Source organism: Peromyscus leucopus, chromosome 17 (genome assembly GCF_004664715.2).
Source record: "Peromyscus leucopus breed LL Stock chromosome 17, UCI_PerLeu_2.1, whole genome shotgun sequence".
Taxonomy (NCBI): Eukaryota; Metazoa; Chordata; class Mammalia; order Rodentia; family Cricetidae; genus Peromyscus; species Peromyscus leucopus.
Window position 1 is genome coordinate 36733618 of NC_051077.1, and position 72089 is coordinate 36805706.

The window sequence follows — 72089 nt, forward strand, 5'->3', positions numbered from 1 at the left end:
GGTTATCTCAAATTTCTTGTCTCCACTGAGATTTGCTTTATGACTGAGTATATGGTCAGATTTGGAAAAAGCTCTGTGAGGTGCTGAGAAGAAGGTGTATTCTTTTGTGTTTGGGATAAATGTTCTGTAAATATCTGTTAGGTTCATTTGGTTTATAATGTCAGTTATCTCCATTATTTCTCTGTGTAGTTTGTGTCTGGATAACCCATCCATTGGTGAGAGTGGGGAATTTGTCATTGCCTTAACTCCTAAAGAAAGAGGGAATGCTCGATACCTAAATGGGAGGAAAAAGTTGAACATGCAATCCCCCCGATGAAAAGTTGACAGGCAGGAATAAAATAATTCAGTGAGTTACAAGGAGAAATACTGTGCTTATATCCCAAAGCTACCCAATAGAAAAATGGAATCTCTTCATTGTATTCAATGGGGTTGGAGGTTGGGGGAGGAATATTGAATGTATTCTCGTGTATTCCAACATGGGTTCCAGGACTCAGTTCATAAACACTGAGCAGCCAACCAGAATATGCTAAGTCTAGCACTGGGTTCTAAATCTAAAGGCCATTTTATGCCCCCTTCTTGTTCCAAGCTAAAGAGAATTATTTCTGTGATATTTGAATGGAAGGTGAAGCGTGGTGCAGGATAAAAAGTGTATACTTTGATATTATGCATTGCCATCTTGCCAGATTTGCTCAACTCCTTGGAATGTGATTTCCTGCTTTCAACTTGATGAGACTGAAGTTTGCCATTAGGGGTTGGCAATGCTTGTAGGTGTTAGTCTTTGAATATTTGACTCTATAGCTTCCCTGTTAAGACCCTGAAAAAGCCATAATTCACTTATAAAAAGGCTCTACATATAAAAAATAGCAAAATATAACAGGTAATTTATAAAGGGAACTACATTAAAATCACACGAAAGTGTAGAATTAAAAAACACATATGAATTAGACTCCCGGAGCTCCACCTGGGGCCTAGCCGTGGATCTCTGCATCCAGATCCCTCAGTTGTTGGATGGGGTTTCTGGCACGACTATTAGGGTGTTTAGCCATCTCATCACCAGAATAGGTCAGTTCCAGCTGTCTCTCCACCATTGCCGCCAGCAGTCTATTGTGGGGGTATCTTTGTGGATTTCTGTAGGGCCTCTCTAGCACTTTGTTTCTTCCTTTTCTCATGTGGTCTTCATTTACCATGGTCTCCTATTCCTTGTTCTCCCTCTCTGTTCTTGATCCAGCTGGTATCTCCCGTTCCCACAGGCTCTCTTTCCCTCGACCCTCGCCCTTCATTACTCCCACTCATGTCCAGGTTGTTCATGTAGATCTCAGCCGTTTTTCCGTCATTGGGCGATCCCCGTGTCTTTCTTGGGGTCCTGTTTTCCAGGTATCCTCACTGGTGATGTGAGTAGTAGTCCAGCCATCCTTGTTCCACATCTAGTATCCTCCTATGAGTGAGTACATACCATATTTGTCTTTCTGAGTCTGGGTTACCTTACTCAGGATGATTTTTTCTAGATCCATCTATTTGCCTGCAAACCTCATGATGTCATTGTTTTTCTCTGCTGAGTAGTATTCCATTGTGTATATGTGCCACAATTTATTTATCCATTCTTCAGTTGAAGGACATCTAGGTTGTTTCCAGGTTTTGGCTATTACAAACAATGCTGATATGAACATACCTGAGCAAATTGTTGAAACCAAGGTTGGATAAAGCACAGGGACAAATAGCCAAATGAATAGAAACACATGAACTATGAACCAAAGGCTGAGGGGCCCCCAACTGGATCAGGCCCTCTGAATAGGCAAGACAGTTGATTGGCTTGATTTGTTTGGGAGGCATCTAGGCAGTGGTACTGGGTCCTGTGCTCATTGCATGAGTTGGCTGTTTGAAACCTGGGGCTTATGCAGGGACACTTGGCTCAGTCTGGTAGGAGGGGACTGGACCTGCCTGGACTGAGTCTACCAGGTTGATCTCAGTCCTCAGGGTGGCTTTGCCCTGGAGGAGTTGGAAATGGGAGTGGGCTGGGAGAAAGAGGAGGGGGGGGCAGGAGGGAGGCAGGAGGGGGGAGAACAAGGGAATCCATGGCTGACATGTAGAACTGAATGGTATTGTAAAATAAAATAAAAGGAAAAAAAACACATATGAAAAAATTAAATGATGCTATCATATTGAAGTTGGACATAGCAACACAGCAGGACAAAAAGAGTCCCAAGAGCAGACACAAAATTCAGAAACCCACTAGTTCTCACTACTAACGGTCCCATAAAAATACTAAGCTAATAGCTATAATATATACACAGAGGACCTGGTACAGACCCATGGCATTAGGCATTATGCTTTCTGCTTCAGTCTTTGTCAGCTCATATGTGTCTTGCTTAGTTGATTCAGAAGGCCCTTTTTTCCTAATGGCTCTTACAGTCTTTCCATCTGCTCTTCCATGGGATTTTTAGGCTCTGAGGGGGTGGGATTTGATGGAGACCTCTAATTTTGACTGACTCTTCAAATAATTTCTGGCTGTGGGTCTGTGAATCTTTTCCAATCTGATACTGAATCATTTCTTTTTAAAGACCAGTAGTGTTCTGTTTTACTCTAGGTCCCTGTGCTATCTAGTATCTGGTTCTTAGATACCCAATCAGTGTCAGGTATGACTTCCTTCTCATGGAGTGGGCCTTAAGTCAAATCAACATTGGTTGGCTACTTCCACAAGTTCTGTGCCTCCATTGCCCTAGCATATTTTGCAGGCAGGATAGACAGGTGAAAGGATTTTTGGCTGGTTGGGTGTCCGGTTTTCTCTTTTGGTAGCCTGCAGAGGTTAATGAACCAAAGACACTAGCACTTAGGGGTGAAAGCCCCAGGTAAGCAGGAGACAGACTTCTCCATGTTCAATGAGTTGTGTGCGTGTTGTCCTCAGTAATGGGGCCCTGATGTCAGGTTGCTGAGAACAACCATTTGTCTTAGCAATAGCCTGGGTTGTTTGGGGGTTTACATGCAGTCCTCTTGGCCAATAAGTCAATTGAATATAACCCAGTTCTCCTGCTGGAACCCTTGATTGGTTACAAGAGATGGTCAGCTGTCACTCCTTATCTCCCATTACTAAAAGGCCTTTAGGATGACCTGTGTAGATGCCAGGAAGTTTGCACTAGATTTCCACACCACTCCCCAAGCGTCCCTTCTATTCCAGCCATCTTTCCCAGAACTCTTTCTCTCAAATGCATCTACCCCCTCATGGTTCCCCTGCTCCCATCGCTACCTGCTTCCAGTCTGTCTGGAAAATGTACTACTCTGTAGTACAACGTGCAATCTGGAATGGTGAGACGTCAGCTGTTGTCTTATTGTTCAGGATTGTTTCACCTATCTTGGTCTTTTTCTCCCCACAGGAAGTTGAGAATTTTTCTTTCAAGATCAGTAAAGAATCTTGTCTGAATTTTGATAGGAATTTCACTGATTCTTCTTTCTTCTTCTTCCTCTTCTTCTTCTTCTTCTTCTTCTTCTTCTTCTTCTTCTTCTTCTTCTTCTTCTTCTTCTTCTTCTTCTTCTCCTCCTCCTCTCCTCCTCCTCCTCCTCCTCCTCCTCCTCCTCCTCCTCCTCCTTCTCCTCCTCCTCCCTCTTCTTCCTTCTCCTCTTTTTTCCTCCACCTCCTCCTTCTTCTTCCTTCTCTTTTTCTCCTCCTTCTCCTCTTCTTTTTAAATAAAATTGTTATTTTATATTTCTTTCTAAAATGTGTCAGCAATTAAACATTCTTGCCACTCTTCTTTGTTCTCTTATTCTGTTGCTTGTTTTCTTATTTTTTTTTTTTTTGTTTTTAATACATCCTGATGACAGTTTCCTCTCCCTGATTCTTTCCAGTTCCTCCACCCCCAGATCCACTTCTCTTCTGTTTCCCTTTAGAAAAGAGCAGGACTCCCAGGGATACCAGCTGAACATGGCATAAAAAGAGATGATATGTCTTTTGGTAGGATGGCCATTTACTATGTTAATCCTACCAATCCATGGACATGGGAGATTTTTCCATCTTGTAATATCTTCTTTGGTTTCTTTCTTCAAAGGCTTCAAGTTTTTGTCATATTTGTTTTTCATTTGCTTCATTAGATTTACCTTAAACTATTTTATGTTAGTTAAGGCTATTAAGAAAGATGTTGCTGCCCTGGTTTCATTCTCAGTCCTTTTGCCATTTGTACTGATTTTTTTTAGTTAATTTCTTATCCAGACACTTTGCAGAAAACGTTTGTCAGCTGTAGGAGTTCCCTGGTGGAATTTATATGGTCACTTGTGTAAAATATCATGTCATCTGCAAATAATGATACTCTGACTTGTTCCTTTCCAATTTTTAATCACCTAGATCTACTTCCATTGTCTAACTTTAATAGTTAATACTTTATATACAATATTGAATAGATTTAGAAAGAGTAGACAACCTTATCTTGTTTCTGATTTTAGTGGAATTACTTTGAGTTTCTCCACATTTCAGTTGATGTTGGGTTTATCCTTTGTACCACTAGTCTTTTCAAGACGGTTATCATGAAGAAGGTGTGTTGGATTTTGATAAAGGTTTTCTCTGCATCTAATGAGATGATCATGTGTTGTTTTTTTTTCATTATTTATATGGTGAATTACATGTATGTATTGAACCATTCCTGAATCTCTGGTATGAAGCCTGTTTAACAGTGGTGAATTATCTTTTTGATGTATTTTTGGATTCAGTTTGAAAGTATTTTGTTCAGTACTTTTACATCTCTGTTCATAAGGGAAATTAATTGGTCTGTAATTATCTTTGTTTGTTAAGTCATTTTCTGGTTTGGGTATGGGGAAACAGTGGTCTCATAGAATGAGTTGGGCCATGTTTCTTTTGCTTATATTTTTTAGAGTAATTTGAGGAATATTAGAATTATCTCTTTTTTGGGAGTGTGTTAGAATTCTGTGCTAAGACATCTGGCTCAATTTTTCACTTTATTTTTATTTTTTACTTTTAGTGATTACTTTTATGTTACTAAGGCTTATTTTAATTTTTTATCTGATCTTGATTTAACTTTGGTAATTGATACCTATTGAGAAAATTAACCATTTCTATTAGATTTTCCAAGTGTATGTAGTACAGGCTTTTGAAGTATGACCTAATGATTTTCTGGATTTCCTCAGTGTCTGTTGTTATGTTCCCCTTTTTGTTTCTGATTTTGTTAAATGGGATATTCTCTCCCCATTTTTTTTTTAGTTTGGATAAGTGTTTGTCTATCTATAAGTGTAAGGTATATATGTTTATAATTTCTCTTAGCTCCAGCATTTCTCTGTTTGATTTTTGTCTAGATGACTTGTCAATTGGGGAGACTGCGACATGAAAGTCTCTCACTGTCAGTTTGTGTGGATTAATATGTGATTTAAGCTGTAGTAGTGTTTCCTTTTACAAACGTGGGTGCCCTTGGGCTTGGGGCATAGATGTTAAGAATTGAAATGTCATCTTGATTATTTTCTTTCTTTGATGAGTATGTAGTTTTCTTCTCTACCTATTTGCTTAGTTTTGGTTTGAAGCCTATTTGGTTAGGTATTGAAATGGATATAACAGCTTGTTTTTAAAGTTCATGTGCTTGTGATATCTATTCTCAACCCTTTACCCTTATGTAATATTATCCTTGCTGTTGAGATATTTCTTTTTGAATGCAAAAGAAGGATGAATCCTGTTTTTGCATCCATTCTGTTAGTCTGTGTGTATGTGCTTTTATTTTTTTATTTTGAAATTGAGACCAGTGATATTGAGAGACATCAAAAACCAATGACTGTTGATTACTGTAATTTTGTTGTTGTTGTTGTGGGTGTGTGATGTTTGTGGTGGTAGTGGTGATGTGATGGCGTTGGCAATAGTGGCAGTGGTGGTGGTGGCGGTGGTGGTGGTGGTGGTGGTGGTGGTGGTGTGTGTGTGTTTCCCTTGCTTTGATTTTGCTGGTGTGAGGTTATTTTTTCTTTGTGTTTTCCTCATAGCATCTTCTGTAGGGCTGGGGAGGTAGGTGTGTGTGTGGCATGTTGTTGCTAGAGTTTTCCTGCCTGGTCCACAGTCAGGACAAATCTCTGTCACCCACCAGTCCCACAGCTACTCAGATCCAACCAAGTAAACACAGAGACTTATATTGCTTATAAACTGTATGGCCGTGGCAGGCTTCTTGCTAACTGTTCTTATATCTTAAATTAATCTATTTCTATACCTTGCCACGTGGCTCAAGGCTTACTGGCATCTTCACATGCTGTTTGTCATGGCAGCTGCTGGCAGTGTCTCCCTCCTCTGCCTTCTACTTCTCAGAATTCTTTCAATTCTCCTCTCTGTTAGTCCCACCTATACTTCCTGTCTGGCCACTGGCCAATCAGTGTTTTATTTATTGACCAATCAGAGCAATTTGACATACAGACCATCCCACAGTAGGAAACTATATAGGCCTTCATGGTAGGTACTACCTCCAGAGGTCCCATGGATACCAGTTGTTCATGATGCCACCAGATGCCACATTGGTGTTTATGGTCCATCTTGCTTCTTGAGGCTGTACTGATGTAGACAAAATTCTAAACAGATCCAAATACACAGTTAAAAGCCCAAGAGATCAGAGCACTAATGAATAGTCTTTAGCTTACCACTTGCTACTGTCCTTCTCCTGAGAGAGAGAGACCTTCTCCTGTGTGACCTGTCTTTTTATTGCCTTTCTGTTTTGCCCTCTCATTGGCTCTAAACCCAACCACATGATTTCCTTGTCACTGCTTCTCTGTACAGACCTCCAGGTCTTTATGGTTGGGACTGGAATTAAAAATTTGTGTTCTTGCTTGGCTGTGTCCTTGTCTACACAGAGACTCTGTCTGCCATGTAATCAGATTAAGAGCGTGTGCCATCACCACAGGACTTCTGCCAAATGGTTTGCTGCTAGCTCTGATCCCCAGGCAACTTTATTTATTAACATATAAATAAAATCACATTTCAGCACAAATAAAATATCACCATATACTGATTCCTTGGACTGTGCTGCGGTTGGAGACCGTGTTAATGTCTGTGATCAGAACTGCCATAGGAAACCATGTTGATACTTGTGGTCTCTGATGCCACTGGAGGCCATGAGGATGTCAGTGATTAGTGTTGCTGGCAGAGGTGGGTCTACTGACTTGATGTTCATGATCCATGATGGGACCTTGATGATGTCTGTATGTCTGTGGTCTGTGGGTGACACTGGAGACCATGATGAGGTCCATGGCCTATGAGTCTACCAAAAATTATGTGATTGAGCTAGCTGTTATGGACAAGAAAACATCGGTTGAAGTGGTTTGGATGACTCCACACTCACAATTGAGAATGAGAGACATTGAGGGCTTCTGCAATAACCACCACCTTACACACACATACAAAGAAAAAAGAAACAGTCTAGGCAGGAAGACATTGAGGAAAGTTTTTAAAAATTGTGTTAAGAATGTAGGAGTATAACTCTTCACAATTATTGCCTTCTGGAAGGAACAATGAGAAAGCCCTCAGTTATCTTTAAGGGGCTGGCTACTGGATGTTTGATGATGCTTCAGCAAAAATGGTACTGGGTGGTTTGGTTTTTTTTTGTTTTTTTGTTTGTTTGTTTGTTTGTTTTGGTTGGGCACAAGAATAGGAGGCTGGACCTGGAATATATGGGAAGCTAGTGTGATCAGGATGCATTGTATGAAATTACCAACTAATCAACAAAAATGTTATGTTGGAAGAAGCAGGAAAATAATGGCTAAATATAAAGTACTCAGTCACATTTCTGCTTTGTGAGAGATGTATAGGTGTATTTTATGAAGTACTCTTAAGTAACTCAAAAAGCAAATAATCAAAAAAGTGAGAAAAGATGAAAATCAATAATAAGTTTCTTGAAATGAGGAATATTATTAATTTGTTAAAAATAACTGTAATACAACATAGTCTAATTAAGGTTTCCCCTCCCACATTTCCTTTCAGATCCCCTCCACCTCCTAACCCATCCAATCTATGACATTTTCTCTCTCTGTAGAAAACAAACATATAAATAAACAAACAAACCAGAACAAAACAAAACAAACAAATGGGAAAATGAAAGAAAAAACACATACTACAGTGATATTGGAAATCAACTTGATTTAACTTGGTAATTTATCTGCTCATTTATTTTCTAATACAATAACAAAGTATTGTATGTGCCATCAAACAACTAGGTAATTTTTAATAAGAAGGTTGAAAGATAATATTTATCTTACTCATAATAATTAGTGTGTAATATAACTATCTTTAAATGGCATATTAATAAACTTCTAGACATTAAAAATAATAATACTAATCAGCAATTTTTATTAATGTAATAAACTAATAATTTTTTGACACTAAAATTTTTCTTTTTTACTTTAGTGCCTATTTGGGGGAGGGCACCTTTTTTTTCTTTTTTTAAAGATTTTTTTTTCATTCATTTTACACACCAATCAAAGATCTCCCTCTTTCCTCCTCCTGCCCCCCAGACAAATGGATGGAACTAGAAAATATCATCCTGAGTGAGGTAACCCAGACTCAGAAGGACAAATATGGCATGTACCCACTCATAAGTGGACATTAGATATAAAGCAAAGGGTAATCAGGCAACAACCCACAACTCCAGAGAAGCTAACTAACAGGGAAGACCCAAAAAGGGATGCATGGACCACCTTGGGAAGGGGAAATAGATGAGATCTCCATGAGTAAACTGGGGATGAGGGGTGGACCATGGAGAGTAGGGGACAGGGGATGAGAACATAAGGGAATGGGATGGTTAAGCTGGAACAGGGAGGGAAGAGAAATGCAATGAAAGAGATACCATGATGGAGAGAGACATCATGGGGATAGAGAAAAACCTGGTGCTAGAGTCATTGCCAGAAATCCCCAAGGATGACCCCAGCCTGGGTTACTAGCAATAGTGGAGAGGGTGCCTGAACTGAACTGGCTTGCCCCAGAGATCAGATCGGTGAATACCCTAACTGTCATCACAGAACTTTTTTCCAATGACTGATGCAAGCAGATGCAGAGATCCACAGTCAGTCACTAGACAGAGCTCAAGGAGTCCAGTCAAAGAGAAAGAAGAGGGATTCTAGGAGCAAGTGCATCAGGATCATGATGGGGAAACATGCAGGGACGACCAACCCAAACCAGAGGGAACTCATGAAAACTGGATCAATGGCTGTCAAGCCTACATGGGACTTGACTAGGCCCTTTGTATGGCGAGATAGTGGTGTAACTTGATCTGCTTGCCAGGCCCCCTGGCGATAGGATCAGAATCTATCTCTGGTGCATGAGGGGCCTTTGTGGAGCCCACTACCTATGATGGGACATCTAGTGTAGCCTTAAGGCAGGGGGAAAGTCTTGGACTTGCCTCTACTGAATTTGCCTAAACTAATAATTTTTACAAAAATATTATAATGAATTGTGTTTTTTTTTAATTTGAAGATTACATATTGCTGGATGCTATTTGTGTTATTGTCTAGGAATGGAATTAAGTTCTATGTGCTAAAGAATTATTCTTGGAGCAGTAGAATTCTGTTATAATGGAATCATTTGCTGTAAAATTGGGAAGGTGAAATGTTGGTGTACATAATTTTCAACACGTATATCAAGTGTCTTCTCACATGCCTTTATTTGAAACACTAAGGAAACAGAGGCAGGAGGATCTCTGTGAATTCAAGTTCAAATTGGAATATATAACAATTTTGAGGTGAGCCAGAATCTCAGGTTGAGACACTTTAAAAAAAAAAGCCATAAATCTGTATACTACAAAAATGAATGTTAGTATATTTAAGAGGTTTAGTTATCTTCAGAGGCAGATAAAAGTCAATAAAAATTAATTTGAGTGTGGAGACAGATAGCATATCTCAAAAGGGCATGAAATGTCACATCATTTATCTACTTTAGTTCTCTGAGAAAGGCAGAGAGCAGGCTCCTCTCCAGGAAACCAATAAATATAGAAATGGGAAATAAACAGGTGCAATGAATGTTGATAGCGAAGTATGAGAAATGTGAAGGAAGCAAAATCTTGAAATATGGATACTTTTTTGAATCTCTCCAATAATCAAATATCATACTTGATGAAAGACTGACCTAGGATAGATATAAAAGGATAAATGCTGACCATGTACCCCAATGAGTATCTAAAATTGTTACCTTAGGTATTTATTCAAATTACAAGAAAGCACACTTTTTATAACTATCAAAATTACCCTGTGTCTTTGAGACAATAGGTGGATGCAGACTTAGGAATTATTTAATGGCTTCCAAGTAATCTGAAACAATAATTGTTTCGAGAAACATTAGCATTATTAAAAGATAATTTTTATTTTATTTATTTTATTTGAAAATTATCAGTGGATTTTCTACACTGTTCTTTGGCACATTGGCAGAAAGTTGAGAAAGGTGATTGACAAGTAGATTCAGTGAATATTTTAAAAGTGTAACTTCTACAAGTTGTTACTGTACTATATAACATGTCTTCACTGAGCTCTTTTTAATAATGTAGCAACTGTATTTTTCTCACATGCATCTTCATAGTTCAAATGAATTGTGTGTTTTCATAGTAGTGATGAACATAGGAACTATCAATGTTGAATACAGGGACATATTTGAAAATGTAAGGAAGAAATCAAGCTAACCACCCTTTATCCTGATTAAGGTTCCAGAAAGTCATAATTTTCAACATGCATTCTAATTGAGAAATAAGTACTTTGGGCAGGGTGGGTGTCACTAGCCCCACTTAGTCCGGATTCAGAAGTCTGTCACTTTCTTCTTACTCAATTCCAAAAGGAACTAGAAGAGAAAACTGGCTGTCTTAGCATCATCCAAATAGAAGAGAAAGAACTAATACATAACTCCATTCTGTGAAAAGGGCTACATACTAATACAGAGTGTTCTCTGAAGTACAGGTAAGATATATACACATAAACTCATGCCTATACAATGGAGCACATTTAAATTTTAGATTATTTTCCAGGATAAAGCTAACATTAGAGAAAGAAGGGGAACTGAAATGTATAAATTACTTCTTAATGAGAATAAAATATGTTATTGAATTAATAATTTATATTACTTTTAGATACATTTTAATAAATCACCTTATGACTTGTTCATGCCACCTAGTAATATATGTTAACCTAAAATGTGCTCATTATATACATTCTAAACTTTATTTGGAGGTAGAAATTATATTAGTTTGTTTCCAAAGGGCAAAGATATTTGCAATAAAAGAATCTAATGAAGACTCAAAACATATTTCAGTTATTAATCCAAGGCCTAAGGAAACTAATCAGGAAAATAATTTGGACATTTTTCCTTATTAATGAATATTTGATATGCATTCCATAGCATCTAAAAGTACTTATAAAAATTCTCAAATATCTTTATAAAATTTAATAGTTTCCTTTCTCCAACAAATTTCCGAAGCCTACACTTGGGGAAAGAAAAATAAAATAACCCTATTGTAGCTCATAATGGAGGAGTTTCATTTTCAGAAAGTTATATTATCCCAAATTGCTAAAGAAATGCGAGTGGACTGGAAATTTGCATTGTTCATCCACATAATACAATTGACTGTGTAATGTTAGTGAAAAATAATTTATAAATGCTCATATCTAGAATATCAATGTACAAGCAACCGAACTATCTCCCCCAAATGCTAATTTTCTCTGAAAGTATTTCTACCCATGATGACTGTTGACCTTAACAATTATTGAAAAATGCGTTACATTCTCTTATCAAATGTTCTACTGTTTTATTTTTCAAATAACAAAAGTAAATCCCGATAGCCTGAATTACTATACCAGTTTTTAATTGCTATCAGTTTCATTTTCTCTAAAGGAAAATGACACCAGAGTTGATGGTCAGCCGTACTGGGTCTATATTGTAGGACTGTATTGACCAGGTTATCCACAACCATCCTTTTCATCATGGGCTTAGTTTCTTGAGGTCAAGAAAGAGACCCCATGACTGGGAGAAGCTTATGATATTTTATGGATCACAAATCATTCAGAATTCTCCATGCCACACTCGATTTATATCCTGGCACCAAGAAGAAGAATTTCATAAAAAATTTATAGGTTCCAATATTACACTATTTCCCACTTTCTTTCCAATAACAACGGGGGCACTCAGAGGGATCCTGCCTGATTCTCTTCTTCATGGGAATTGTTCTTATCCTTTCACATCCTCAGATTTCAACACTGTCAATGTGGTCAGCATTAATTATCCACATATCCTCACTGACATTTTATGCACCAGTGCCAACCCAAAGCTCCCTCAAGATGAATTCAAAAATAAGTTTTTGTAAGTGAATAAACTGAGTTAAAAGCAAGCACAAATACAAAAAAAAAAATACAGTAAGGAAAAATAGGCAAAGATAAGTACCTTTAAGACTGCAGTTTTTGAGTTCAGATAACATATTAGAGTGTTTTAAACAACAAATTCCTAATTGATATTAATGCAATAATGTCTGCTAATAAAATACATAATATTACATGAGATTTATTAGGAAGCTCAGTTAAGAAACTTCGTATTTCTTTTTTCTCTACTCTTCTATTCCATTCAGTCGTATCTTTTAATAAATTGTAATGCATCTGTCCTAATGTTTTTCTTTTGAAAATAATGTCCTCAAGACTTCTGTTCCTGCATCCATATCCTGTTACTGATAAGTCTTTGCTAAGCCAAAACATGATAAAGTATTACCTGTCACATTTTCTATAAATTCCATGGAAACATGTAAAACATCAACTCTTAGTGGAAAACCCTATTTGTTCAGATATGGCAAATGAGACAATTTTTAGGGTTATTTATGGAATGTTATATATATATATATATATATTATCCTTTGACTACATTACAGGGGAATGCTTTATTTAATCAGAACTTTGCATACAGTCAATAAGAAACCACTTTAATCTACACACAATTTTATTTGCAGATACTGACATGTTAGTTTAACATACCAAACATAAAGTTGCTTCCACTACCTTGAATGAAGGAAAATAAAAGACAATGGTTACAGAGACTTCCACAACAAATCAAATAACAAATAATATATATGACCAATAATACTTGATCAATTTGCTGTGTCATTTCATTAATGATAGTCGTTTGTGAATTTCAATTTCAAATTAATGTAACTTCACAGTCTCTCCCTTGAAATTAGAGTCACACTGTATCCATAATTTCAAATACTTCATACTAATTTCAGTAAGTGAGGACTATTCAACATTCATTCATTTTTATTTAAGTTAATCATTAACTAATAGAATGTCAACCTTTAAAACACAAACATTTCTTCACCTTGTGCATGCACAAAGTGCAAAGGAAACCTGAAAGAGTCCCAGAAATGATGTAATAGTTTCTTGATTAGAGGATTGATACCCTATTTTTTTTCAAACTCTGCTTTATTGGAAAAAGGAAAGTGTTAGCCACACTTCAATACACATAAATATGATCTAGCCAGCTGACTAGGGCAAGTGGGTGAAAATTATGATAAGGGCAGTTTACGTTGCACTAGAAATTGTTCAGTACAAATAGAAACTTCATGTCTTCTGGTATGAAAATTTAAGACAAATATACTTTAGCAATGAATGCTAAAGATTGTCTTGGACTGTCTGAAATATCATCGTAGCAGCAGAACTACCAACATTGATCAACTGTAATCATGTCCTATCAATAGAAACGGCAATTTGATCTTTATTTGTGATTTTTATTTGTAGCATATATGAAAAGGTCCTTGGGAGTCTTCACCTTGTCTAGATAAATTTTTGTCTTTATTTTTGTTTCTTCATTAAGAATGTTTTTATTCATTTTACATATCAACCGAAGATTTCCCTTTCACCCCTCCTGCTCCCCACAAGCTTTCCCTCCCAACCCATTCCCTCTCCCCTCCTCCAAAAAGGTAAGGTCTTACATGGGGAGTCAGCAAAGCCTGGCACATTCAGTGGAGGCAGGTCCAAGCCCCTACCCCCTGCATCAAGGCTGTGCAAGGTGTCCCATATAGGTAATGGGCTCCAAAAGCCAGCTCATGAACCAGGGATAGATCCTGATCTCACTGCCAGGGGGCCCTCTGACAGACCAAGCTACACTACTGTCTCACTTATGCATAAGGGGATGGGATGGTTGAGCTGGAACATGGACCCAGTGGGAGAGTGAAGAAAGTGATATCTTGATAGTGGGAAACATCATGAGGATTGGGAGAAACCTGGTACTTGGAAAGTTCCCAGGAAGGATGACCCCAGTTTAGACTACTAGCAATAGTGGAGAGGGTGCCTGAGAGCTGGCTTACCTCAGTAATCAGATTGGTGAATACCCTAGATTAAATTTATTGGCTCCCAGTATAGTCCTCTTTTGCTGTGATCTTGAGAATTAAACTCTACGATTAGACTTAAAGAAGTCTTGAGAGTTTTCAATCATTAAAGGATATTTTAGTCTATCTTGTGAGTATTGGGGTAAGCTCTATATTCTATTCATAATGACATTTCCATATTTGATTGTCATTACTCTGTGTCTATACTTTGTAGTCTCTGCTGTTTTTTTTTTTAATTTATCATCTCTACACAAATACAATGTCTCTTCTTTAAAAATAAAACAAGATGTGTGTGTGTGTGTGTGTCTGTGTGTCTGTGTGTCCTTGTGTGTGTGTATGTCTGTGTGTGTGTTATGCTTATGTGTATGGATACTTGCACCCATAATCAAGTGGAAGCTAAAAGTGTCTGTCACTGTGTGCCATATCTCCTTGACACAGTACGTCATCGAATCCTGGATCCAGCCTGATGTCCAGCAAGCACCAGCAGACTTCTTCTTCTATACCTCCACTGTTCTGAGCTTATAAGTGCCGCTATGCCTTGCTTTTTCCCACCTGCTTTTTCAGGTCCTCCTGTCTTTACAGCAAGTGTTCTTACTCACTGATTCATCTCCCTAGTTCAGGGTTCAGTAAGGCCTGCTCCTATCTATCATTTTTCTACCACTCCATACAATTTGTATATATAACAAGATTTCAATGTTGCTTTTCATATATAGAGTATTTTCTTATGTCTTCAAGACTAAAATCTTTAAAAATTTATTTTATTTCTAACATTTACATTCATATAATAAATCCATGGTTAAGTCACACTTTACCAAGGTTGTAGAAATGTATGCCTGAGTATAATTACTATCAAAATCAAGGCACTGCTATTTTTATCTCCCTTTCAACTTCTCTGTTGTCCCTTTCTATTTTCTCTTTACACTAACCCAGCCCTTGGCAACTGCTGATTAGATTCCTGTTCTGACAGTTCCTTATCTTGAAAGTATTATATTCAATCTACACTGTACTACACACTATACAGCTTTCCTTCTTGCTTTATATTTTAATGTATCATGCTAATTTTGAGTTTTAGCCAGGGCTTATGTATCAGTGTATCATTTTTCTATTATTTCATCATGCTTTGTAGTATGCATATAACAACATTGACATTCTCCAATCACTGGGTAAAATTTTATCCATTTTCCCTGGTGAACAATTTTAATTTTAGCTGTCTTAAACAATTGTGGAAAAAATTATCTTTGCAAGAACATCACACATAATTTGAGGGGATAAAAGGCATATTTAGATCATGACTTAAGGGCTTCTAGTCTACATCCATGTTGCCCCGAAAATTTTTTCTTCTAATAAGGATTACAGATGTTGAAAATAGAAGTATGTGATATATGACACTTTCCTCTGAATTGAAACTTCCCTTCCAGAAGAGAAGTGGAGTCTCAGAAGATAAACAAAAGTCACATGCTTGAAAATACAGTTTCTTGGACAACTCCACAGGACTTGTCTCTAGCCATATTAAAAGTACTAAACAACCACTAGGAAAAGAAACTGACAGTAGAACATCAGAGAGAATTCTAGAACCTGATGAGGGTCTGCAAGCTGCGCAGCAATCTCCGGAGCTGTGTCTGGATGAGTGGGCTTTTCAATAATGCAGCAACTTTTGAGTCATCTCTGCCCTTTGCATGTAATTCCCTACCCATACTGCAGTTAAGAAACACAATAAAAACTCATTGGTACTGTGAAGAGATTAGCATGTTTCAGGCTACTATATGTGGGCTAGTTCTAGACTTTGGAACAGCAATTTCTTACTCCACTCTGTGTTATAATTAACATACTGTGATGAGAAGATAAAATCCTGCTGACATCTATTAATTTAGGATACCACTAGCTCCCATCACCCAAAAGCCCAGATAGCGTATCGGCTTATAGAAAGGCTTTGTATATCTTGCTGTACCTTCCTCTCTGATATACCCACCAATGTATTTTAAACTTGCCTCGAATTATAATGTTCTCTGTTTGATAAAACTATAACATCTTCATAAAAATGACTCCATGTTCCAACCTAAATGTGGCAAAACCTAAATTGTCATTCAAAATGAATCCAGAATAAATTGTCTTATTCCTAAACAAAAACACCAATTCATCAAGCTGGACATTGTTGTATTTGTTTTTTGTCCTGCCATGGGTTCCTTTTTGGGTTGAATAGATATATGTCTTCCATCTCTCCAGGAAAAGAAACCTGTAACACAATATGGCAGAACAAAAGACTTCTATTCTAGATGAGAAAACAAAAGGAAAGGCAGATGAGATCCCAAGATCCCCGTGATGAGCATATAGTCAAATACTTTAAACCCCCTATAAGGCAAATTTTCTAAAAGTGCACAGTCTTTCCCAAAATAATGACCTTAGAAAGCTACCATTAAACATATAGGCTTTCATGAGAAACTATCTACAGTCACACTATGATACTCTACTATGCAGTAACTCCATAATTTTGTATCTTATTCAGCAATACACAGGCGTGGCCATTAGGACTATCATCAGTATTCTCTGAAACACTTCATCCTCTTCTTTCTCTTGCTCATTCTTTTCTTCCTTTCCATCTATATACTCTATTATACTTCAAACAATTAAAGTTTCAGCTTCCATCTCACTGATATTGAATATTTTCATTCTTATGCTAATTTGACATTCAATTCTTTTGATAAAATAACATTAAAAATTGCCACCATTAAAAGCAAGTTCCCATTTCCCAACTTCATGCCAAGAATTATCAATATTTTCATACTAAGGCCTTTTATTGGACATTTATTTTACTAAATTTTCTCTAAGTTTGTGCATTTTACACCTATGAACATATAATTTTTGACAAAGAAGCCATAACTGTACAACGGAAAAAAGAAAGCATCTTCAACAAATGGTGTTGGCATAACTGGATGTCAAAGTGTAGAAGGATACAAATAGATCCATATCAGTCACCATGCACAAAAATTAAGTTCAAGTGGATCAAAGACCTCAACATAAATCCAGTTCCTCTGAACCTGATAGAAGAAAAAACAGCAAGTAGTCTTGAATGCAATGGCATAGGAAATCACTTCCTAAATATAACACCAGTAGCACAGACACTGAGAGAAATAATCAATCAATGGGACCTCTTGAAACTGAGAAGCTTTCGTAGAGCAAAGGACATAGTCAACATGACAAAGCAACAGCCTACAGAATGGGAAAAGTTCTTCACCAACCCCACATCTGACAGAGGGCTGATATCCAGAATATATAAAGAACTCAAGAAATTAAACATCAAAATGCCTAACAGTCCAATTAAGAAATGGGCTATAGAAGTAAACAGAGAATTCTCAACAGAGGAAACTCAAATGGCTGAAAGACATTTAAGGAATTGCTCAACATCCCTAATCATCAGGGAAATGCAAATCAAAACAACTCTGAGATACCACCTTACACCAGTCAGAATGGCTAAGATCAAAAACACTGAAATCAGCTTATGTTGGAGAGGATGTAGAGTAAGGGGAACTCTCCTCCACTGTTGGTGGGAATGCAAACTTGGACAGCCATTTTGGAAATCAATATGGCACTTTCTTAGAAAATTGGGAATCAATCTCCCTCAAGACCCAGCTATACCACACTTGGGCATATACCCAAGGAATGCTCAATCATACCATAAGGACACATGCTCAACTAGGTCCATAGCATTATTATTTGTAATAGCCAGAACCTGGAAACAACCTAGATGCCCTTCAACTGAAGAATGGATAAATAAAATGTGGTACATATACACAATGGAATACTACTCAGCAGAGAAAAACAATGACATCATGAGGTTTGCAGGCAAATGGATGGATCTAGAAAAAATCATCCAGAGTGAGGTAACACAGACTCAGAAAGACAAACATGGTATGTACTCAGTCACTCATAGGAGGATACTAGATATAAAACAAAGAATGACTACTAGACTGCTACTCACAACTCCAGGGAGACTACCTAGAAAACAGGACCCTAAGAAAGACACAGGGATCACCCAACAACAGAGAAATTGATGAGATCTACATGAGCAAACTGGACGTAAGGAGGGGGGGTAACGAAGGTCAAGGGGCAAGGGAAAGAGAGCTCACGGGAGCAGGAGATCCCAGCTGGATCAAGAACAGAGAGGGAGAACAAGGAAAAAGAGACCATGATAAATGAAGACCAAATGGGAATAGGAAGAAGCAAAGTATTAGAGAGGTCTCCAGAAATCCAAAAAGATATCTCCACAATAGACAACTGGCAATGGTCAAGAGAAAGACTGAACTGACCTACTCTGGTGGCAGGATGGCCAAACACCCTAACTCTTCAAGAAATCTCATCCAATGACTGATGGAAGTGGTTGCAGAGATCCATGGCCAGGCCCAAGGTGGAGTGCCAGGAAACAACCAGCAAGAAAGAGGAGGGATTGTATGAATGAGAATTGTTGAGACCAAGATTGGAAAAAGCACAGGGACAAATAGCCAAACTAGTGAAAACACATGGACTATGAACTAATACCTGAGGAACCCCCAACTGGATCAGGCCCTCTGGATAAGTGAGACAGTTGATTAGCTTGAACTGTTTGGGAGGCACCCAGGCAGTGGGACTGGGACCTGTCCTTAGTGAATGAGCTGGCTGTTTGGAACCTGGGGCCTATGCAGGGACACTTGGCTCAGCCTGGGAGGAGGGGACTGTACCTGCCTGGACTGAATCTACCAGATTGCACTGAATCCCCCACCAGGTTGCACTGAATCCCCAGGGGAGTTCTCACCCTGGAAGAGATGGGAATAGGGGAGTTGGGCTAGGGGGAGGAGACTGGGAGGAGGGAGTTCAGGGGAATCCGTGGCTGATATGTAAAATTAAATCAAATTGTAAAATAAAAAAAATGAAATTATGTTTTAATATTTGTTTGGTGTTAGAGAATTTCACAAAATATGTTTTGATTATCCTATTTCTGCCTTCCCAGGTCCTCTTGACACTCCTCCACATCCCTATCCACACAACCTTACATTCTTTCTCTAGTTAAATAAAGGGAAGTTGTCTGTCCTGCAGTGTGGTTGATATACCTCCATTAAAGAAAACTGATTTTCCTCTCCCAGCAGTTATCAGTTGCAAATAGCTCCGTGACTGCAGATGGGGCTTTGTACCCACTTTCCCTCCTCTGTGCTGATGTTTCCTTGTCTGCTTTGGGTACCGCATAGGTCTTATGCATGCTGCCACAGCCTCTGTGAACTCTTATGTCCATCGACCTTATTTCATCTGCAAAATAGTTTCCTTGGCATCAGTCTCTACCCGTGACTCTTACAAAGTTTCTTTTCCAGTCTATGCACTGATCCCAGCACATAGTCTCTTTGGGGGAAGATATCGGCATATCCTAATTAGGATTGGGCACTCCAGCGCCTTTCCCATTGTCCAGTTGAGGGTCTCTGTGTTAATGATCTACAGCAAGAAGAAGCTTCTGTGATGACTGATACACGGTTATAGCAATCGATCATTAGAAGTTGCTTCATTGCTGCGTTCATTCAGCAAAGTAATAGTATGTTTTATCTTAGACCTCGAGTCTCAGTTCTTGGTCTCCAGAATGCCCCTTAAATCCAAACAGAAAATGTTTGGCTACCCCCATTTCATCCATGCTACTATTGCCCAATTGCTCTTGTCTTGTAGGAAGGTTGTTATTGTAGATCAGAAGGTTCATAGCTAGAAGAGAAGGATGATTATTCTCCTCTGGTAGAGCATATAGCATTTTCCATCACTATGAATGCCATCCAGCAGGGATGAAGCTTCCAATTGAATACTAACTCGATTTCTCCATGTTCTATGACATAAGCCTGCTGAATCTTCTGTAAGAGAGTGTTACTATTATTGTGTAGTTCATAACCAAAAGTATTGCCAATAGCCTGTACTGTTTGATGCTGGAAGTTCTATGGGAATACACTAAAAATTATATGACCCCTTCCTAGACTTCCAGGATTTACTTTTATATGAGAACACAAATCTCTTTATTTAAATATATATGTTACACAGCTTCTGTAGTTATAGGATTCTGTATGTCTTTCCAAAGTCATTTGTTTTTAGTTATCCCTCCCTGTATTCCCTTCTATTTCCCACCCTATTTAATCTTTTTGTTCTAATTTCTTTTTGTCCTTTTATAACATTATATTTTATCTCTTCTTTGTAACATCCTATCCCACACCTCTGGTCCCTTATTAGGTATCTAGCTTCTGTAGGTATTCTAAATGAAACATATATATGTGACGCTTAAAAGCTAGAATGCCATCTTTTAAAATTTTTTGAAATTTTAAATTAGTTACAATGTTTCTCCTTCCCATTTCCTCCCTTCAAAACCTCCCGTATAAACTTCCCTGCCCTCCTTCAAATTCCTCATCTCTTTTGGTAATTGTGTTCATAATCGTTAATTTATATTCATAGAAGCATATATGTATTTGTGTACACATATATATTCCTTAATATGGCCTTCTGAGCCCACGTAACTTGTATGTATGTTTTAAGGACTGACTGTTTTGCATCAAACAACAAATTAGTGTGTTCCTGAACTAAAACTGACGTGAATTTTCCCTCCCTGGGGACTAGCTTTCATGGTAACAAGACACAATACAAGCTTCCAAAAGAGGGAGGCAACAGACAGCCCTACCTAGCTACAAACTTTATCAACCACCAACATGCATAATAATCCTATGGGTACAGTGGTAACAGCCACAGTTGAGAGTCATCAAGCAATGTTTTTCTGTTGTTTTTTGTAGCACGAATCTTAAAAGGTCTTATTAATAAAAACAAACCTGGAGCCAGGTATTGGGGTGAATGCTAAATGATCAGAGAAGCAGAACAAGCCACAGCTAACCTCACCTTGCCAACTTCTCAGCTGATCCTGTTTCCTCAAACTGGAAGCCCAGTCCTCATCTGAACAGATCTCAGCTGAACTACTACTAAAATCACACAAGCTTAAAAACCTAAAAAGCCTCTAATCCCTGGCCTTCATGCTGTATATACCTTTCTGCTTCCTGCCATCACTTCCTGGGATTACAGGTGTGTGTCTTTCCCAAACAATACTTGAGCTCTCAAGTGCTGGGATTAAAGGTGTCTGTCACCATGCCCCACTGTTTCCAGTGTGACCTTTAACTCACAGAGATCCGAAAGGATCTCTGCCTCTGGAACGCTGGGATTAAAGGTGTGTGCTACCACTGCCTAAACTCTATGTTTAATATAGTGGCTGTTCTGTTCTCTGACCCCAAGGTAAGTTTATTGGGGTGCACAATATACCAACCACAATTGTTCTGTTTTGTTTTCTGAATCTAAATTACATTACACAGAATGATTGTTTCTAGCTTCATTCATTTTCCTGCAAATTTTATTTTTCTTAACAGCTGAATATTTCGCTTTGTAAATATACCACATATTCACTATCCACTCGTCAGTTGATAGGCATCTAGGCATTTAAATGATTTTAAATTGTCTGTTGTGGTGCTGGTGAGGTAGCTCAGTGATTAAAACCATGTTATAGTCTTGCAGAACGCCAAGTCCTGGCTCACAGCAACCACACAAGTCATCATCACTACAGCCTGTACCTCTAGCTCCCGAAGATCTGACACCTAATTTTGGCCTCTCCAGGTACTTCAGGCATGTGTCCAAACTGACATTGACACACATGCACATAAGAAAAACTGAATGACTGAAGAAAATGAATGAATGAATCTAAAAATGTTATTTGTTAAATAAATTTACAAATTTGATTAAAAAGCAAACAATTTGTAATTTGTGTTCAGTTTAATCCATCTGAACTATTTCCCCAAAGTAATACGTCAGTATGCATTTCAATGTTGTCTATAGCTTTATGATTTGTATTTAGTTCTCCGGTGTTTGATATGGATGATCAAAGACTCAGGACTGCTTTTAGAAGCAATTACATCTCCCTTTCACTACCTTCTTCTCTTTGTTGACATAAACTAAATACAAAGGTGTAGATAGGCTCTTAAATTCAATGTTATGCTCAATTGACCTATTCGGTTATCATATTGTGAAAAGACTATTTTGTTTTGAATATCATATATATATATATATGTATATATATATATATGATATGATATTATAAGAGAAAGAAAGAAAGAAAGAAAGAAAGAAAGAAAGAAAGAAAGAAAGAAAGAAAGAAAGAAAGAAAGAGTAGAGGAGCATAGGAGAGGAGAAGAGCACAGAGGAGAGGAGGGGGAGGAAGTTGGGATAAAGTGAAAACAGAATTGTGGTATAGAATTACATGCCTGGGAAATGCTGCATCCACAAGGTCACATTGCACTGAGAGGTGCTTTCGGCACTGCTTCCTGCTCTGCTGCCAAACTCCTGACTAGTATCTGTCCTCTTGTCTGAAGTCACCCCAGCCATCTATCATCTCTTTTTCATTTCCTTCAAAGTTCCCACAATTCTCTTTGTTACCATACTGCTTTTAACTCCAAGACTGTTAGCAGTAAGTAGTCTGTGTCATCCATTGCTCCATGCCTCCTTTTTTCAGGTCTCATGAAAACACATGGTACTAGGTGATAGTCCTCTGTGCTTTAGGTGCTAGCTGGGCAGAAGCACAGATGAGATATGAATTTAAATATAACAAAGCATCATACAGTCATGATTCTAGTCTATAACTTTGTCTTCCCTGATAAATTGATAAATATAAAAGATTGGATATTGCAGCAATTCCTTTTCTTTATGGTGGAAAACACCCCAAGTTCCCTAGCCAGCACTCAACTTTGCCATTTTTGTGGACATGTGTCAGTTTCAAGTCAGATAGCTACTATTTCTAGTTGTTCTTTCCCCAATCTATAACTAGAAAGTAGAACACATTAATTGGAGTTTTGCCTCTGTTGGCTCAGCTACATGTCTGGAAGTTATAGATTAGAGATCCCATGTCATGGAAATGACTTCCCATAATTAACTCATTACCTCCAGTGAGTCTTACAAATGGGAGCTGCTATAGTGATAGCCACCAATAAGTCACAAAAGGTCAAAGGCATCAAATGAAAGAACTGGGAGTGCTCTGGGAAGAAGAACAGATTTCTGACCACCATATATACCTAGTTGATATTTTGGATGTAAGTCTTTATCGAAGTATTAGAGGACAGACATAATTCTTACATGAAATTGTTTTCTAACAGAATGTACATTTTGCACAAAAGGAAATCAATTTAAACACAATCAGCCTGTTCTTATCTAAACCACTCTTAAAACAATTCTGAAAATCATTTATTTTGCTAAAAGCCTTGGCCACCAACTGTAACATCATTGATAAATTTTCAAATTGAGTAAAATAAAGGCAAAGGAAGTTACACATATGGTTGTCATGATAGCTTTGCAAAGTGCTGAACAAAATATGGTGTATAAAAAAAGACAATGTGTAGGAATTGGTAACTATTTATTAGAAAAGATAAGAGTAATAGATTATAAACCCATAGGAAAAAACTTTTATTGTCCCTCTCCATATGTGCGGATATTTTACAGACACAATTGCATCTTACATAACATCTAATATCTAGCATATTCTGTATGTGTAATATACAGGTCTATGTGTTAATTTTTAAAATAGTTTTCTTAATGTCCTCAATGATAAGTTTCAGCTTTTGTTTGATGTCATTTATATAAAAAACTAGGAGTGTATTGCCAAACAAGAATTATAAGTATTATAGGCTTTATTTTCTTTTAGTTCTACAGATTTTTTTTCATAGAAATAAGGGTTTTAGTTTGCAATGTGCTTAACTACTGCCTTCATTGTTCCTATTAACTCTTCTCATAATATAGAATGGTAATCCAAAATTAGAAATCCATTTCCCCCTGAAAGCTAAGTATTATTTGAAAATATTTACCATATTCCCACCAATCCATAAAATACTTTGATAGGACGTGTTTCATGTCTAAACACCGAGTGCTATAAGGTAAATTTGTGATGTCAAACAAAGCTTTGTAGGACCACACTTCTTTTTAGCAACCAAACAGAACTTGAAATGCATCCCACTGGTTGAGTTTCTGAGTTTATGACAACACCAGTGGCCATGTTCATGGGGAAGGTAAGTCTCTGGTGGTTCCACTCCTAGACAAAGAACCGCAGGCAACTAAGGAATGTGGTGAGCAGGAGAAATACTTTCTCCCTGGGATGAGAATCAATACTAAGTGATCAACCCTGAAACCAACACATACAAGCAACATATATTTCTTATGGATATCAAATAAGTTCATATTATGAAATATAAACACTACAAAATTATATGATTTTCAAACTTTAATTGGTAATTCTATGTAATATGTGTATGTGCAGTTCTGAATTGAGGTACTCTTTTTTTTTGAAAATGTTGCTCATGAAAAAAAATGCATCATGTCTCATTTCATTGCAATTTTTAGAAAAGAAAAAGAGCTCTCTGTGTTTAACACTCATGCTGTTTTTAGTGTTTAATTCTATATAATATGTGGATCAGTCTCATCGATGTTTGTATTCATTCATGATTTACTCAATTACCAGTAAAGGAAATACTAGTCTAGATCCGCCGGGAAATCACATTTTCATATCCTTGGGTTTTTTGTTGTTTTTAAATATTGAAATGTGGACTGTGATATTTATGGTGTTCACTGTACTATTTTCATACATATTTACCATGTTCACTGGCCATGTACATCTATCTTCTGCACAGGGACCTTCTCTCCCCAGGCACCTGACAATGCAAACAGTTTCATGTAAGTTCTTCTGTACCATTCCTTACCCATGACTATCTCTAGTTCCCATTTTGTTTCTATCCTATATTTCTAGGAATTTCTGTATGAACTGCTTTTTGTTAATAGGTGAAACTATCCCATACTATTTTGTATTCAATAATGCTTCCCTTATTAGAACATAAACTCTCTGCCTCCAGGAAATTTCTCTCTCAGTTCCCAATCTATTCTAAGTCTAGACCCAGGTAAATAAGTTACTTTTAAAATAATAAATAAGCTAATTGGTTGTGATTTCTACTCCAGTGTCTTTATTAAAATATCATCAGTATCATGCCAATATATTCTATTTACAGAGTATTACTCTTTAAAGTATGAAATAGATAATCACACATACAGATATACTTGGAACACTAAGAATAATTATATAATGTTCATGTTCAAGTTAATGTTTTATATTTATTCTTTGTGTGTGTATCTGTGTGGGGGTGCATGTGTGCTCATGACACATAGTATGTTTGGGGGCCAGAGAACAGTTTATTGGAGTCTGTTCTTTTAGGTTTTTTTGTTTTTTGTTTTTTGTTTTTTTAACTAGAAAACTACTCTGAAGGCCAGGGAAGCGAGGCGCTCAGTATAAGGACCAGATTTGGCTTAAGCTATGACCATCCCCTTTTACTGCCTCCTAAATGATAGTATTAAAGGTGTGAACCATCACTTGTTCTTAAGTTAGACATTCTATAATAATAATTTTCTTTATTCATGGAAAACACTAGTGTAAATTTAACAATGTTAAAAGCAGAGAAATAGCCTGAGATGAGGCACACATTTCTGATCCCAGTACTTTGCAAAGTTCAAAACCAGCATGTGCTTGCTCTGTAGGGAGTCCAGTGGCCATCCTGAACTGCATGTAGAGACCAGATATATTTGGGGGTAAGTGAAATTAATTTGCTATGAAGTTGCATCATTTGCTCTTTAACAGATGGTGCAAGTCATGCACTTAAAAAAATCAAATACAGTTGAATTTTGGTAGCAGGGTAAACGACAAATAAATAGAATATTTATCATTTATTTTCATGATTTTGTCACATCATGAAGGATGTTTCACATAAATATGCACAAGGAGCAATTAATGAGTGATGAAAATATGTGTCAGTTTTGTTTGTATTATTGCTATTAATTTCACTTACAATGCTAGCTTTCTGGAAGCTGATCCAAGCTGGTGGGAGCTCATAGACTCTGTCCTGTCATCTGGGGAACATGCATGAGACCAAAGTAGCATCTCTGAATGTGGATGACAGTTATGTGGCTAGATCTGTTTGGGGCGCCCCTGGCAGTGGGACCAGGGTTTATCCTGGGTGCATGAAATGGCTTTCTGGAACACATCCCCTAGGATGGGATTCCTTGCTCAGCCTTGACATAGAGGTGAGGGGTTTGGTCCTGCCTCAACTTAGCTTGCCAGACTGTTCACTCCCTAAGAGAGGTCTTACCCTCTCTGAGGAGTGTGGGATTAGGGGAGGTGGGGAGGGTGAGAGAAAGGGAGAGAGGAGGAACTGAGATTGGTATGTAAAATAAAAACTTTTTTTCTAAAAATAAATAAACTTTAAAAAATTTTTAAAAATACATAGAACATTTCACTGCATTGATTAACATGTCCATACTCCTGAAGCTGAAAAAGTTGTATGTCTTATGCTTTTTTTAGTTCCTTTCATTTGTTTGATTTATTCTTTGTTTTATGCTATTCTGGTATGCATATTATTATTATGCAAAAAAGGGTATGAATTTTGGTGGGTTGGGAGCTAAGGAGGATCTGGGAGGATCTGGGGAAGGGGAAACAGAAGAAAAATATATTAAAAATCTATTTTTAATAAACTAAAAAAATTTCTGTCAATAATGGAATCATTTTCTGAGTGTTCCTCATTGCTTTCCCACTGCAAATATACATATATACATGTGCGACATACACACACACACACACACACGGGGGGGGGAGAGAGAGAGAGAAGAGAGAAGAGAGAGAGAGAGAGAGACATACCTGGAGAAACAAATGCACATGCAGACACACATATAAGTACCATTATCCCACACAAATGACAACAGAATCTAATTTATTAAGAGATTCCCTTCTCACGATTTATCCTGAAATGACTCTACCCATATTTAAAGTTTTAATTATCTCAGTTTCCTGGACGTGTTATGTCATTTTATTATACAGAATAAGTGCATGGAAACAACTCAATTGGAGGATCATGGAAGTAAATTCTATGACTCTGTCCTCAGAAATACATTAAGATCTTTTCATATTGTATTTTTGTAGCAATTATTATATTTAAATAATCTATTTTTGAATTATTTGAACGGAAAGAATAAATAATCACTAATAGTTAAATGTGTATTATCTATTTGACAACAACAAAATACACACTTTAATTTCTTCTCAAGTGCAATAGTGCATGCGATTTTGACTTTATCTAATTCTTAGTACTAACATAAATATTCTGAGATACAGCCCACACACCATACTCCAGAGTTGCTCCAAAATCCAAATTTAATATACCTTTTTTTTCACTTTTTTAAATTTATTTTTCTATTATCAGCTTGATGCATTGTAAATTCTTATCCTAATTGTGAAATGTTTCATTGAGGCTTGTCCAGTAATTGAGTAAAACCAAAATTTATTATAAGCACAGTCATCCTTTTATTTATTTATACACCTTTTATTCATAGTTCACATAGATGATATATCTATTTTTAATATTCCTGATCTTTAATCTCTCAACAGGTAATAACATTCCTGCTGAACTTTTTACCAATGTTCACAGAGACAATTTGAGTTGCTGACATGTATTTTTCATAATTTCTACAATTATAAACCCACAAATTCCTACATTTTTCTCTCATTTATTTCAAATCAATTTGTAGTTCTATACTTAGGAACCATATCATCACTATTTAAATAATAATAATGTTGGGTTTTTTTTGCAGAGAACACAAATCAAGATTTAAGAAATTAGCTATGATAGCTTTTTCTGTCCTTTCTCCTAACCTTCATGTAAAATATAACATTTCAACAATATATAAACTTATTTTATTTTTGAGATTACAATGTAATCACATTTCTCACTTCCCTTTCTTCTCCCTTAAAGCTTCCCATATATCCTCCTAACTCTCCTTCTAATTCATGGTCTCTTTTCCACTAATTGTTATTGCATGCTTAGGTAGATAGATAGATAGATAGATAGATAGATAGATAGATAGATAGATAGATAGATGATAGATAGTTCAAAATATAACTTATTCAGTTCTGATAATGTTACTTGTACCTTCGGTACTGGACAACCGATCTGTGTGCTTTCCTGGGGAAGACCATCTTTCCCCCACCCCATTGTTCCTCACTTACTTATGGTTCTTTGTATAGGGTTGAAGCCTCATGGCCTTTTCCCCATCCATTGGTGGAATCCTTGTTTATCTCATGCTGATTCAGTCAGATTGGTGAGTGAATAAATATACTCTTTCTGATATTACAAGAAGAGACAATTTTACTACAAAATCCCTGATACTATTGATCTTAACAAACTTCTACCTCTTTTATAGCAGTGTTATCTTAGCCTTAGGGGCTGGAGTATTCAAAGACTTACACACTGGGGTGGGACTCTAATACTTTGCATTTTGATGCCGGGTGGTGGTGGCGCACACCTTTAATCCCAGCACTTGGGAGGCAGAGGCAGGCAGATCTCTGTGAGTTCGAGGCCAGCCTGGGCTACCAAGTGAGTTCTAGGAAAGGCGCAAAGCAAACAGAGAAACCCTGTCTCGAAAAGCCAAAAAAAAAAAAAAAAAAAATTTTTTTGATTGGCTGTGGTTTTCAGGATAACTGTTTCCATGGGCCTCTAACCAGCTTATTAACAATTTAAAGTATCTAAAATAATTTTAAAGATATCATGGTTTTCAGAGTTTAGAAAAGTGTTTACATAACAGTACCTAACAGATACTTTTAATCTTCAAATTCTCCCATTTGCCTTCATTACCCCAAAGAAATAAATGTGATAATGTACTTATCTTTAAAGATCATGTTAGATTGGTATTTTCAATAAAATCAGAGGACATTTTAAGCCCTACTCTCCAGATTTCTGCTATATTTTTAAATGCTAATAAAATGGAAGTGGTATCTATACTTTTAATGTGTTTGCTTTTCTCCTGTCCTATGTATGAGTGGCAGGGTAGGTGTGACGTACATATGCATGAATGCCTTGGTGCATGTGTGGAGGTCAGATGACCATTCTTGTCTGTTACTTCTTGCAGTCCACCATGTATGTGGGTTACAGGGATCAAGTTCAAGTCTTCAGTTTTAGCTGTAAGCAACATTCTCTGCTGAGCCTTCTCACCAATCCTCTCTGAAATATTTTACCAAGAGCCACAGTACCATACTTTATTTAAAATAATGGTTTTCAGGGTGAGAAACATTAGTGTTAATATGTTAATATAAAAAGTTTCATTAATTTTTCAGACTGTCACAAATGATATTCTTAGTTCCTTCGGAAATTAAAAGGCAAATGGAGAAGTAGTGGTGCAAGTTTTCTAAATATTAATTCTTACAATAATATATCACAATGAAAAGAAAATAAGGTATCTATTCTGAATATGGACAACTGTCATTCTTTAAAGAGCACAGTGATCCTTTGTAATACTACTGATTCCAAAATTTTATAATTCAGCAATATTTCTTTTGGGCTTTCATATTTCCAAAACTCAGAGTATTTTGAAAAATATTTCTGCTCTTTTATAACCTCAAGAAATGACCATCAATAGCAATTCAGTGCTGATGTAACAACAAAGTAACAAATGTAAGCATATATGTCAGAACAAAAAGTTACAGTTCTCTTGGTAACATTAAGTTAGCATCATTATATAGCCTGCTCAATAAAATATGCATTTAGGATGCTAACTGGTAATTTCAAATACCACATGTTATATATATTGAATGAGGATCTTAGCATCCCAGGGAGAGCCTTAATTTATCTGGCTTTGCATTACTAAGTTTTAAATTAATAACATCATGATTAGAATGTCCCAGTCCACAGTGGCAGTCTTTCTATTCCTGTTTATTTTTTTTCTTTATTAACATCTTTCATAGATTGACTACAAAACTGAGTACAAAAGAGTGGGAAATACATTGAGATGATGTTTTATACATTATGTCATTGGTCCCATCATTCTTCTGAGATAATGTTCTGCTATTAGCATATTTTATGATAATATGATAACTGCATTTGATAGAAAAACAAATGAGAAAGAAATCCTTGCCAGTTGAGGATCCAGATGCAAAGCTTCTATTCTTGAATTTTAAGTAAAATATTGATGTACTTATTTAAATAATGATGAGTTGATTCTATGTAGTGCCACAGTATAAGAATCATGGCACATATGCAATATGAGAGGGACTCCTAATTGTAAGGGATCCATGCTTCCAGCTGAGAACAAGATTCCATGCCACAAACTCAACTTACCTTACTGAACTCAAAGGAAACATTTTAATAAATGTATTTCAAAGTGTTCACTACATAAGTCTTTTTCATATGACATTAATTACAAATATACTCAAATACATACTAATAAAAATTATTATTACAGAACTTGAGTGATCTTTCACAAATGTAAAGGTGATAAATTTAATTTATGGTATAATTTTAAACACTTAGGTAGTTTATTCCTGAGTTACATCACATAAATCTACATTCATAAAACAAATTAAATTTATGGGAACTGGTTATTTTTTCAGATAGCTTCACATCCAAAATATATTGGTTTTCATTCTGCAAATGTATTGAATTCTCTGTGAAGAATGGGCAATCAACAATAGTAAGAGTGAGATTTTATTTTTTAGTTGTACTAATACTCAAAGCCTTATCTGTTGTATTTCCTATCAATTTGACTTTAAATAGGCATAAGTACAGCTACTATTTTGTGTTACTTGTTTTCTTCTCTATGATGAGTGATGATGTCACAAAAGATGAAAAGCATTCACTATTTTGGTATACTCATAGCCTATGATTGAAAGAAGCCCTAAGATGGGAATGGTATGACCTGCCTTTAATCTCAGCACTCAGGAGGCAGAGCCAGGCATATATCTGACTTTGAGGACAACCTAGTCTACAAAGTGAGTTTCAGGACAGCCAGGGCTACATAGCGAAACCTTGTCCCCAAAACAAAAACAAAGAAGAAGAAGAAGAAGAAGAAGAAGAAGAAGAAGAAGAAGAAGAAGAAGAAGAAGAAGAAGAAGAAGAAGAAGAAGAAAACAGTCCAAGGGTTAAGACATTCTGTGTATAACTAAGTTCTAGATATCAGAAACACTTTAGTATGTAAGGCTATTTATTATATAGTGGCATTCTTTCCACATTATTCATGAGTTTATGTCAGGAGAGAAATGTAAACCTATGATCATGTATTTTATTTGGAAATTGAATTTTATAATTAAATAAGCAAAACTCAAGCTTGGTCCCATGTTTTTTAGTAAATTTTAAAATTCTCCTCAATATCTCTGAGATCTTGCTATGTTGCCAGTAACATTTAAATTACAAAAAAAAATATCATTTTCTTTTTGTCTACTTTTAGGAAATGCTTAAAAAGTATCACATCCTTAGGCCATCATGCTGTATAATATGTTTGATCTAAAGATAATTATTTGGTGGTACTTGTCATTCTGTTAACTATAATGTATTCCTATGTTCCATAAAATGCTCCTAAAATACTTTTTTTAAACTTAATACAGATAATTAACTGTAATCCTCCTTCATCATTGAACTTCTTAGACATTCTTAACGCTGTAGCAATATAAGTATAACAAGGTTTCTATGGTAACTATTCAAGATCATTTTAGTTAGTTTCCCGATTCTGTTTTATTAAGTTTCTATGAAGGCACATGCCCTTAATCTGAGAACTCAGGAAGCAGGTTCAAGAGAATCTCTATGCGTTCCTGCCTATTCTGGTCTACATGATGAATTCCAGGCCATTCAGGGATACATATTGAAAGCCCTTCTAAAAACATATAACAAAACATAAATACACACAATTGTTATGGCATAACTCAAGATATCTAAAGTTTATTTATTTATTTTTTTTTTCGACACAGGGGCCTCGAACTCACAGAGATTCACATGCCTCTGCCTCCTGAGTGCTGGGATTAAAGGTGTGTGCCACCACCGGGGCTTTTATTTATTTATTTATTTTTTTGGTTTGTCGAGACAGTGTTTTTCTGTGTAGCTTTGCACCTTTCCTGGTGCTTGCTCTGTAGACCAGGCTGGCCTCGAACTCACAAAGATCTGCCTGCCTCTGCCTCCCGAGTGCTGGGATTAAAGGCATGTGCCACCACTGCCTGGCCTAAAGTCTAAAATGATTCATGAGGGTTGAGTCCACTTCTGAGTATGTGTGGAACAATGTGTTCCCTTCATTTCTCAGTTTTCTGAGGTTTCTCCAATTCGTCGATGTTGGTGCCAACCTTGGTCCCTTCCCTCCAGCTCAAAGCTAGTGCATCAGCTCTCTCTTTCCTCGTGATCTGTTTGTATTTTCTAGTCTCTTGTTCTCTATATATGTCTTCCTATAGGCACTCTTCTCCCTCTCAACTTTTATTTCCTTCTAATAAAAATATTGGCAACTACATTGCAATTTCCTAGATAGCCTAAGGCAATGGTTCTCAACCTGTGGTTCAAATCTCTTTGTGTGTGTGTGGGGGGGGAGGGGTCAAACAACCCTTTCAAAAAGGTTTCATATCACATAGCCTGCATATCATATATATATATATATATATATATATATATATATATATATCACTGCATATCACATATGATGACTCATAACAATAGCAAAATTGCAGTTTTGAATTTTGTTATGAATTAGCAATGAAAATCATTTTATGGTTGGGGGTCATGATAACATGAGGAACTGTATTAAAGGATCACAGCATTAGTAAGGTTCAGAACCACTGCTCTAAGGAAATGTACAGACATCAAGAGTTTTTACTTAATCACACTGGCAATGCATGGCAAGCAAATCACAAATCCGAGGACTGTGTTTTGCATGCTATATACATATCTTGCTAATTAGAACAATATGCCTTTGAGAAGACATTATCCATCTTAAACTAGAAAGAAAAGACCGGGGGCAGACAAAATAGCTAATGTAGGTGTGTTGAACTAAGATCTTGCTACATAAGACTAGGGACATGAGTTTGATCCCCAGAACCCATGTAAAAAGTTGACCAGGGTAGCAAACAATACTAGGGATTTGAGACAGGGGGAATCTGTAAGTTTATTGGTGAGTTTCAGTTATTACTGAGAGATTTTGTCTCAAAAAAATCAAGGCAAATGACTTTTAAGGAATGAAACTCAACATATACCTCTGACTTCCTTATGCACACACACACATATGTACATCTATACCTGAACACATATTTACACCCTTACATACATCCATACATGTGCATACACACACACACACACACACACACACACACACACAGACACACACACAAACACACCCAACACAAAAGCCATAGAATGCAGATTAAAGTGGAATCTGGAATTCTTTTAGAATGCTTATGTTTTAATTAGGAAAATATTAAAAACAATTTAAAATATTTTATGTTTAAACTGCTAAAATTTCAGCTGCTGATTTAGGATTCACTATTTGGGACTCCATTTGCCTTACTAAAACTTATGAAATTGAGTAAATAAAAGAGGATTATCTGAGAATGCTATGGTATTATGTGTATAATATACTGAGCATACAGAATTAATTTATAGGCTTATTGTGGCATTTAGAATTAAACTCCAGACTTAGCACATGCTAGAAAGATGCTTCCTCACTAACTTACATGCTAAATCTTTAACTTTTTGGTATGCGATCTTGCTGTGTCCTATTCTGCCCTCGAACTATGAGTCCATCATGACCAGTCTTCTAATGTATAGATTTGTGACTTGTGCTTAACAGTAATTTATAGAACTCTAAAAGACAAAAGAATGACTAATTGTTTGAATAAAATAAACATGCTTTCAATATTTGAATTTTTTATTATTAAAAAAGAATCACACAGCTATTATATTCAACTCAATTGAGAAATTAAAAAAAAAATCAATGCACCTTTATTCAGAGTCAACAGAGATTCAGTCATTTACAGGTAAGCATGGGATAGCTTCCTTGACAGGAGAAAAGGAAGTCACTCAAATTTCTACTAGGGAGAATTCATCTGCATATGTATATAAAGAAATTACTCTGCATTGCTATCTGTTATCTACAATTTTCAGAACTGAAGTAGCTTAAAGGCACTTAATATGTTGTAGGAGTGGCTGTCCCTTCTTCATATTTACAGCTCATGCCTACAGCCAAGGAGAGATGATTAAGCACAGCACATACACAAAGGCCTGTGAATCTTGGAGACTATCTGTAAAATCAGCCTACCACTGATACTTTAATCAATTTCACATGCTTTAAGCAGTTATTTAAATTTTTGGAAACTGCTAGCATGTATTTTAAAGTTTTTTTTTTTTTTTTCAGGATGAACTTTTTCAAATACAGTAAGAAATTTAGTGCTGTACTTCAAAGAAAAAGAAACTGCCTTGAAAATAATGATCGGAAAATATGTCTGCAATCTACTTCCAAGCTGAACTTTTAAATCTCAACTCCGATGTATTGAAACTTCGCTTGGCTGATTTTTCTGTGTTCATAATTCCCTATCAGTTAGAAGATGTTGTGGATTATGTTTCTTTTAAATTTTAAAATGTGAGTCAAGCTTTTTCTTCCATATTTGTTGGCCAACTTTCACATGTGTAGATAAGAATACTAAAGTATATGATACTATAACTGTGTGTACACCCTGATGAGCAAGGTAGTTTTAGTAAGAAAACCTTCATTGCTCTCCAAACCTTTGTCACTATCCTCTTGTGGAACTGCAAAAGAGTGCTGCTACTGAGTATATGAGCTGCTACATTTCGTCACCCTCTGTAATCATCTGAAGCATACATTTTGCTCCAATTAAAATGCAAATTTCATTGGCAACAGAGTGAAGAAAATTCACTCTAAAGTAATGTATCACCAATTGGCAAAGTTTGTCACGCAGTATAATTTTGAAGCCATAATTGCAAAATTATGTTACTGAAGTTGAAAAAACGATTACAATGTACTTTATTTAAGATGTGTGAGAATTATCATTGTAAATGCTAATTTGTCACCAAACTAATTTGGGAGTTGGTAAAGAAAACATGAGTATGTTTAGGGGAATTGGCAGTATAATTTGGTCATTTGCATAATTTTTGCAAGTGACTGTACTCCTCACCAAGCAACTGCCATCTTGGGAGTGTCTGCTTGTGAAAGATCATCCTAGGGGAACTGGTTGACTGTTCGGAACTCTCCTAGAGGGCAGAGGACATTCATGAGGGAACTGCCTTATCTGTATTTGACTTCCAAGTACATACAAGACACTCTAGAGCACATAGCCTGGGGAAGACTAGAAGAGGGGGTCTCATCTCTGCTGGGTAAATGCATTTTAAGCCCTGCCTGTTGGTGGAGGAGCACCAACAGCCTTTTAAGTAACTTTCACTTATGCTCTCTTAGGAAGTCAAATAAAGCCATTGCTTTCCCAGAGTGCTCTCTGGCAGATTCATGACTTTGTCCTTGGAAACTTTAGAGAGAAAGTAAACATTACTATGTCTTCCCTTGGGACAAAATTTCAGTAAAACACATACCTGTTTTTACCATTGGGTTTGTGGAAATATCTTGACAAGTCTACTAAACTATAGTGCAAAAAAGAGACAAAGTAGAAGACAGGAATGAATTGTCTGTCTTCTGAACTTTCAGTGGAATACTGTTTGAAGTCATTTCTCGTTTTTCTAGCTGCCAGTTCTGTGTCTCTAAAGTTTGGACAAGTCACTTTGAATCACTCTTAAGTATCAGCTCTCATATGCAACTGTAGTGTTTAAATACCTCCCTTTTTAGGGTCAGGTAAGCACTTTGGGTTAGTGATTTATACTTTGATTTATCTTTTCTTTAGCATTTAACATGGTTCAAAATTGAGCAGGTGTCAAAACAATGAATTTCTGCAGGCTATAGAGTGTTTTTCCTTTTCTCTTTGTAGAAGCCTGAGCATTATTAACATCAACAGGAAAAAGAATTACAGAGAAAAAGAAAGAAGTGTATTTTTTGTTCTTTATAGAGCTGGCAGTAGTTCTTTTAATTTACTATTGCAATAAAAGAGAAATGATAATGCTTTTCCTAAAAGGGGAAAACATATTTTCTAATAGTGGTAATATTTTTAATCACAAATCCCACTTACACAGCATGATCCGAGATAAATGTATCAGAGTATTTTACTATGTGAGTTATTGCCTAAGCTCTCCGTAGCCTACTGTAGTGAGAGCAGATGGTGGGAGTTTATATCTTTTGTGCTTCTCAGTTATTGATGTGGATTATATGAGAAGATAATTGGCAGGGTTTTGCACATAATTGATATAAAATGCTGTTTGGTCTCTTCTCCTATTGGTCAAGTTTCTAGGACATCTGGGAAACAATCTCCTGGATTACATCAGAAAAGACATAACTTTCTATCATCTGTATGTTCCCAGAAAACTGTTAAAATGCTTTGTAATTTTTCATGAATTTTAGGAAAAAAAAATTATACCTTGATCTTCAAAAAGAAAGACACTACTAGTTAAAAAGAAAAGGAAATGACTTTTCCTTTATTTTTTTTCCTATGTAAGAGAGAGGGTGTTATATATATATATATATATATATATATATATATATATATATATATAAATCCAATTTTGAGGTAAAGCAAATGACAAAACAATATGTTACAGTTCAGCTTATGGCACATGAGATTTCTCCATAAATATCTCACTTTAGCAGAGTATATCGTGATGAATTCACATGCATCAATATCTGTCTTTTGAGGTTATAAATACTCATAAATATGTGAATGATCGCTATCTTCATAACAGCAAACAGAGCACTGTAGCACCTATTTAAGCCAGTGAGACATGCTATTTAGCTATCTCATTTTTTCTATTGTATTTTCTATTTTTTACAATTACTAAACTCAAGTGTTTTCTACTGATAACACGTTGTTATTATTATATTTTACAAATTCCCAAATTCTGTATAACACTTGACCTATATGTTTCCCTCTTAGTTTTCTGACTGGACTTAAATGTCATGTCAGACTTAGCAGTGGCAACTAAAGAGGATATTGACCTTAGACAGCTGTTTGATATTTTTAATATACATATTTCAAAAGGTACAGTGGTAGAATATAGAGAAACATACTCCTTCATGATGACACTAATTCTAAAAATAAAAATGCATGAAAAGTAATATACTTGATTTACTGAAAGACTATGAAAATGAAATTCAAGCAGATTAATAATAAATGTACATTCAGTGACATGGTTATTACAGAGATACTTAACATCATTCATTTGACATTGCTATAATGATGTGTCAATTTTAGCAAATGTTATAAGTAAATAAGTAATATAGAGTGCCATTATAGGCATGCAAATGTAGCTTATATATGTACTATGTGGACATATTTATATTTTTTTAACCTATACTAAAATCCGACGATTAGGGACAAATCCCAGAGTTTTGCCTTTGAAGCCATAGTATTAAATCATATATACACTTCTAGTCTCCAGTTGCATACATCTTATCTGCTTCCCCCTTGATTCTTCTTAGTTTTTCTTTCTTCTCTTTAATTCCTTTCTGAAACCAGGACAATTTTAAACTAAGGAAGATATTTACATTTCAGAAATCATATTATCTGTAGTTAATTTCCTTTATCTCTCCTTTGTTTAATTTCCATGTTTACACAGTTTTGTTTCATCCTTGGTTATTCAAGACAAGGCAAATTTCCTCCAGAAAACGTTATCTATAGCACAGTACTCTTAATATAGAATATTTAACTTAAAAATCATTAGGTATGGAAAAAATGTGAACTAAAATCTAAAAAGCATTGTTGCCAGTAGATATACAGTCCAGTGCATTAAGATACCTAACTAAACACAGGTATATGCATACTTTAAAATAAATGGTATGAAATATGATTCTCATTTTGAAATATGATCTCCTATTTGATAGCCCCACTGAAGAATGTTCCTTGGGGGCATATCCAAGAGTCTATTATTTGCTTTGGAATTTCTCCAGAAAGTAGCAAGATAAAACAGTGATTTGTGGTTGATATATTGTGCACCGCAATAAACTTATCTGGGGTCAGAGAACAGAACAGCCACTAGATACAGAGGCCAGAAAATGTTGGACACATGCCTTTAATCCTATCACTTGGGAGGAAAAGATCCATCTGGATCTCTGTGAGTTCAAGGCCACACTGGAAACAGCCAGGAATGGTGACTCATGCCTTTATTCCCAGGAAGTGATGGCAGAAAACAGAAAGGTATATAAGGCATAAAAACCAGGAACTAGGCAGGTTAAGCTTTCAGGCTTTCAAGAAGCACAGTTCAGCTGGAATCCATTTGGATAAGGACTCAGAGGCTTCCAGTCTGAGGAAACAGGATCAGCTGAGGAACTGGCGAAGGAGGAATTGTTCTGCTTCTCTGATGTTCCAGCATTCACCTCAATACCTGGCTCCCAGTTTGATTTTATTAATACGACCTGTTAAGATTCATGCTTCAGTGATTAAAGTTGGTGTATGATAATTACATGCTGATTCTTCATTTCTATAAAATTATCCATTGATCAGGTTCCAATAAAATCAACAAATACAATGACAGTGAACACAGAAATGTATTCTAGTACAGGTTTAGTAAGATTTGTAAGTTTCTCATGAACACCTGGAACACTCTTCAAGGTTTCTGTTCTGTTAGCCTCGCGTTAAATTAAAAATAAATGGATTCATTAATTCACATTTTAAATCATCTCTGCATGTTTTTATGCCTTCTTAGATATACCATCTCTGTCTTTAAATGTTATCTTTATAAATATTTGTAAATGTAGATTCAGTGCTTTTGAGACACACTGGAAGTAGAAAGTGGTATAATTTATTTTATTTTATTTTTTTTTTATTTTACAACACCATTCAGTTCCACATAATAGCCACAGATTCACATGCTCTTCCCCCTCACCCCACCTCCGCTCCCCTCCCCTCCCCCCAGTCCACCCCTCATTCCCACCTCCTCCAGATCAAGGTCTCCCCCGAGGACCGGGATCGACTTGATAGACTCAGTCCAGGCAGGTCCAGTCCCCTCCTCCCAGACCGAGCCAAGCGTCCCTGCATAAGTCCCAGGATTCAAACAGCCAGCTCATGCAACGAGCCCAGGACCTGGTACCACTGCCTAGATGCCTCCCAAACAGATAAAGCCAATCGACTGTCTCACCTATTCAGAGGGCCTGACCCAGTTGGGGGCCCCTCAGCCTTTGGTTCATAGTTCATGTGCTTCCATTCATTTGGTTATTTGTCCCTGTGCTTTATCCAACCTTGGCTTCAACAATTCTCGCTCATATAAACTCTCCTCTTTGTCACTAATTAGACTTCCAGCGCTCCACCAGGGGCCCAGCTGTGGATGTCTGCATCCAGATTCCTCAGTCCTTGGATGGGGTTTCTGGCACAACTATCAGGGTGTCTGGCCATCCCATCACCAGAGTAGGTCAGTTCCTGCAGTCTCTCGACCGTTGCCAGCAGTCTTTTGCGGGGGGTATCTTTGTGGATCTCCGTGGGCCTCCCTAGCTCTCTACTTCCTCCCCTTCTCATGTGGTCTTCATTTACCATGGTCTCCTATTCCTTGTTCTCCCTCTCTTTTCTTTATTTTAACAAAGAAATCTATGAAATGGTCTTCAAACTTCAGGCATATTACTTCAACTTACTGTGAACACTGAGAAACATGTATCTCAAAACTCAAATTTTCCCTTAACTTTTTTTTTTGTAGATATGATCCATTTCTCCGTCATTGGGTGATTCCTGTGTCTTTCTTGGGGTCCTGTTTTCCAGGTAGCCTCCCTGGTGATGTGAGTAGCAGTCCAGTCCTCCTTTTTCACATCTAGTATCCTCCTATGAGTGAGTACATACCATGTTTGTCTTTCTGAGTCTGGGTTGCCCTTTAAATTTTGAGATCTGTCTGATGTTTCCCATTTTTGTGTGTGTGGTCTTTGGTTCACCTCTATGTGGTTGATTGTTTTTGCTCTTTTGGGGGCCCACCATCCAGCTCCCAAATAAATAACATACAGATGCTTATTCTTAATTACATATGTCTTGACTTAGTTTGTTTTGTTTCTAGCCAGGTTTTCTTAACTTTAAATTATCCCATCAACCATTTGCCTCTGGGTGTTTTCCTTTTCTTCTGTATATCTTGCTTTCTCTCTTACTCGTTGGCTGGCTGTTTGGCTGGGTGGCTAGCACCTAGCATCCTCTTCTCCTTGTTCTCTTGCTGATTCTTTTTGTTCTCCCAGATTTTCTCCAATTTATTCTCTGCCTGCCAGTCCTGCCTATTCTTTCTCCTGCCTTGCTATTGGCCATTCAGATCATTAGACTATCGGGTGTTTTAAAGAGGCATGATAACCCAACTTCACAGAGTTAAACAAATTCACCACATCCTCGCATCATCAAATAAATGTTCCACAGCATAAATAAATGTAACTCACTTTAAAATAATATTCTCCAATACTTTGTCTTAGCTATTAACTTGAAAAATCTCTCTAGCAACTTAAGCTCTTTGCGCTCCCACTTCACTTCACTTGCCATTTTACCAAACATGTTCCCAGCATCATACTGCAGAAACTCTCCTAAGACTATTCGTTGTAGCATATTTCTGTACTGTGTGAGGATATATTGCTGTAATTGGTGTAATAAAAAGCTGAACAGCCAATGGATAGGCAGAAGGTATAGGCAGGATTTCTAGGGAGAGAAAAAGGGATGAAAATGATAATCAAGGTATCTAGAGGATGCCATGGAGACCTGGAATGAGTTGGACACACAGAATGGGAGAGAGGTAAAAGCCATGTTAGAACACAGATTAATAAAAATATGGGATAATCTTAAGTTATAAGAGCTAGTAGGACGAGCCTAAGCTAAGAACAAGCTTTCATAATAGTAAGTCTCCATTCGCAAAAGTGGTAACAGTTAAAACAATAGTAAAATATGGAACAGTATAGGTTACATCTTGTGAAAAGTAAGTTGAAAACCACAGGGTCTTTTCTAAAACACACATGCTGCTTGACATACATCTAAGTGAAGATTTAAAACTAAATGGATAATCATTTAGTTATTTCTCACTTTGTACATTTATAGAATACATTTATGATAATTTTTACCTGTTCACAAATTTTTTTAAAAAATGTCTTTTGATATTTTTTAAAATATTGATATCAATAAATCTGATTTCAGTTATTAGTTCCAGATGGTACACAGTAGTTTCATTGCTCAATATTATCATACGTATTATTCTATGTTGGCCAACCATTAAATTGAAACCATCACTCATTTTTGGAGAAATATAAGTTAATACTATAAAGAATTGAAGTTTGTATTTATTTACTTATGAAAATGATATTAGATAAAAATATATTTAAAGTCAACCTTTACTCCTCCTCTATCTCCACCCCCAACTCCCTACCCACCTAAATTCACATTTTTTCCCACGATGGCCAATTTGTGTCATCCAAATGATGTTGGAAGTGCAGACAGCTCTGTAGTATGATCAAGCTATTAGAGGTCATTCTCCTAAAGAAAATTGATTCTACCTCTCCCAGCAGCTTTCAAATGCTAATAGTTCTTCATTAAGTGTCTGTTAACATGTATTCTCTTTAAATATTATGAAGTCATTAATTATGTACAAGCTTACAAATATTTTAACTGTAAACCTGTATGCAAATAGCATCAATTCTGAAGACAGTTAAGATATGCATTAATTCTCAATATTATCAAAGCACATTGCATGAAATTTTCTAAGAACCAATCAAAAGAAAGGAAGGAAAATGGGCAATCTGCAGATGCACTACCATATATGACAGTTAACACAGGTCATAATTTCCTCCACAATTACTTCCTGACCATGTAATAAACTTTTGGATCATTTCAGTTTATGCTATGGTTTCAATAAGTGAACTGTAAATTTGTTTCCAGGAGACTGCTAGAATACCCCTTGAAAGAGAAAATCTGACCCTTAGATTGCATTAGTTTAATAACTTTCAATCCCAAATTTCAATGTTATATCATTTCATATTTATTAAACTCTTATTATAAAATACCTTATTATATTTATCAAAATATTTATAAATTGTGTAATATATTACCTTATCATGCATCCTTTTTTGTCATCTTTCTGGATTCCTGGGAACTTCCCTCATACCAGGTTTCTCCCTATCCCCATGATGTCTCCCTCTATCAAGGTGTCTATCTCATTGCTTTCCCACTCTGTCCCTGTTCCACCTCGACCATCCCATTCCCCCATGCTCCCACCACTCACCCCCTACCCTCCATTTCCTCCCCTTACCCCGAAGTTTATTCAGGAGAGCTCACCTATTTCCCCTTCCCAGGGCATTCCACATGTCCCTCTTAGGGACATGTGAGTGCATATAATAGTTGTTTTTCTGAGTCTGCTTTTCCTCACTCAGGATAATATTTTCTAGCTCCATCCATTTGCCTTCAAATTTCATGATGTCATTTTTTTTAAACTGCTGAGTAGTGCTCCATTGTGTATATGTACCACATTTTCTTTATCCATTCATCAGTTGAGGGGCACCAAGGTTGTTTCCAGGATCTGATTATTATGAATAAGACTGCTGTGAGCATAGCTGAGCACAAGTCTTTGTGGTATATGCCCAAGAGTGGTATCATTGGTCCTGAGGTACACTGATACCCAATTTTTTGAGAAACCGTCATATTGATTTCCTAAGTGGCTGTACAAGTTGACACTCCGACCAATACAGAGGAGTGTTCCTCTTGCTTCACATCCTCACCAGTGGAAGCTGTCATCAGTGTTTTTGATCTTAACCATTATGACAGATATAAGAATAGTATTTCAGAATTGTTTTGATTTGAATTTCCCTGATGACTAAAGATGTTGAACAATTCCTTAAATGTGTTTCGGCCATTTGAGATTCTTCTGTTGAGAATTCTCTTTTTAGCTCTATAGCCTATTTTTTAATTAGATTGTTTGGCATTTTGATGTGGAGTTTCTTGAGTTCTTTATATATTTTGAAGATCAGCCCTCTGTCAGATGTGCAGTAGGTGAAGACCTTTTCCTATTCTGTAGGCTGTGGTTTTGTCTTATTTACTGTGTCCTTATTCTTATAGAACCTTCTCAGTTTCAGGAGGCCCCATTTATTAATTGTTGCTCTCAGTGTCTGTGCTACTGGTGTTATATTTAGGAAGTGGTCTCCTGTGTCAATGTGTTCAAGACTACTTCCCACTTTCTCTTTTATCAGGTTCAGTGTAACTGGTTTTACATTGAGGTTTTTGATCCACTTGGACTTGAGCTTTGTGCATGGCAATAGACATGGATCTATTTGTAATCTTTTACATATTGACATCCAGTTATGCCAACACTATTTGTTGAAGATGTGTTGTTTTGGTTTGTTTGTTTATTTGTTTCCATTGAACATTCTTGGCTCCTTTGTCAAAAATCAAGTGATCATTAGTGTGCGGATTAATGTCAGTGTCTTCAGTTTGATTCCATTGGTCCACATGTCAACATGTCAGTTTTTATGACAATACCAAGCTGTTTTTTTTTTTTTTTTTTTTTTTTTTTTTTTTTTTAACTATAGCTCTATAGTAGAGCTTGAGGTCAGGGATAGTGATGCTTCCCAAGGTGGCTTTATTGTACAGGATTGTTTTGGCTATTCTGGGTGTTTTGTTTTTCCATAAGAAATTGAGTATTGTTCCTTCAAAATCTGTGAAAAATTGTGTTTGGATTTTCATGAGGATTGCATTGAATCTGTAGATTGATTTTGGTAAGATTGCCATTTTACTATGTTAATCCTACCTATCCATGAGCATGAGAGAGCTATCCATTTTTCTGATATCTTCTTCAGTTTCTTTCTTCAAAGACTTAAAGTTTTTATTACATAGGTCTTTCACTTGTTTAGTTAGAGTTACCCCAAGGTATTTTATATTATTTGTGGATATTGTAAAGGGTGATATTTCTCTGATTTCTTTCTCAGCCCATTTATCATTTGTATATAGGAAAGCTACTGACTTTTTTAATTAATCTTGTATCCTGCCACATTGCTGAAGGTGTTTATTAGCTTCAGGAGCTCCTTGATAGAATTTTTGGGGTCACCTATGTATACTATCTTATCATCTTTAAATAGGGCAAGTTTGACTTCTTCCTTTCCAGTTTGTATCCCCTTGATCTCCTTTTGTTGTCTTATTGCTAGCTAGAACTTTAAATACTATATTGAATAGATATGGGAGAGTGGGTAGCCTTGTCTTGCTCCTGATTTTACTGGGATCACTTTGACTTTCTCTCCATTTAATTTGATGTTGGCTGTCAGCTTGCTGTAAATTGCCTTTATTATGCTTAGGATGTTCCTTGTATTTCTGATCTCTTCCAGATCTTTATCATGAAGAGGTGTTGGGTTTTGTCAAAGGCTTTTTCAGCATCTAATGAGATGATCATGTGTTTTATTTTTCCTTTCAGTTTGTTTATAGGGTGTATTACACGGACAGATTTTCATATGTTGTGCCATCCCTGCATCTCTCCGGTTAAGCCTGCTTGATCATGATGGGTGATTTTTTGAATTCACTTTGTCAGTATTTTATTGAGTATTTTTGCATCAATGTTCATAAGGGAGGTTTGTCTGTAATTCTCATTCTTTGTTGCATTTTTGTGTGGTTTGGGTATCAGGGTAACTGTAGCCTCATTAAATTTAGAGTTTGGCAGTGTTCCTTCTGTTTCAATTGTTCATAACAGTTTGAAGAGTATTGATAATAGCTCTTCTTAAAATTCTCGCTAAAACCATTTGGTCCAGGGATTTTTTGTTTGTTTGTTTGTTTGGTAGACTTTTAATAATAGTTTCTATTTCCTAGAGGTTACAGGTCTATTTAAATTATTTATCTGATCTTTAATTTTAGTATGTGGTACCTACTCAGAAAGTAATCCATTTCTTGTAGATTTTCCAATTTTGTAGAGTACAAATTATTAAATTATGACCTGATGGTTCTCTGTATTTACTCAGTGCCTGTTGTTATGTCTCCCTTTTCATTTCTGATTTTGTTAATTTTGATGTTCTCACTTTGCCTTTTGGTTAGTTTGGATACAGATTTGTCTATCTTGTTGATTTTCTCAAAGAACCAACTCTTTGTTTTATTGATTGTTTGTATTGTTATCTTTGTTTCTATTTTATTGATTTCAGCCCCCAATTTAATTATTTTCTGGCATCTAGTCCTCCTGAGTGAGTTTGCTTCTTTTTGCTCTAGAGCTCTCAGGTATGCTGTTAAGTTGCTAGTGTGAGATTTCTGCAACTTCTTTATGTGAGCATTTAGAGCTATGAATTTTCCTCTTAGCACTGCTTTCATAGTGTTCCATAAATTTGGTATGCTGTACATTCCTTTTCATTGAATTCTAGGAAGTCTTTAATTTCTTTCTTTCTTTCTTTCTTCCTTGACCCCATTGGTGATTCAGTTGATCATTATTCAGTTTCCATGAGATTGTAGGCTTTTTGTAATTTTTGTTGTTGTTGAAATCTAACTTTAAGCAATGGTGTTCTAATAAAATACAGGAGATTATTCTAATTTTTTTTTATCTGATGAGGTTTGCTTTGTGAACAAGTATGTGGGCAATTTTAGAGAAGGTTCCATATGTTGCTGAGAAGAAAGTATATTATTTTGTTTTAGGGTAGAATGTTCTGTAGATATTTATTAAGTCCATTTGAGTCATAACATCTGTTAGGTCTCTTTCTCTGTTAAGTTTCTGTCTGGCAGACCTATCCGTTGGTGAGAGTGGGGTGTTGAAGTCTCCCATTACTATTGTGTGTAGTTTGATGTATGATCTAAGCTTTAGTAATATTCGTGTAATATGTGGGTGGCCTTGTGTTTGGAGCATAAATGTTCACAATTGAGACTTCACGTTGGTGGATAAATGTCCTTCCTGATCTCTTTTGATTGATTTTAGTTTGAAGTCTATTTTGTTAGATATTAGGATAGCTACACTACCTTGCTTCTTAATGTCCATTTGATTGGAAAGTCATTTCCCAGCCTTTGAATCTGAGGGGATGTCTACCTTTGAATTTGAGAAGTATTTCTTGTATGTAACAGAAAGATAAATCCTGTTTTTGTATCCATTCTGTGTCTTTTTATAGATGAATTGGGTCCATTGATATTAAGTCATATTAGCAACCAGTGATTGTTAATTCCTGTTATCTTTTGGTGGTAGTTTGTGTGTATTTTCCTTCTTTGGGATTTGCTGCTGTGGGATTATCTATTGCCTGTGTCTTTGGGGGTGCATCTGACTTCCCTAGGTTAGAGTTTTTCTTCTAGTGTTTTCTGTAGGGCTGGATTTGTGAATAGTATTGTTTAAATCTGGTTTTGTCTTGGGATGTCATGTGCACTCTGTCTATGGTGATTGAAAGTTTTGCTGGGTATAGTAGTTTGGGTTGACATCCATGGTCTCTTAGTGTCTGCATTATATATGTCCAGGACCTTCTGGCTTTCAGAGTCTCCACTGAGAAATTGGGTGTTATTCTGATGAGTCTGCCTTTATTAGTCACTTGGCCTTTTTTCTGTTGCTCTTAATAATTTTTTTTATTCTGTATGTTTAGTAGTTTGATTATCATGTAGCAAGTGGATATTTTTGGGGGTGTCGAGTCTATTTGATGTTCTATAAACTTATTGTATCTTCATGGGTATTTCTTTCTTTAGGTTGGGAACGTTTTCTTTTATGACTTTGCTGAATATATTTTCTTGGCTTTTAATTTTGTACTTTTCTCCTTCTTCTATCCCTATTATGCTTATGTTTGGCTTTTTCACGGTGTCCCAGATTTCCTGAATGTTTTGTGTTATGATATTTTTGGCTTTAGTGTATTCTTTGACTGAGGAATCTATTTCCTCTATTGTAACCTCCATACCAGAAAGTCTCTTTTCCATCTCTTGTATTCTGTTGGTTATGCTTGTATCTGTAGTTCCTGTTCATTTACTCAGATTGTCTATTTTCAACGTTCCCTCAGTTTGTGTTTTCTTCATTGTTTCTATTTCAGTTTTCAGGTCTTGAACTCTTTCCTTTACCTGTTTAATTGCTTTTTCTTGGCAATCTTTAAGGGATTTATTGACTTCTTCCAATTTTTTTGTTTGTCTTTTCTTCAATTGGGAATTTTTCATTTCATCTTTAAAGGCCTCTAGCATCTTCATAAAGTTATACTTAGGTTGATTTCTTCTATGCTGTGATGTTCGGGTCTTGCTGTTGTACAATCACTGTGTTCTGGTGGTACTGTACTGTGCTTTACATTTTTGTATGTATTTTTTCACTGGTGTCTATCCACCTCTTCCTCCAATAGGTGCAAGAGGTGCCTGAGCAAGCTGCTCTTGGTAGACTCTGTGCTGGCTATATGTGTGTCTCATGGGGCCACTCTTGGTGTAATCGGAGCTCTTAGTCCAATCAGAGCTCTTAGTCGAATCAGAGTTGGCAGATTCTGTGTCTTCAGGGTTCTGTTCTTGATCCTATCAGAGCTCTTGGTCCTCTTGCTCTAATCAAAGCTGGTGGATTCTGTGTCTCATGGGGCTGCTGAGGTCGCAGGAGGATGGGTGGGTATGTGGCAGGAAGTAGGTCTTGTAGATTGCATGGTCAGGTCAATGGGGGGTGCTGGTGGGGATGCTTGCCTGCAATAGTCTTCTCTGATGGCCTGTACCCAGGGCAGTGATGAATGGAGGAAGGAGGGCATTGGTAGTATCCCCAGGGTCTGGGTACTAGAGACAGGATTCTTGGGTTGGGAGAGGAGACACTCCCTCTTGTTCCAATCAGAACTGGTGGAGTCTTTGTCTCAGGGAGGTGCTGAGGCCCCAGAGGGATGGGTGGGTTGGAGGAAAGGAGTGGGTCATGTGGATTGCAGTGTCCAGTCCGATGGGGGTTGTTGGTGGGGATAGCTGCCCACAGGTGTCTTTCCTGATGGCCTGCACTGGGGGCATGAATGGGTGAGTGAAGTGGGGCATGGGTATTGCCCCCTGAGACAGGACTCTCAGGCTAGGAGAGGAGACACTCACCTCTTGGTCCAATCACAGCTGGTAGATTCTGTCCAGACCTCCTTTTTATCTTATGTATTTTAATTATTTGTTACACTACTGTCATTGCACACCACAAATTATTTATGTATATGTGTATGTAGTTTCTTTGCATACATATATCTATATAAACATAAACACACACACACATATATGTATGTATATATATATATATATATAACAATTTTTTTGATAATTACAAAAATATAAGGTAAATTTAGACCACTGAACTTTTTCATGATAAGACACTGGATATTGTTTTTTGCAGGGCAAAGCCATTTTAAATTAAATTTTAAAACAAATTCAAAAGTGTATGTTCATTTATATTACAATTAGTCATAAAACTTCATTCCCTGTACTGGCAGATTTAGGACCAAAAAATTAAAGAAAATATACACTTCATCTCTTCTTTTTCATTAGACAAATTTTTCAGAATTTTTATCTGGTCTCATAATAGTTAATTCTGTTTGATATATATCCTAGTCACACACTTTGCATTATTAGCCACTGTATTATATTGAGTCCTGAAATTTATATGGTGTTATATAGGGAAGGAACTTACCCTTCCCCCTTACTGTCCTACTTTGAATAGAGATAAGCTCGTCATAGGATTCTGTATTACGTTAACCTTACTAGCTTCTGTTTAAACCCAGGTTCTTTTCTTCAAAAGTCCTCAGATTTTGAAATCCATGTCTCACGCTTTCCTTTTCTGAAATTTACTTCCAGCAGCTGTGTTTAGGACATGGCTGCCTGCTGGCTGTGTTACAGGATTTAGGAGGTATAGTTAAGGGAATCATGTGGAGATAAACCAGGAAAGTAGTCTTAAAATCAAAGGATTGTACAGAGCCAAGAATTCAAAAAATAGGCTGAGTTTATAAACTACAAAATGTGGTGAAGTTGTTATCTCCCAGGGTAATTTTAAAGAAGTCAATATTTCTTATAAGACTCAGATTAAACGTGTATCTTTCTACCAAGAGGAATATATGAGTGCTGATCTCACAATTGTTTTGTCCTGTGTGCTGTAATAAAGTGCTGACATTTTTTTTGTATGAAGACTGCTATTAAATAGCATAATATAATGACTTATAGTTAATCATCAATCATGAATTTCTTATTTACAAATAGGTCTCTGGACTTTAACATAGCCACTAGCAAATAACAAACACTCTGTATGCATTTGTTAAAGTGAACACATTAATATATTAAGGGCAATATTTTAGTAAACATCAAGAGCTCAAGTACTGTACTAGGAACTAAAAACCACAGGATTTTTAAACAGACATTATAGGTTATAGTGGAAGACCACCTTTAGTTAGCACTGTTTTTCAGACTGGCTAGAATACACTACTTATAGCTTATCTCTCAGAAAGCTATATTTATATGGCTAGAACATGGTATATCATTAAAAGAGTCATCATGGAGTAGCTATTATGTGGTCTAGCATTAGACTATGTGAAAGGACTTCACAGAACAAAACCAGAAGTCTTGGCAAGGATACTATGGACAGTCAAGTCAAGACATAAACACTATAATTAGAAGTCCTGATAAAAAATGAAGCAAAATTATAGTATGCATGTAACTAAAATGCCTACAACTGCTTGGCACAAAGTAGGACTTCAATGATTATGTATTCAAGACAAGAAAATAATAGGGAAATGAAGACATTGAAGAGAATGTCCAATGGAATTAAAGTTAAGATATATTTCACCATGAAAAGGCAGAGAGAGAGAGAGAGAGAGAGAGAGAGAGAGAGAGAGAGAGAGAGAGAGAGAGAGAGAGAGAGAGAGAGAGAGAAACCAAGCTCAAAGATTGAGGCATAAGCTTAGTAAATTTAAAACCCAGAAGGAAGACCAATATGGCCACATGAGTCCAGTGGGGAAGAGAGTAAAGTCATGAACATATTCCATGAACACTTTCCTAAGGAAGAAATTTGCTGAATATTAAACAAATAAGAAAAGTTCATTTACATTTCAAAACCAAACCTCTGGTTTACTTTCAGTTTATGTGTGATGTATGTGCACCACACATGTTTGTGGTTTCTGCAGAGTCTATAAAGAGGGCATCACATCCCTAGTAACTAGAGTTGCAGGTGGTTGTGAGCTTCCTGAAGTTACATCTGAGAAGTGAAGCTAGGTCCTCTGAAAGAGCAGCAAGTTGTCATAAACACTAAGCCATCTTTTCAGTCTTCTATGACTATTTTGAAAGAATTTTAGAGTGGGAGTGGGAAGGATTAAAAAGTCTGAAAGCTTGTTATGTTGTTAAAATTAAATCATTGTTGCTTGCTTTTGCAGTATATATGAAGAAGAGAAAAATATATGTAAAAACAATGAGTTGAAGGTCAGTCACTTCTTGAGCAAATTTGAAGCTTAGGTTAAAGGAGGTGTATATACATTGGTGTGTGTGTGTGTGTGTGTGTGTGTGTGTGTGTGTGTGTGTGTGTGTGTTTTGACATGTAGAGCATTTGGAAGCTTCCATATTTCTGAAACATCAGAATAATATTAGAGTTAATAGAGTGATTTTAATTAATATTTCATAGTACTTAATCACAGTCATTGTCTTCTTATACTATGAGCCTTCTATTTTTAAGATATGATTTTTTCTTCAGTGAAAAGTATTTTATTAATAAAAATTGTAAAATGTTAGGATTAAAGTGTGGTATTAGAAGGTAATATGCAAGCTTTCAAAGGAGAGAAGCAATCAACAGTCTTATTCAGAGTGATCTTCATGATCTAATAACTCTAAGGGTGAAGGAGTAGCTTGTGTACCTTGGCAGTAAACATCACCTTTCTAATTGGACTTATGACTTGTTCAACAAGACAACCAACAAGCCTAGTACTGGAACCACTAGCCAAGTAACCAGGGCTAGTGAAGTCATGGAGCTTGGGGTAGAGCCTATACCCATCATTTGTCTAAAACAGCATAATCTGTAACTACATTCTAAACAATTGTCTTTATACTCATAAATCAGTATAGTCCTTACCTCGCATCAAGGAAACTTCTCTTTGCAACAGAGACCATTACAGAAAACCATAAGCAATCAAAATGCAGAACTGTGGATCTCAGTCCACATGGACACATCTAAAAACACTCTACACCTAAGATTCAGGGAATATTGCAGAAGAGGTGATGGGAACATTGCAAAAGCCAGAAAATTAGGCAATATTTTGTGAGACACTGTCTCCTAGTAACATCTAAAGCTACATCCACGGTCTAAATATGTGTATAACAAGGACAACAACTGAAATTCCAATGTCGACCTGAAAAGACCATGAGGACTCACAGTACACAAAGAACTACAGGCAAGAGAAATACTGAGAGAGGGAGAAATAGTCTTCCCTAGGGAACAGCACAAAAGATGGTTATCCAATACCAAACAGCCAGCCCTGAAAAACATACATACAAGTTACAATAAACAGACTGAAATGGTTATGTTTAGGGATATATATGTGTATTGGATATGCATATATGCATGTAAGAATAATTAATAAAAGGATGTACATGATATGAAAGAGCAAAAAGCGATATATGGAAGGATTTAGAGGAAGGAAAGAGAAACAGAAATATTACTGGTCTAGCTGGAGTGGGGATTTGGGAGAAAGGAGAGGAGTCTATGAATGAGGTGTGTGTGTGTGTGTGTGTGTGTGTGTGTGTGTGTGTGTGTGTGTGTGTGTTTTGGCAGCTACAATGAATGTGTGAAGGTCACAGGCACTCATTCTCTCTTTCCACATTGTTGGTTCCAGAATTCTAAATCAAGTCAATAGGCTTGGCAGCAGATGCTTTTACCAACTGAGCCATCTGACCAGCCCACACAATACTTTTATTTAGATATAGTTCATGTACTGTATTATTCAAACATTTAAAATGTATGATTCAATGTTGGCTTTTTATTTGTTGTTTGTTTTGAGAAACAATAACCCCATGAATTCCAAGCTGGCTTTATATATAATATTATTCTGCACACTAAAATAATTTTTGTCCCTCACTATACTCAGCCGCATGTATTTATCATAGTAAGAGGTAAATACTGACATCATCATAGGATACTTTCATCACTCCAAGAAGATGCCTTATATCTTCGGGATATCACCCCCTTCTGTCATCACATATAGCCCTAAGTACAACTACTGTACTTCTTAATTTCTCTGCAGTTCTGTAGCTTGAATATTTAATATAGGTATAATGATACAACACAGCCTTTTGTCAGAGGCTTTTAAACTGATCAGCTGAGTGCTGTTTGTGATGCCAGTGGTTCATTCCAAATAATACCTCTCTGAATAGAAATATACTACATATGGCCACATATTCATCAGCTTATAAATATTTGGAATACTTCTAGCTTTTCATATCTATGTTTTACATTTAGACTATGCCTAGACATTCATGTACACATTTTTGTGATCATTTGGTTATTTTTTTTGTTTATCTCTTGTACAAAATAAGCAGTACATTCCAGAATAATGTTGTTTGTATATCTTTTACCACTGAGAAATTGTAATTTTTTTTTCAAAGTTGATACACAATTGTTCATGATTATTAGGCAGCTGTATACCATCCTTGAATAATATTTACTCAGTGAACTTGTCCAATAATCAGTAACAAATATTTCCTTAATTTTAAGTTGTATTACTTTTATTTATTCTTGCAATAATCCCCTTTCAGTAATACCAGTTCCAAACATTTTCTTAAAAATTGATAGATTACTTTTCTTCTTTGAATAATTTAATTTAAAATAAGTATAATTTTATGTTAGCTATGTTTGGTCAAATTTATACTTATTTTTCTTCTGTTTCCCATGTTTTTATGTCATTTATAAGCATCCATTGCCACTTTCAAGGACATGAACATTGCACTGATGTTGTTGTTCTCTGAGTTTTTTTTTTTTTTTTGTTTTTTTTTTTGTTTTGGTTTTTCAAGACAGGGTTTCTCTGTGTAGCTTTGCACCTTTCCTGGATCTTGCTCTGTAGACCAGACTGGCCTCAAACTCATAAAGATCCGCCTGCCTCTGCCTCCCAAGTGCTGGGATTAAAGGTATGTGCCACCACCGCCCAGCTGTTCTCTGAGATTTTAATCATGAAATATGACCTTTAAAAGTTATCAAAAACTCCACACTCTAAACTGGCCCAATTCTAAAGCCAGTTCTAAATAAGCAGATGCTCCAAGATGCCCCGAATGTATGAGAATATTCTTGATGATCTTATTGACACGTCTGTAATCATCACTGTGAGACATTCTGCTCAGTTATAAACACTAACGTCATCCAAGGGGATACAGACTTAGGTCAGACTCCCAGAACAAGCAAGCCATTCCATTGCAAAGGCTTCCAACTCTAACAATCACACAGGGGAACAGTTCCCACTTAGCATCACATCAGTCTATGATAACTTATGCAACACAGACACCCAAGGAAACTCACTCCAGCTAAATACCTGGAGTATTTAGAGCAGAATTGACAGCTCACATGAGTGATTGTTATGGAATATTAGTTTAAGACATGTTACATTGATCTATGCTGTGGACTATTTGTTTAATGGCGCAAAGACATATTGCATTCTTTTATGTTACATTTTTTTTTTAAATCTGCAAAGCTGTGTTACCTTGTCTTCCTAAAACATTCCATCGGTCTAATAATGCGCTGAACGGCCAGTAGCTAGGCAGGAGAGACTCGAAATAGGTGTGGCTGGTGGGCAGAGAGAATAAATAGGAGGAGAAACCTAGGAAAGACAGTGACAAGCAAGAAAAGGAGAAGGAGGAGAGAACTCCAGGGCCAGCCACCTAGCCACCCGGCAACCCAGCCACCCAGCCACCCAGCCAGTCATGGAGTAAGAAGGAAAGATATATGTATATGTATCTTTCATATATATATATATATATATGAAAGAAAGGTAAAAAAAAAAAAACAGAGGCAAAATGTGGTTAATGACAAAGGTGATAATTTAAGATAAAAATTCTGGCTAGAAACAAGACAAGATAAGTTCAGGGATTCAAAAGTAAGAATAAGTCACTTTATTGATTTTGCTTTGTTGTATTCCAGAATTTTTTTTTTCTTTTTGTTTTGGTTTTTTGAGACAAGGTTTCTTTGTGTAGCTTTGCACCTTTCCTGGAACTCGCTCTATAGACCAGGCTGGCCTTGAACTCACAGAGATCCACCTGCCACTGCCTCCTGAGTGCTGGGGCCGCCGCCGCTACCTCCTAGCTAAACAATATTTTAACATTTTTGAGCAGCCAGTGCTCTTAACCTCTGAGCCATCTCTCCAGCCCCCTGTATTCCAGAAATTTCTAATGCCTATAAGTCACATTGTGACTGCACAGCTACCCTGCAAACCCCAAGAATATAAAAGCAACCTTGGCTTCACATGCCAGGGCAGAAAAGTCCCCCTCCATTTTACATGATTCTTTATCACATCATATTTTGTCTCTCACCGTTTCATCGGGCATTTCTTTTTTCTTAGGCACCCTTGAAAATAATTTCAGTACAATGTTTAAAATAATTACTAAGATTGGACTTCTGTTCTTGTTCTTATTCTCAGGATTACTGACATTTAGTATTTCAATGCCAAATAAGACATTATAATGACTTCATAGATGAACAATTATTAGATTGAAAAAGCACCCTTCATTTTACTTGGTTAATATTGTGACCATGAAAACATGTTGAATTTTTAAATTCAATTTTAAACCAATTTTAAAAATGGTTTTAAGTATCACATAGGATTACTGGGACTTTGTTATATGCTATTGAGAAGATATTTCTATTTTAATAAATATGCAGACATGTACTATTTTTACATTCCTAAGGTCAACCTTATTTGGTCATGATTTATAGTTATTTATATTGTTTCAGTATCTGGCCTATTGAAATTTCTTAATAATTTTGTCTATCAACTTTAAAATCATTTAAGTGATATTATTTGTTGATATGTTTTCCACAGGCTTTACTTTTATTTTATGCTTAACCAGGTATTACTAGTTGCAAAACAGTAAGGCCAAAAATCCCTGCATTTACTTCTAGGTAACTGCAATCAATGCATATTCTCATTTTTTTCTACTTTAATATTTACATTTAAAGTTTTAAAAAAGAAGAAGAAGAAAAATAGAATGAACCAAAAGTGGACAATTTCAACCAGGCCTGTTGCTTTTTGGAGACATATGAAAGAATCACGAAGAAGTAATTGTATTTTAAAGGGCATTGAAGGTATGAAGATATACCGTCTGTAGAACTCTGATCAGGAGTTTTTATTTTCCACTAAATGTCAGAAAAATTGATGAAACTCCTCCCTGTGCGGCAATTCAGAGGGAATGAAGGGACCTTGGAAGATGTTGCTTTGCCTATTAGAGAGAGCTTGGCATCACCAGACTCTCACACAAACAGGATGCATGTACGGATAATTAAATACAGAAACAACTGAAAGCCAAGTGATTCAACTGATGTTCTCACTTCTTTAAAGTCTTTTAAAAAAAGAAGAGCAAAGGGAGACAGATGCTTCTCTGCAATTAGTATCAATCAGTTCTGACACAGAAAGTGACCCATCCAATGTCAAAGTGGTTTGGATCGATCAGCAGGGTTTTCATTGAGGTGGGACATAGAAAAAGATCAGGGAATTGTGTAGAAAAATGGCTAGATAAAAGAAAACTCAAAAGGCCAGTACAAAACTGTCTCTCAGGGCAACACTCAGGTAAATATTAAATTCTTCAGAAAGAAATCTGGAAAGCAGCATGCAAACACACTGAAGTTTGGAGCTCTAGTTGCTACACAGTGAGGTTAATTTTTATCCATGTATTAATTAAATACTGTGGATCTAATCCTCCTTCAATACCTCCTGCTCTCATTGTCCAGCTCAGGTATTTAACAGTAATACAATTTTGTTTTTTAATGAGCAATAAAAAAATTATAGTACTTCTGACAGTTTATATTCAAAGTTGTGTTGCTTTAAATCATTATGTGCAAAGCAGTTGTTCATTGAGAAATGAGAAATATAAAATAATGTGCTTGTGATACCTACCAATGCCTGTTTTTCAGATTGCTTCATTATCTAATGATTGTATCCTAAATATTTCTTTTGGCAACTGTGAAAAACATAATTTGTAGAGTATACATTTCTCCTGGGTTATTTGATCATAAATTTGGACTTTCATGATACCCTATTTAATTTAGATGTGCAATGATTTTTCATATTTGAGACAGTAAAAATTTTAATAGCTTGTTTCTCTTCCTGTTTTATTTATTTTTTATTCTAGGGATCTTTCTGTTTCATATATTTCATATACATTGGAAGCAACTCAAGATTTACCTATGATTTATTTCTGGTAGCTCAATGACAATAATGCTTATAATTTAATCTTTCAAATACATCATATTTAGTTGAGGTTTGAGGTAAATTAGTCAAATATTTCCTTCTTGTGATTTTGACTGAACTGATCTATGAGATTCTGGTTTAAACTCATTCATATTTAATTCTTCGAAATTCCATAAAATAACTGTACTTAGGTGGTTTTACAACATTTTTTAACAATACAATGTTATATGTCTGTGCTGTAATTTTGAAAACTATCCTAATTTAATTGTAAACCAAACTGCATTGACAATTATCACCTTCGATTTATCTTGCTTCAGTTCTTCCCCCAACATGTCTATTTTCATTTTCGACATAAGAAACATTTTCTTAGTTACAACCACACAAAAAATAGAGTATTAATAAACACAAACTGTCCTTGGATAATTTCCACATGCACTTACCACTTAACATGTTTGTCAATAATATCTGAAAAAAAAATGGGTTTTATAAAACACCTAAGGCACCAAAACTTTCACTGGAGCTTAATTTTCTGAATCAGTCCTTTTGAAAGATGGAGACTAGTGAGGTGTGTTTGTTTTATGGAGAGAGCCCTCATAAATAGTAATACTTTTCATTTGATGTAGGATGAATTTACATCAGGGCAGGTAGTGATAAAGCAAGGCAATTCATTGTGGATTCCCCTCTCCTCACCTCCATACACATTTCCTGTTTTTTGGAAACTTACTAGGTCCTCACTGAAGCCAAACAGATGGACCAGTCATTGTTGGGCTACTTCTAGAACTATGAGCTAAATAAGCCTCATCATCATACAGCTAGCCTATTAAAGCCAAAGAAAAGGAATTAAGTAACAATGCCGGTCTATTTCTAAATAGATCTGCATGTAATTTCCTTCATAAAACCATACATAGTGTCAATTCCCATTCAAGAAATGAAACATTGAAAAGTTATCTAATACATATATAATGTATATTATAGATATATAATGAAAATGTATATTTCCGAAGTGTACAAAGGCTGTATACTTTTTATTTAGTATTAATACTGAGGCACATTGATTTATTATAATAGCTTTCACATCTTGAAAAATCCACGTCTTCCATCTCTTTTTAATTTTTAAGGAATCCATATGATTTATGTAAAGAAAGACAAAGTTATTGATTTCTCTCTGGTTATTTTTACATTAAAAGAATCCGATGAAAATGTTTTTAAATCCACAATAGAGTTTCTCCTCCTAATACAACTCAAGCTGCTCCTTTGAGCTAGGCTATACTTACAAGATGTCTTCAGAAAAACACTATAGCATTTGTCTTTTGAATTAATATTTAATCCTTGTGAAGTTCTTCAAGGGCTGCTATCAGTGTCCTGATTCAAGTTAGGTATGTGCTGGTTGAACTGTTTAATTAGTATGCCAATGTTTGTAAAATTGTCATTTGTATTATTTTCTCACCTATATTTACTAGCTGGCAAAGCTCAATAAATATTATCTGTACATGCTTTTATCATCTTTTATTAATTTTCATTTTTATAAGAATAATATAACAGTACATTCTTTATCTAGTGAAATGCTATATATAATTTTCATTGTTTTTTGAGTGGTCCACCTTTTGCAAATTTGGTTATTGGCAGCCATTCAAAAATCACTCTAGTTTTGTTTTGATACTGGTTTTTTTCATTTGCTTTGGCTAATCCCTAGCAGGTTTAAGAAGATATCCCATTTATATACATTCTACTTCTGAAATTTAAAGATGCTCTATTTATGCATAATTATGTGCAATCCTAGGTCTAGATTTAGCATATACAAAGCTCTTAGTTCCCTTAGTGTACATGATATTCAAATGCAAAGACATGGTCAGTATGTGTTCCTTGTGCTGTTCTCTCTCTCAGGGGCAAAGCATGGCAAAGATATCTCATAGATTTCTCCACTTTCAATTTACCATCAAATGGTGGTTCCTCCTTGTCTTTTATCTTTCCATGTTTACTTTTCTAGTACTACAAAATATTGGTCCCAAACAATATCACTCTTAAGTCATTTATTTTTGTCTTGTAATGACATGGCTCAATAATGAGTATTCTGATAATATTGCTGAGAAATTAAGGCAGGTAAATTTGCGGGGTTTCCATCAGATTATTGTACTAGGAAAAGCATGAATTTGAATACTGCACTATTGCATGAATCTTAAAAGGTCTTATTAATAAAAAACAAACCTGGACACAGGTATTGGGGTGAATGCTGGTAGATTAGAGAAGCAGAACAAGTCACAGCCACCTCACCTTGCCAATTCCTCAGGTGAACCTGTTTCCTCAGACTGGAAGCCTCTCAGTTTGCATCCAGAAGGATCTCAAAAGCCTAAAAGCTTAACCAGCATAGTTCCTGGTTTTCATGCCTTATATACCTTCCTGCATTCTGCCCTCAGTTCCTGGGACTATAGGCTCACTTCTTTGGATTAAAGCAATGAGTCACCAAGCCTGGCTGTTTCCAGTGTGGCTTTAAACACACAGAGATCCAAAGGATCTCTGCTTCTGGAATGCTAGGATTAAAGGCATGTGTGCCATCATTTTCTGGCCTCTATATCTAGTGCCTGTTCTGTTCTTTGACCACAGATACATTTATTAGGGCACACAATATTTTGGGGAACACAATACCACCACACTATGCTGAAAAGGTCACTTTAATTTTGTTTTGCATGTGACCCTATGTATGAATTCATTACAAATCTATACTAGTTAGACTAATTAAGTATTCTTTATCTTGTCAGTTTAAAATTTTGGATTTTATATTTTTCATTTAATTTTGTACCTTATATACTCCATTCAGTACTTAGGTTTATTCCCCCCTAATTTATATTTCCCCCTAATTTATATTGTAAATTTTGCTATGTAATTTTTAATATACAAAGGTTAGTTTTCCCTAAGTTAGACTGTGACTGTGACAAATAAATATTGTATTATATAACTAACTCTCCATGAAGTGGTATATGTAATGTTGGAGAATCCATTTTGACTAAGCATTATAAAATCAAAAACCAGAATAACTGAAACTAAGCATGATTCTATAATTAGTAAATTTCTTTTCCACAGGGATACAAGAAAGAAATATGGATCTACTGTGTATGATCCTATTATCTCAGTAAACATTCCCCAAGTGAAAAACAAAAAAGCTAGAATGAACTGTGCAGGGCTAGACTTTGAATCACGAATGCCAGTTAAAAATCCAATTTAGTAGGGGTAATTTTATTTTTTCAATTGAGACTATTTTTGTTCATACATTGTATTCTAATCATGATTTCCCCTTCCCAGTTCCTCCCGTCTTCACCTCACCCACATAACTCCATGGCGCTCTCTCTCTCTCTCTCTCTCTCTCTCTCTCTCTCTCTCTCTCTCTCTCAAATAAGTAAGCAAATCATCACAAACACAGCAGAATAAAAAAGGAGAAGAGAACAAGAAAATGCACACACAAATCTATAAAAATACAAAATTGGAAACTATAACATATATGCAAATGAACAACAAACAACCAAAACTACCCAAAGTGACATAAGACAAGAAGTCTACAAAGATACCAATGAGTTCATTTTGTGTTGACCATCTGCTAGCAGAATTAAATTTAAATGTATGTTATGTATAAGCCACTATATCTGTTTCATTTCTTCTTTCTGTTTGGTTGTAGCTCCTCCAACATCAAGGTACAAACTAAGTGCTCAGCCCTTGAGGTGCAAAAGCCATTTCTCCATAAAAAGAACAGAGACTTCTTGGAGACAGTACCAATTTGTGGTGAAGACAGAGAATGTACAATGCAATTCTACAAAATGTGCTCAAGAATTGAGTTCTACTTTCTGGTGGTTGTGGTAACTAGAGATTTCCACAGAAATTATTTGGGTGTCAGCTGTAGCAGTAGAGGTAGACCAAGGCTGTACTTATACCCAGGGATTTCACAGCTTAAAGACCCCACGGAAATACAAACTGATGCCTTTTCTTATTAATCATAAAACTATTTCAAAATGAATCAATATGAAGCTGAATAAAAATCACAGGAGACTGTACATGCTTTAGACTAAGTGTGTTCATGCGAAGACAGATTTCCTTAGTTCTTTTAATTGCCGCGTGTGGTGCTTTGAAAGAAAATGGCTTCCAAAGAGAGTGGCACTCTTAGGAGGTGTGGCTTTGTTGGAGTAGGTATGGTCTTCTTGGAGGGAGTGTATCACTGTGGAGGTGAGCTTTGAGGTCTCATACATGCTCAAGATAAAACCCAGTGTCTCAGTTCACTTCCCGTTGCCTTTGGATCAAGATGTAAGAACGTTCAGCTCTAGCACCATGTGTGCCTGCGTGCTGCCTTCCCTCCCACCATGACTATAATGGACTAAACCCCTGACCTGTAAGCCAGCCACACCAATTAAGAGTTTTCCTTCATAAGAGTTTCCATGGACATTATGTCTCTTTGTAGTAATAGAAACTCTAAATAAGACACTATGTATACAATTTTGTGGCTTTTGAAGATACCTTGCTAAAAGAATTTCATTTATAACCATGTTCAAAGATTGAGCTTTGTTTAAAAATTAAGGTAGAAACTAAGAATATGAGATGCTTTACTTATTTATCTCAGATAATTTTCTTCTGTAAATGAAATTTGAAGGTGGTTTATGAAGTCCATTTTTAGATTCAAATGTGGCAAGAGACTTCTGATCAGGTCAACCCCAAGACTTATGTATATTTTATCTCTAAGCAAGTAAAAATCATTTGATGTTTTTTAATATGCTTGATTAAGATGTCTTTCAGTGAAGCAAGAATTGCCTCTGAAGGAAATATTCTCTCATTTTGTCTTTTGTGTTGAAGTCCATGACTTTTAGCCATTGAGAAATATGAACCAGGTCACAGGGCAAAGTGTTTCTTTGACTCCCATTTTTCTTATAATTTTTCTTATCTCAGTATCCTAAGGTGTGTCTTGATTATTCATTTCTATAATTATTTATTATTTATTTAACTGAGACAGTGTCTGACTGTATGGTTCATGCTGGCATGGAATTCATCACCTTCCTTTATCACTCTCCTGGGTGATGTGATTATAAGTGTGTGCCAACATACTCAGCCTCCTTTAGTTAATCAATTAATTTATTATTTTATTTACTTAGACCAGTACCACAGCATAGAAATGTAATATTTTTTTCTTATACTATGATCTCATTTTTTTTCCTTATTTAGGTTGCTTAATATCAGCATTTGGGTTTTGGAGTTGCAACAGCTTTTTGACATATATTGATCCTAGAAAATTTAAAAATAATAATAAAATATGAGTCAGAGTCATAAGGTGATAACATGTAGCATTAAATACTCACAGAAGAACTGACAAAAACTCTCCTATCCATAAGTTTAGTCCAAGAAAATTACCACGAGAATCCAGCATGTTTTCCATGTGCTTTGAGTAAAAAACAACTTTTCCCATTCTTCCTTCACTGACAAAAATTAGACCAAATCTACAGAACATTTTTACCCAATATTTGTTGAAGTTTTATTGAAGACAAACACACAAATAAATTCTGTCAATAATGAAAAATTACCAGGATACAAATAATGAACATCTGCTCTGATATGAAAACATATATTCTAATGAAAATAATTTCAGTTCTTAAATAATTCATGAAAATATACAAGATCAGAATAAGTATTTGTTGGTAAAACTCCAAATTCCATAAAAGTTAGTTACTTTCAATTTCAAACAAGTGAATTAAGAATTGTAAATAGAATAAGCCTTGAAAACCGTGCAGTTGATTACAATGTTATCTCTAATCCTTGAAACACAATGAGAAGATGAATTTATTTCCAGTTTACTGAAGTCTCTAACATCTTTTGTCATTTTATTTATATTGTTGTGAGAAGTGGCAGAATATTTCTATTGTGTTCTAATATCAATTACACATGGAAAAATATAGACTTGTTTTGTGATCTCTTAAGAGTTTCTAAGCATCATGGTGCTATCATATTTTAGTATGTATGTTCATAGGCTCAATTTCAATTATTATTGTTGACTACATTTCTAAAAGAGGAATCTTTGCGTAGTGAATAAGATAAATTTAGACATGGTGGTAGAATCCAGTTTTCTCATTGACAGATAAAGAAGTCCAAAGGAAATAAGATGTGAAAACCAGAAAGAACTATAAGGACCGATTAGAATCAGAGACCATAAGTAGGCACTAACCTTTAACAGTACAAGTTATACATACATGTATACATATGGACCTATGTATCTGCATGCCTTTCTTCAAATCTGTCTGAGAGATCCTAAGGTATTTCTATAATCTTTGTACTTGAAAAACTTTGGGCAAAAGATGGAATTCTAGGGGCAGAATTGTCCATATAACAATAAAACAAATGAAAGAACACATACAAACATGTATATGTACTTACACATATATTTAAACTGTCCTAAAATCATATTCTGTTTTCTAAAATAATTCTTTAAATAAACATGCTTAACACCAGTTGAAATTCCCAAGCTCATGGTTCCTCCAGCCACTGAAATTGTCAGATATTTTTTTGTCATACAATTATCCTTAAAATAAGACTGTAATTTTTTCAGTTATTATACAGAATTATCAAAATCAAAAAGCTGAATTAATCCTGAATATATGGTCAGTGGTATTTACTGCCCGGGGGGCTTCACAGTGGAGTAGGCATATCACACAGATAGAGTCTTGTTTGATTTCCAACAGTGGAGTTTCCACTAAGAGTCTGGTGACAGAATCATAACACGACACCTAAGTTAGATCTCAGAATAGCAGTTGTACTTAATACTTGTCTGAGTTCCTCAATAGCTTAAGGTCTATGGCACATGATCAATAATAATACCTGAATATATATGTAAGGTAATATTGATGATAACGATGATTACTTTTAAAATCAATTGCTTCATATTCAAAGTGAGAAAAATAATTTTGAATGTTTATATTTTCACCCCAAAAGGCCTTTGTTTATTTCTATGGCCATTGTGGATATTTTTATTTGAAAGATTCTCTATATACTCACTGTATTTCAAGTTTTATCAAGGACCTCCACAGAGACTCTTGACCCCAGCCCTTGTCTATAATTCATCAATATGTTTTGTTTCCACAAGTGAAGCTTACCTAGAGGCAATCTGATTGCATTATTAGGACAATTCAGTCTTTCCTATGGACTTCAACACTGTCACGTGCCTTAACCTGTCTCCAAATTTCAGATCTGTTTTTGCTCTAGTCTTGTTTTCTCTATGTTTGCTTAAGAGTATAATTCTCTTGCACTGAATGGACATTTTCAAAGGACTCTCTCCCTTGATGAGGTAAAGGTTTAATGATTTCACTTGCTTTGTTAGGTATTCTCAGTATAGCAGGTGATTAACCTTAAATATACAGGAATGAGAAACTAGCTTAAATAGAAGGATGACCACACTGTATTTTTGAACTCTTATAGTCTGGAGATCCAAACTAGCTCCACCGTTAAGGAAGTAAAGCAGAGACTTGTCATAAGTTTCATTTTTCTGTTACATCTTTATTTCAAGAGTGCACTAGGGGATCAGGGAGTAACTGGTCACAGCTGTAATTGCAGCTCTTAGTAGTCTCATGCAACTTTGAGCTCAGCCTGAATTACTTGTGAGACCTGTACCAAAGGAAACCAAACAACAAAACCCACACACAAATGTATAAATATCAAAATTTTGAAACAATACCACAAAATTTTACTGTTTTCTGGAAACCTTGCACGCCTATGATTTGAATTAAACTGCCAATAAAGTAAAAACCTCCAAGTTGTTATTCCACATTGTTTTAGGAGCTGTTATTCAGGTGTGTGTGTGTGTGTATGTGCATGCCAGTGTGAGTGTCTAAGAAATGTCCTCCAGATGGGGTAGGGAGAGAGATTTGCTGCCTTTTTTTTCCCCCTTAGCATTAAAGCCCTAGATATCCCCATGGCTATGCATGAGGAAGGTATCCCTGTGGCTATGTGTGAAGTTTAAAAGCTTTATTCTTGTTTTGTAAAAGTTTCTTTTAGCATAGAAACATTCAGAGATGAATCCAAAAGCAAAATAACTTTTAAGCTTAGAATTCTGCTATGAAGATTTCTTTCTTTGGTAAAAAGAATCTCAAATCATGTCTGAAAATAGGTCTCCGTGGACATATTTTATGATTTGAAAGTCTTTTGTCCCGTTTTTCTTAGAAAGACTGTTTAGAAGCCTAAGCATCTAACTTTAGTAAAGGAGAAAATTAGCAGTTCAACTTTGGAAAGTAAGAAAAGCACCTTGTGTCGCTTGCTTTGCAACTTCAGCCCTGCTGCCAGGGCTGTAGCCAGCCTGCCTCGGTCTCAAGCCCTGCGATATTTTAAATAATGATTTGGAGGCATATTCCAATAAAGCATGTTGACATCTACTGCTTGTCACAACAACTTAATTTTTCATTGAACCTTCCGGGTTTCAAATTCATCCTAAGGGTACTTTTCTTCTCTGCTGATTTTGATATCGTTTACTACTACTTGATCTCACCTACCTTTCTCTTATTTTAGTCAGTGTGAGTGTTCTAACAAGACTGAGACTATGCGTTGATGTATCCACGCTATAGAATACTGTACGTTATAGCTGCAGTTCTGTCAGTGTGGAAGCCATAGAAAACCACCGCGTTGTCACGCCTGCACTGACTGAGCTGAGCTACCCGTGACTGGGTTAAACATATCAGTGGGAAGTGTGACCAAACAGATAAATGATGACCTTTTTCTCCACCTTCCGCCGGAGGCATTGTGAAAATACACATTTTGTGGACAGTTCTACAGACAAGGATATTCACTGGCCCCCATGAAAGATCAGCTCAGTTGGGTCTCGTAACTATCACAGCATTGCTAAAGCTTTATCTGTCTTATTTTCTTTCTCCATGAATTATTTCCTTTTCTTGATATATGTTCCCTCAGCCACGACAAAAGACATTTACATATGAATTTGTTTCAGGCTTATATTTCTGAACTGAAATTCTCACAACTGTACTTGATAAATAATCAAATGTGTTCAGTTCCCATTACTAAATGAACTGTAATCTAACCTCCAGTCTTATTCTCATTGGTACTGATTCTATTAAAATATTTGACCCAGAACTGTAAAGTCCTTCTATTCTCTTTGCTCATTCTTGAATCCTTAGCATGACTTGTTGATTTTATCAATACAATGTAATCCTTTCATAGATTCCCTTATGTGATTTATTCATCAGTAGTTTACATATTTCACATGAAATGAAATATGAGCTCTTTCATGACTCTATCAATGTTGGCTTTAGCCGTATCTCTTTATAAATGTGTGCTGTTGTCTACCACTTTTTAATTTTCATAGAATAAAAATGCCTAGAAGAAACAAAAGCATTGTCAATTTTTATTGTAGTATCAACAGTCATATACTCCAAGACCTTCTGTACACATGACTATAGAGATGTAGCCCCGTGTAAGTGGTTGTTGTCATCCTAAAAATTCATCCAAGTACTATAGGCTTTGAAGACTTTGCTTTGATTATAGCACTGGATATCATATTTAATCACTGCTTTCCCCCACTACAGTATGCCTGCTTCTCTGTTATCTCAGATACCCTTGTGATGGCCATTATTGATTGTTAAGGTCTAAAATCATCATAGAGACTCAACTCAGGGCATCCATAAGGCATTATGTAAATTAGTTAAGTTCAGGTGGGAAGACACACCCTAAATGTAGGTGGTGCCATGCCTTTGGCTTGACTCTGGAGACTGATTGGAAAGCAGAAGGCTGGTTTACCACAAGCATTCCCGATTTACTGCTTCTTGGCTGTGAGTGCACTATGATTAACATGAAGACCCTGCTGCAGTAAACTTTCAGCTGAACTCTAAACCGTGAGCCAAAAGAAATGATTCCATCCATAAATTGATTTTGCCATTGTATTTTATTGCAACCAGAGAAAAATAACTAATAGAGTCACCTATTTTCTTCTTATTGATAATTGATGAATAAAATTGTGTGTGTTCACTAAGAAATACTTTATACATTTTTCTGTTCTATTACATTTCTATACCAAATAGTCTTTATATAGTACTCAAATTAATAAGTAAAAAATAAATTTAGGTCTTTCTGAAAAGCTATGAGGAATACCTTTCTTCTTCTGGTAAGCATTTAAATAAAATGTTATCTATTAACTCCTCCATCAGCTAGAAATTTGAAAATAAATGACAACTAATAAAGAGATCTTTGTAATCAATACATTTGACTCTTCCCTTTACAAATTCACTAAGAGATAGCTGCCTAACTCCAAGTATATGGCACAAGCCTCTCTATATTAGCACTCCCTCTATCTTGTTGGGAGGTCTAATTAATAAGTCAATGCCTATCAGTATATTTTATATTGTATTTACAGTAAATGTGTTGTATATGATACATGTGTGTATTAGTGCGTGTCTATACATTGATTCACCTTCACAAAACTATTCAATCATTGCAACTGAATTAGATATCTGGAAAATAATGATAAAAGTAAATTTAACACATGACAATCTTTAACTTTCTTTTTATTATAGCCAGAGACACAGAGGCAAGCTATTTGGATAATAAAAGTTTTCATTTTCATTTTATTTATCATATAAATATAGTTTTCAATTAATTAAAGCATAAATTAGAATACAAATAATTAACAGCAAAAGTGACTAGGTACGTAGAAAATTTAAGAAATATCAGGAACAGTGAATACTTAATTGGTGGTTTTGAGATTTTTACTTTAAAAAAAAGACTCAGCATTTGCACAATGTATTCAAACCTCTGTTGACTTGCAAGCATTTAATTTTCTGGTCCAATTATGCTAGTTAAAGACATATAAGTCTTGACAAAAAAAAACAAAAACCCCAAACATTTCAGGCATTAATGAAGAAGTTCTCTGATAATATATATATATTATTTGACATATATATGACAGCTCTTTTTGATTTAAACATTTTCAAAGGTGACATAATTTTAAGGGTAAAAATACTTATAAACAAACAATTGAGTTCACTTTTAAAGCTCACCACTATTTCCAGATTGGATATTTGTGTCTAGATTCATGAAGACTTGTTGTGCTTAATTTTGTTCTGATTTAATTCATTAGCAGAGAATAAATGAAATTTTAAAAGAACATACTTATTTGAGTTTCTCAGAATAAGCCAAATGAAATCATTTAATTTGTTTTGTAAATAGGGCACCCTCACATCTTGCACCTACTCCTTATTCCTGATCTTTAAAGACATTTTACAGATGGCAAACTACCTACGTGTAGTGTAGTGAGAAAAAATTAAAGTACTGAATTTTTATTTTTATAAAACCAGCAAACCATCACTTCCAGATTGATTTTCTGAATATTTATCAGATTCTACCATGTACATAAAACAATGTAGGTTCAACATTTTGACTTGTTTCTTTTCTATTTCTTATTTTATTCTTCACATCTTTGGAGGCACAATGTAAAACAACTACCTATGTTAGTCTAACCAAATTTTAGATGTTCTAACAAGCAGGTTTTTGCTATTTTATTCAATTATAATTTTAATAAATAATGTTAACATTAGCTTTCTTTCATAATATTTACATATTAGCTTAGATTAGATATTTTCAATTAGCATTGTATTATAGTACAATAGGAAATATGATGAAATAAATTTTATAGAGTGATCACAGAATTAGTAGACTACAAATTTCTGTCCTGTACTTTGACTATCACCTAGCTTAAACAAAATTGATGCTCTCTGTCTATATTTAAATGTTATAGTTGTTAAATCATATATGAACCCTGCTCACTTAAAAACATAAATAATAATATAAAATACCAAATCTGCATTTTGTCATTTTTTTAAATCAGTAATTTAGATGTGTAGTAAGTTCTTACACAGTTAAGAGTTACCACATTTAGGTGTAGAAAAGTGACTCAGCAGTTAAGAGCACATATTTCTCTCATAGAATACCAGGGGTCAGTTCCCAAAACCAACAGGAGCAACTCACAACTCCCTGTCACTCCGTCTCCTATGGATCTGACACTTCTAGCCTCCAGGATTCCTGCAATCCTGAGCACATACCCACACACAGGTATACACACACTGAATGCAAAAGAGAATGGCATATTTATAGCTGTTTTGTTTTTATTCTTATAACTGAATTTTAATGGAAATGTGTAGTCTAATCAAACATAAGTTTTAGCTGAGTTTACAAGTCATATCACCTACTTATGAATATTGAATATACAACTGAAGAATTTACCTTGCATCCTTACTTATAGATATATTTCATTCACAAATCAAATGTGCCAACTTCTTATTGATTCTCAGTTGCCTTTGAAATTTTACAAGTGCAAAAAAGTGATTGAGAAAATTAAAGCTGAAGGCATTTTACTGATTACAAAGCTATAGAAAGTTGTCAAAATGACTTAGAAGTTCTACTGGGGTACTCGGGTACTCTCCTCTTCTGTTCAGAAGTTTTATATGACTGAATAAAAAAGAATATTTCCATCCAAGCAAAGCAGAGCCTGGCCTATCTAAGTATGGATAAAATGCTTTAGACGTGGCATGTATCTTTTATTTCTTTGTTGATAGGTCTTAATAATGGAATTTATAATAATCTAAAATAAAAGCAATAGATTATTTCACAAAATTCAAGAGAATGTATAAAATAAAGTGTTTAAATTTTAGCTAATATGCATATGCATCAGTTTTAAAATACAGAGCAAGAGTGGATATCAATATATATAATTAAAGAAAATATTGTTTAACAATGCAAGTTATTAAATACAACTAATAACAAGTAAGATGGTTGAATAAGTTTCACTCTTCTCACTTTTAAAGAAAGGAAAGAAAGACGAATAGTAAAAGAGTTTCCCAGATATTTTTCCACAGTCTGACAAGACCTGTCCCTGTGTTTACAATATTGTGTTTATATAACAGCTTAGTGGGAAGGCATATTTATTTTAGTTTATGAAATCAAAATCTTCAATACGAGGTCAGCAGACCTTCTTGTTTATGAGTCACTGACCTTGAAGGATGTCCCTGAGGAGAGCATCGGGGAAACAGACTTTGTCTCCACTCATTTTGGCCTGAGTGGCTAGGAGAGAGAGACTGAAACATCAAGGTGAAAGTTTCAGTGAACCATTCAAGGGGCCAAATCCAGAGGCCCGTTACTGTACTTATATAACTCTCCTAAAGTTTCTACCAGCATCTCATAGCGCCATCAGTGCTGGAGAACAACACTTCAACACAGGGACATTTGATAGGAATTTAAGATCCAGAGCACAACTCACACAAAACAGAATTTTCATGGATTGTGACAATCACCACAGTGGGAGTTTAGTAGCTAGATGGGGATTGAGCAGGTGCATAGATAGAGTAAGAGAAAGAGAATTTTGACAGTCTAGTGAAAACTGAAGGGCTCAAAATCACCAAGGACTTTCACATCTATTAAAAACATTTTTTGCATTGATTCTCAGCAGCAAATCTGAGAAAAATTGATGAAGCTAAAAATATTTCACTTTTTTCAGTTCATGAGTTAGCACAACACAAAGAACCTAGAGCCCAAAGAGTTTATTTAAAAATCAGCAAGACATTCAGAACAAGACAAAAAACCACTGAGGGTGAGAATGGGCTGGATAGCTCCTGGTTATCTGAATTTAACAGAGTGGGAATTGAATACTTGTAGAAGAGATCAAAAATGCTTTGACAGTGATAAGAGTTACTCAGAAAAGAGAAGTCTCAGGATTGTGTGTGGGGTAAAAACACAAAGGTCATAGTAGTGACAATAATACAATTTAATATTCAGTGTTACAAAGAGAGCTTTAATCCTGTAAGCCAGAAAGCTATTCAGATTTGGTACCATTATAGACACAGGAATATCTATTTCAAAGTATAAAAATATATTTCATGGCTTGGAAGAAGACTGGCATTGGAGGACCCATGTTTGGACAATCAGCACATGTAAAAACCAAGTTTGCTGGTGAGGTCTGTAATTTCAGAGGAGGAGAAAGAGGATTCACAGGACTCACTGGAAAGCCAGTCTGGGATATTGATGAGTTCCAAGTTCAGGGTGAGACTGCATCCTACCAAAATAATGTGGATACCTACAGAAGAAGAAACCTCTGGCCTTTAAATATATGATCATTTATAAGCAAGTACACAAATAAGACACATGTATGCCTTGCACACACACATATATACACACACAATTGCGCATATGTACACATGTGCTTGAATTCACAGCCCCCTTCCACATACACACACATGTAAATACATTTCATTGTGATGTATCCCAGGGAAAAGAAATTAAAATTTTCAATGTCTCTTCCCATTCTTTTTTGTCTCATAACTTTCACATCACACTTGAATTTCATTTCTTTATATAGTACTAGATGATACCTGATATAAAGGCAATGATGAACAAATAATTTCTGAAGTAATGAAAATTAAACATGGAAAACACACAAGCCATTCTGCCAGAAGACTAGGTAGGTTGCCTGTAGACTTTTTCTTCTTTGTTCTTCCAGACCCAAATCCACTGTCTCATCCCTAGTGCTGCAACAGAGCATCAATTGTAGCCTCCCATACCTCCTGTCCATATTTCCTGTGGATCTCACATACCATTTCCTACCTAGATTCCCTCCTTCCACACTTTCCTGTATCTCAGCCTCAAATTTCAGAAAGCACCCTGTCCTCAACGATAGGCCATGTCTGAAAAACAAAAAAACAAAAAAACAAAAAAACAAAAAAACAAAACAAAACAAAAAAAACAGGTAGGCTGCCTGCAGACCTTCTCATCTCTCTCTGTTCCCTGGACCCATTACCTCAGTTTTGTTTCTTTCTTCAGCAGATCACCACCTACAGATGCCTTTCCTCCCTGCTCCTATCTCCTGTGAATCTCACAGACCATTCCTTCACAGCCTTCCTCCCCCTACTAGTCATACCCAAGGCCCCAATTCCAGCAAGTACCCATTGCTAAAGATAGGCTGCATCTCCCAAAGCCTCAGGTAGCCTGCTTGCACACCTTCTTGCTCTCTGCTCCCCAAGAACCATTCCCCTAGTCTCATCCCCAGGTCTGCAGCAGAGCACCTGTGGAAGCCTTGGCCCCTGCCCACTGCTCCCATCTCCCGTTGATCCCACAGATCATCCCCTTCTAATCTTCCTTCCCTCACTTCTGCTTTGTCCCAAATCCAGCAGGCACCTCCTCCTAACCCCAAAGCCAAGGGCTACAAGCAGACTGAATCCAGACCCACAACTCTCCTACTGCTGTTGATATCCAATCTCACTAGCCAAATCTCCACATCATCAGTCAAAGAAAATAATAAATCCAAAAGAACTCCTGAAAGAAGACATCCAGGAAATTAGAGATGGTATGAAAGAACCAAATATAAGAAGGTAAGAGAAAAGAGAAGAAACCCCTGCTCAAAGGTCCAAAAAATGTTTACTGTGAAATTATAGAAGAGAAACTGACAAACCTAATCCTAACCTAGGGCAGGAGGTGCCTATAAAAGTATAAGAAACATACAGACCACTAAAGAGATTAGACAAAAAAAGAGAGTCCCTCACCATAAAATAATCAAACACTAACCATACAAAACAA